This window comes from Acomys minous (genome assembly GCF_964271855.1).
Source record: "Acomys minous genome assembly, chromosome: 2".
Lineage (NCBI taxonomy): Eukaryota > Metazoa > Chordata > Mammalia > Rodentia > Muridae > Acomys > Acomys minous.
Window position 1 is genome coordinate 53,988,118 of NC_140484.1, and position 69,293 is coordinate 54,057,410.

General features: G+C 53.6%; 1 protein-coding gene and 2 long non-coding RNA genes across 5 annotated transcripts in view; all 3 read left to right on the forward strand.

The window, feature by feature from the left end:
- Positions 1–12,565: 12,565 nt before the first annotated feature.
- On the forward strand, positions 12,566–43,198 carry TPCN2 (two pore segment channel 2). Of its 3 annotated transcripts, none has more exons than XM_084773126.1 (25): positions 12,566–12,706; positions 16,279–16,343; positions 17,193–17,269; positions 17,642–17,819; positions 19,271–19,387; positions 22,627–22,733; positions 23,417–23,492; positions 25,958–26,057; positions 26,803–26,868; positions 27,646–27,710; positions 28,470–28,570; positions 29,023–29,104; positions 29,205–29,291; positions 33,736–33,855; positions 34,010–34,069; positions 34,870–34,998; positions 35,770–35,819; positions 38,073–38,172; positions 38,752–38,823; positions 38,916–38,989; positions 39,317–39,398; positions 39,538–39,620; positions 40,128–40,209; positions 40,573–40,667; positions 41,434–43,198. In XM_084773126.1, exons 1-25 carry the CDS (start codon positions 12,646–12,648, stop codon positions 41,510–41,512), a joined length of 2,208 nt encoding a protein of 735 aa, XP_084629252.1. In that variant the 5' UTR covers positions 12,566–12,645; the 3' UTR covers positions 41,513–43,198. The 3 variants fall into 3 exon arrangements, with proteins under 3 accessions (XP_084629252.1, XP_084629254.1, XP_084629253.1); XM_084773127.1 differs by lacking the exon at positions 12,566–12,706 and adding an exon at positions 12,782–12,897; XM_084773128.1 differs by lacking the exon at positions 19,271–19,387.
- A 5,197-nt stretch (positions 43,199–48,395) lies between these two features.
- Positions 48,396–49,746, forward strand: LOC311582440. Its single transcript, XR_014774121.1, has 2 exons — positions 48,396–49,027; positions 49,475–49,746. It is a non-coding gene; the product is annotated as an uncharacterized lncRNA (long non-coding RNA).
- A 19,314-nt stretch (positions 49,747–69,060) lies between these two features.
- Positions 69,061–69,293, forward strand: part of LOC311581722 — a 5,002-nt gene continuing 4,769 nt past the window's right edge. The window contains exon 1 of the long non-coding RNA XR_014773863.1: positions 69,061–69,209. This is a non-coding gene — a long non-coding RNA (uncharacterized lncRNA). The remainder of the gene's footprint in view (positions 69,210–69,293) is intronic.

The following is a 69,293-nucleotide window of genomic DNA, read 5'->3' on the forward strand; positions in this document are numbered from 1 at the left end:
GAAGCTGAGTGTGGTGGCACATGCCTTTAGTCCCAGCACTTGGGAGCCAGAAGCAGGTGGATCTCTGTGAGTTCCAGGGCAGCCTGGTCTACAAAGAGAGTTCTAGGACAGCCAGGGCTACACAGAGAAATCTTGTCTGGAAAAAAGCCAAAACAAAATAAATAAATTAAAAAACGAAAGCAAATGAACATAACAGTTCTAAGCACGGTCTGTGCTTGATGACTAAAACTTGTGGGAAAGGAGGAGGAGGAGGAAGATAAGCTACTAAACAGCTGCCTGATGGTGCTGATGTCCTAATGAGGTCCTGAGACTGACACATAGATAAAGGGCCACAGCTGATGTGGTGAGGTTAAGGGTCTTGCTGTGGAGTGTCATCACAGGTTGTCCAGGCAGGTCACCAAAGTCCTTGTGAGGAGACAGGAGCATCTTCCCTGTCGCTGCCCATGTATCAAACTCTTTAATCTTCTCTTGGTTGGATCTGTGACCATTCTCCCACACACCCAGCAATCAGCCACGTCTGAAAAACCCACACAAGTTTTAGCATTCCCACAAACAACAGCCAGTCATTCCTAAACCTATGACGTACCTGGTCACTATCCTTGTCCATTTATTTTTGCAGTTCTTTGTGTGAGAATTGGGGTCCAAATAGGTCCCCTGGTGGAAACCCACCTTTTGACTCATGGGGTCCTTTACTGTGTCTGTGCCTCCTCCATCCCCCTCTCTTCTTTCCCCCACACCCTGCCTCTCTCTCTCCTTCTTCATTCTCTCCTCCCTTATCTTCCTCATTGAACACTTTCTTCTCTTCCCTTCCCTTTCCTCTACTTTGCATTTCTTTCCTTCTTCTTCCTCTTCCTCTCCTTCCTCTTTCTCTCCTTCCTATTCTCCTTCCTCTCCTTCTCCTTCTCTTTCTCCTCCTCCTCTCCCTCTCCCTCTTCCTCCTCCTCCTTCTTTGGTTTTTCAGGACAGGGTTTTCCTGAGCCCTGGCTGTCCTGGAACTCACTCTCTAGACCAGGCTGGCCTCGAACTCATGGAGATCTGCTTGCCCCTACCCTCCAAGTGCTGGGATTACAGGCATGGGCCACCACCACCCGGCCACCGCTTCTCTTTTCTATTCCATCCTCTCTAGTAGAGCTTTAGCTTGGGGATATGGGTGTGTTTCTCAGAATTCCTTTCCCAAGAAGACATAAACAGATGCCTACTCCTTCCTCATAAGGCTCCAGAGACAAACCAGTGCATGACACTGCCCAGGCCAAAGGTGGTAAATCAGTGAGTCTACGGGCTTACATAGAAGGGCATGGGTGAGAGCCAGGTCTGGGTGGTGCACGCCTTTAATCCTGTCACTTTGGAGGCAGAGGCTGGTGGAGTTCTGTGAGTTTAAGACCAACCTGGTCTACATAGTGAGTTCCATGACAGTCAGGGCTACATAGAGAGATCCTGTCTCAAAATAAAATCAAAATCAAAACAAAACAAAAAGACAAAACAAACAAAAAAAGAGCATAGGTGAGGGTTGTGGGTGACCCCCAGCAACTGCCTTGGGAGGAGTCTCACTCAACACAGATGGTGCTATCTCCATCGCTTTACCAATGGAGCCCCTCTTCAGTTACCTTGCCACAGTCTGTACACAGCAGCACTTGCCATGTTTGCCAAGGCTGGTTATGTCTGTGAGGACATTTCCAGAGGAGATTGAGGAGAGAAGACCAGCTCTGAATTGCGTCATCATGCATGGTCGAGAGTCCGGGGCTGAAAGAAAAGGGAAAAAGAAAAAAAGCTGGGTGTTTTGTCACTTTTCCAGCCCTGGGGTAAAACACCATGACCAAATCAACTTATGAAAGAAAGTTCCTTTGGGCTTACTGTCCTGTCATGCTGGAGCAGAGGCAGCAGGTGGCAGGCGTCGTAGGCAGGAAAAGCTGACCTTAGGCCACCATGACCTATTCACCCTCCACTTCCTGTTTCAGAGTTTAAATGTAGTCACCTTCAAGTAGAGAAGCAGGCCCCACCCACCCCACAGCGGGCAGTGCCACCCACAGGTGACATGCGCTCTCCACCACCAAACCAAAACCACAGCGTGATTTTGCAACAGAGGAGGAAAAGGAACCAAAACTTCCCAAGCCCTGCTTTTTTTTTTTCTTAAAAATACTTTAAAAGAAGCTGGGCGTGGTGGCGCATGCCTTTAATCTCAGCACTCAGGAGGCAGAGGCAGGTGGGTCACTGTGAGTTCAAGGCCAGCCTGGTCTACAAAGTGAGTCCAGGACAGCCAGTGCTACACAGAGAAACCCTGTCTTGAAAAACAGAAAAACTTGAAAAGGAAAATTTGTTTGTATTTTTAATTTACCTTATGTATTTTTTGTACATATTAGGGGCCAGCCATTTTAAATCATAACGGGTGACCAAACCAGCCCTCAGAGGGTTCTCTGTCCAACTTCTGATTTTACTTGTGGTGTGACCATGTTCATTATAATCTCAAAAGAGAAAAAAAAAAACCAACAAAACAAATAATCTTATCTGAGCATCCCAGTACCTTTTTTGTGTATTTCTTTAGCTGTACTATAAGTAATTGGTTTATGGGAGATGGGGAAAAAAAAAGGCCAAAGGCCAAAGATAAAAATTTTCCTTTATTTTTGTCTATGAAGTTGCTGATTATTATTATTATTATTATTATTATTATTATTATTATTATTATTATTATTAGGCCTATTTGATGTATGTGTGAAACAATGGCCAACAATAAACCAGAATTAGAAAGAAAGAAAGAAAGAAAGAAAGAAAGAAAGAAAGAAAGAAAGTTGAGCAAGCCAGAGGGAGCAAGCTGGTACGCTTCAGTTCCCATATCCAGGTTTCTTCCTCTAGTTCCTTCCTTGACTTCTCTGCATGACAGACTGACTGGGATGTGTAAACTAAAATAAACCCTTTCCTCTCCAAGTTTATTTCTGGTCAGTGTTTATCTCAGCAATAAGAAAACAAACTAGGAAGAGCTCCTAGCGCACAGGGGGAACTGTGTAGGCAGCTTCCCTTACATAGTAATATTCTCTAGCTCAGCTGGGTGGTGGTGGCACACACCTTTAATCCCAGCACTCGGGAGGCAGAGGTAGATCTCTGGGCGTTAGAGGCCAGTCTGGTCTACAGAGCAAATTCCAGGACATCCAGGGTTGCACAGAGACACTGTATGTGTGTGTGTGTATATATATATATATATATATATATATATATATATATATATATATATATATATATATATATATATATCTCAAGTTCATCTATTGAACATGGTCTGAGTCTTACTTCATTCTGTGTTTGACACAGTGAGGTGTGGCGTGGGCATCAGCAGTATTGGCTGACTGATCCATGGTAGCTCTGTCACCATCCATGCCTGCTTTGCGTCTTTGGGTCGCTTTAGGCCCCAGATAAGACAGGAGGGGTCTGAGCATTTCTGACTGTTCCTGGGAGGTGCTGGGCACACATGGACCATATCAGGAGCTCGGAGAACAAGGAAACTGATGAGAATTGGAATTTGCCCTGGCTTCCTGGTAGAGGCAGAGGTCACAGGTTAGTGCCAGTCCAAGTATTGTGCTGTCCACAGCTGAGGGACAAGCTGACGTAACCATCCTAGTATGAATGAAGATACTCAATGATTGCTTTTTGTTTTGTTTTATTTAGAAAGGGTCTCACCATGTAGCCATGGCTGTCCTGGAATTCACTATGCCGATCAGGCTGGCCTCTGGGATTAAAGGCGTCTGCTGCCATGCCTGGTGAATGAAGTTCTTTGGTTTTTTGTTTTTTTGTTTTGTTTTGTTTTGTTTTGTTTTTGAGACAGGGTCTCTCTATGTAGCCTTGACTGTCCTGGACTTGCTTTGTAGACCAGGCTGGCCTCGAACTCACAACGATCCGCCTGCCTCTGCCTCCCAAGTGCTGGGATTAAAGGCATGAGCCACCACCGCCCGGTGAATGAACAAGTTTTAAAGAAGCATCTGTGCCCCCATCTTCTGGGCATCAGATTACTGAATGATCGTCCAAGACATTGGAATTTCTCAGGGGGTCTCACGCTGGCAAAGGGAATGGCTGGAGCCTTGTGCCAGCCAGAGTGAGACACAGAAGAGTTTGCACACAGTCTGACAATTTGTCAGCCTTACAGCTGAGACTGGAGCCAAGTCAGTGATGATGGACTGGACCATACTTTGCCAGGACAATCTAGCTGTGCACACCTCCTGCCCTCTATTTAAACCCAAGCCTCCCATCAGGACCACAAAGATGAGCTTTAGGGGCTCACTGGATTCTCTGTTCCTTTCCCCAGTGTGGCCACATTGAGTGAGTCTCCTTTCTCTGGTTTTCTTCATTGTGACTTCTCTGTGTATCTTGCCTATTGAGGGAGGGCCTGAGCCTGGCTTGTTTGGGACTGTGGTGGCCAGCCTCTGGCTCTAACAACTCCACTAAACATTGATGATGCCTTCCACCTGCCCCACGAACAGCCTGCATGAGATGGGAGTGGTAAGAACGCCCATAGAGGAAGCCTAGGGAGCTTAGTTGACAAGGCTTCAGACTCTTAGTCTGAAGGTCCCGGGTTCAATTCCCCAGTACTGCTCTAAGCCAGACACAGTGATGCACGCCTGTAATCTCAGCACTTAGGGAGGTAGAGGCTGGCAGATCTCTGTGAGTGCAAGGCCAGTCTGCTTTACAAAGAGAGTCCAGGACAGCTACACAGAGAAACCCTGTCTTGAAAAACAAAACAAAACGCCCATAGGTGGGGACATCTCTAAAGCTATTCCTGACACAGTACCCTTCCAACTTGTCCCTCAGCACGGACAACATGCTTTCAGACAGGTACCAACGACCTCTCTCTTCAGAACAGTGGTTCTCAACCTTCCTAATGTTGCGACTTTTAAAAATAGCTTTTCATAGTGTGGTGACCCCCCAACCACACAATTATTTTATCACTACACCATAACTTTAATTTTGCTACTGTTATAAATCATGATGTAAACATACGAACCTGTGGGGGGTCTCGGCTCACAGGCTGAGAACCACTGTGCTAGGAGGTATTGTCAAGGGCAGACCTTTTGGGGGAGTCTCTGTCCTCACAGCTCCTGACATGCTCAGCCTCAGGCTCAGTCAGGAATGCACAGTCTGGGGCTCACTAACTTCCTGTTGTGTGAGGACTTCTGACCTAACTATGTACTTGTGTAAATGAAGGATGTCTGACTTGATGATGCTGACCTTCTCCTTCCATCAGCTTCCAAGACAGCCTAACATGTCTACTTTACCTGTATCCCCATAGTGCCCCTGCCTCCAGTGCTGCCCTGCAGTCCCTGACACTCCTGCCCCACCCCCCACCCCCACCCTAGAGACTCCGGTCCCTTGGTCCCTTCGGTTCTCCCTCAGCTGCCACCACATCAGCTGGTCTCCAACAAAATAAGCCATTTGGGTGTCTCCCCAGATTCCCGTTACTAGTGTCATGGGTAAAGGAGCTCAAAATAGCAAGCAGGGCCCAGGCCTGGCCTGGGAAGGGGTTGGCTTTCCCCCAGAGGTCAGTCCCCAGGGACAAGGATCAGCCCTTGGGTCAGGAATGTATGGGGTTCTGTGCCCAGCCCATGTGTTCCTTCCCAGGCTGTATGTCAGCTGAGCCACCGCTCTATGTAAAACACGGAGACGTCTGAGTCTCAGTTTCCCCAAATGTGACAGAAGGAACATCTCTGGCTGCTTCTGGGGGTAGTTGAAAGGCTGAAGTGAGATGGGGCACCAGAGAAGGGAATGTGATCGGTTGGCGGAAGCAGGTTTCATGTAGTCCAGCCTAGTTTTAACTCCCTGTGTAGGTGAGGATGACCCGAATGCCTCATCCTCCTGCCTCCACCTCTTTAGCACAGGAGTTATAGGTCTACACTCCTATACCTGGTCACGTGGCCTGGCACTGAAGCCAGGGCATCCTACCACCTGTGTCCCCAGCCCCTGTTCTGTTTCTTTGACACAGAGTCTTGTTCTGTAGACCAGGCCTGGAACTCATGGTAGTCCTCCTGCCTCAGCCTCGAGATGCTGGGATTATGGGCATGTACTGCAATGTGGCTTGAGAGTATGGTTTTAGAACTTTTCATTACTGTTTTCCCTGAGATGGATGTGATGGAAGGAGGCAGGGAGAATGGGCTTAGAGACCGGGGCCCCACCAGCCGTGGCTTCTTTCTGCAAAACTGGAGTCCAGCATCGTTGTGACCCCTGGCTTATGAATGTGGAGTTGAGGACCTACAAGGGATCAGGCTGTGGGTGATAAAGGCCCACGAAGCTGGCGATGTGTGCTTTCTCCCAAATGATTCTAGAAAGCACTTTATGCTGCTCCGAGTGACGTGTTATTCAACAGTGTGTAGGATATTCCTGGTGTTCAGTAGGTGCTCAATAAATGCACATGTAAATGAGTGAATGAGTGAACAAAACCCACAAAGCTACGTGTCCAAATCCATGTGGGCATATGCTTGTTGCTCAGGCTGACCATGAAGCCCAGTTCCATAGTGTGCAGGGGGCCCTGGTGCACCTGCAGGAAGCCTCTGGAGCAGTTACGGTTTGGACCTCAGCCTGTCAGGCCAGGGCGTGAGGATGCCTTGGTCCCCTTGGAAGGTCCCTGCAGGGTCCAGTCTCCCTGGCTCCCTCAAGCTTTCTCTATCTCCTGGAGTACTTGCCGAGTTGGGCGGGGCGCGGGTGAGGGTTCAGGATTTGGTTCTGTATTTGGAAGGTCACTGAGGCAGTGGGCACAGTCCAGGTAACATCCTGGGCAGTGTTGGGAGGCTGAGGGGGTGTTTCTGACTTCCGGCCACGGTTGGCACAGACTCCGGGGCTCTTGGGAGAGAAGGGCTGGCACTTGCCAGGAAAGATTCCTGCAGTGACTCCGGGAGCGATGAGAACCCTAGGGGCTGAGCCCAAGCTAGTGTCTCCACCAAGAGGTCATTTCTCTCCACTGCAGGATCCAAGGCCTCAGACCACAAACGCACTGCTGGCAAATACAGCCCTGTATGGTGAGAGTGGCAGGGTGCAGTGTGAGGTGCACATTGGCTCTTTTTTCTTTTATGGGGCTCGGGGAGGTTTGGGGTGAGGTGGGGAGAGAAATGGGTTCCAGTGTGAATCTCCTGTTCTGTTTGCATGGCTGGGGCCGGGCAAGGAAGGGAGTTTCCATCAAGGCCCCCTTTCTCATCTGCACCCCAAACTCATCTGACTAAGCCCACTGGCACAGGAAGCATCCTGCTGTGGCTCTGGATCTGTGGGGAGCACGTCAGCTGGGTCTGTGGCTGTGGACTCAGTGGGCAGTAGGAGGCTGGGGCCGTTGTGGGACACTGTTCCAGTCCACCCCAGTCCTCCAGAGCCCCTCCAGGCTCAGTTTATCAGCAGCATCTCAGGAGTGACAGGTCCCTTGGCGCCCAGTGTGGTTGAGCAAATTCAGTTCTCTGCTCTGCGCCCAGTGAAGCCTTCACCATTTATCCAGTCCCGCTCAATTATAGCAAAGACAGTTCCTAAGGATGCCCATGCTAGAAATATGTTCACAGGCTGGGCGTGGTGACACACCCCACCCCGCTGTGATAGCAGTACTTGGGAAGCAGGGGCAGGTGAATCTCTGAGTTCGAGGCCAGCATGGTCTACAGAGTGAGTTCCAGGACAGTCAGGGCTACACAGAGAAACCCTGTCTTGAAACAAAACAAAAGAAACAAACACAAAACAAAAAGTGGAAGAAAAAAAGGAGGAAGGAAATATGTTTCGGGTCACAAACAAAAAAAAGACCACCACTCCAACTGAGGTGCCTGGACAAGGCGAACTTGCCTCTTCAGGAGGGTGTGCTTGGGAAGAACAAACTCAGACAGAAGACGTGTGTCTGGTGTTTATCTTAACTCAGGTGGCGGCTGTGTCTGCTCCCCCACTGGCTGGAGTCCAGCTGCCCCGTCTTATTCAGTCTGAGGAGAACTGCTGCACAGGAAATGAAGGAAGGGACAAGGGCTTACTCCTCCAGACCATCAGATTCCCAGGACAGAGCAGTCAGCCTTTGTGTAAGCAAAGCTTTTACCAGTTTAAAATGTTTGCATGAAAGTCTCACAAGGTGGGGCAGATCAAAAGATTTTAATCCTGTTACACAGGGTCTCTCTGTGTAACAGCCCTGGCTGTCCTGAAACTCACTCTGTAGACCAGGCTGGCCTTGAACTCACAGAGATTCCTTCACTTGCCTCTGTTTCCTGTTAATTCCTTGTCTCTAACACAGGTTTTATAGTATTTGATAGAAAAGACTGATAAGTGAGATGTCTTGCACTTTAGTTTCCCGTGATTATATCCCTTTAGTTGGGTGGGAACAGGAGGGGGACCTTGAGGGCTGGATCTGGCCCGGAACCAGGTGACTTGCATAGGACACAGTCAGAGTGATGGATATTGCTTCTTCTTCTGATTAGATTATGGTGGGCAATAGTTCTGTTCTGTGCCTCTTTCTGATAGAACTGGCTGCCTCATTGGGAACTGCTTATGAGGAGACACCAGGCCTAGCAGAGGCCCAGTGGAGCAGTAGAGAGAGAGAGAGAGAGAGAGAGAGAGAGAGAGAGAGAGAGGGAGGGAGGGAGGGAGGGAGGGAGGGAGGGAGGGAGGGAGAGAGAGAGAGAGAGAGAGAGAGAGAGAGAGAGAGAGAGAGAGAGCGCACACATGGAAGAGGTCTTCCCCAGAGGAGCTGTGCAGAATTATGATGTATTGAGAAGATATATTTGTTTCATGGTTTCTAACCCCCCTGAAGTTTCCTGAAAGGGAGGGAGGTTTTGTTATTCATGTTAAGCCTCTTCCATCATCCCTGACTTTATGCTAATGAGGGAACTCCTGGAGGATAAGGCGTGATTGCCAGAGGGACCAGCCTGATGACAGAGTACAGACTTCAGTCAACGTGGCCAAGATCTGGCTTATTTAAGGAAACCTCATAAAAAGCCTGAACAACAGGCACAGATACCTTCTAGCCTGAGCAAGAAGCCTTGGAAGCCTTAGGAAGGTGATGCATCTTGAGGAAGCACAGAGGGACATGTCTGTCAGAACATGTCCTACACACCTCTTCCTTTGAGCTGTGCCTGAACCCTGAGCTTCACAGTAAAGCAATTGTAGGAGTCGGAGAGATGGCTCAGTGCTTAAGAGCACTTCCTGCTCGTTACAATCTATGTGGTGGATGCCCTAGAATCACACTATGTGACAGATCTCACTCGTGGAAGTTTATTTATTTAGTTAATTTTTCAAGACAGGGTTTCTCTGTGTAGCATTGGCTGTCCTGGACTAACTTTGTAGACTAGACTGGCCTCGAACTCATAGTGATCTGCCTGCCTCTGCCTCCTTGAGTGCTGGGATTAAAGTCATGCGCCACCATGCCCGGCTATGTGGGAGGTTTATTAAGGGAGGGGATACAGAGGCAGCCTCTGGGTGAGCGTGGAGGAAAAATGAATGTGTGTGTGTGGGGGAAGGGAGCAGGTCCTTTTTATAAGGGGATGTTGTTAGGAGTCTGCTTCAGCCTGCCTACCTCTGATGCCATTGTCTACCTGCCACAGGGGCGTGGCCGTGCCCAGTATATAAAAAGACAGACCCACCTCACCTTTCTCTCTTACCTTTTACCCCCTTTCTCTCTCATCTCTCTCTCACCTCTCTCCCTCTTCCTCTCTCTGTCTCTTTCTGTCTCTCTCTCTCTTGGGCATGCTTTTCCTCTTTCTCTCCCCATGTTCATTTAATAAACCTCTGTATAATATCTGTCGCCTGGTATCTTATTTTCTTATTTTTTAAAAAGATGTAGTGCATGCGCACTAGGCTCATGGCAACGGTGGGAATGTGTCACATCTCCTTGGCTAGTGATGCCATATCCTGTTGTTGCTGAGTCCCTAGAGCTGGCTGTGGAGATGCCTGATTGCTAACTAACATTGCTCTTGCAGAGGACCTGCAGTCAGTTACCAGCACCCATATCAGGTATTTCACAACCAGCAGTAGTTAAACTGGGTGGTGGTAGTGGTGGCTCATGGCATTGAGCCCAGCACTTGGGAGACAGAGGCAGATGGATCTCTGTGAGTTCGAGGCCAGCCTGGTCTACAAAGTGATTCCAGGACAGCAGGGCTGTTACACAGAGAAACCCTGTCTTTAAAAACAAAACCAACCAATCTGCCAAACTAACCAGCAGTAGTTAAATGTCTTTCTGAAGTCTGTGAGCCATTCTAGCTTTTTTTTTTTTTTTTTTAAACTTGAGAATAGTTTGTGGGCACCTTTAGTTTATACCAATTGCTCTGAAGTCCAAGGGGCCCCAAGGCTTGCTCTTAGCATGTGAAGTAGGACAGTCTTCTGTGACTGAGGCTTAATTTGTGGAGTCTACACTAGCTACAGATAAACGGTGTCAGAATTGACTTGGCTTGACTTGGGCATCCAGAGAGTAAACCAGTCCCTGGTCTATCCATTAGCTAACACTGTCCACTTGTGCTGTGACCTAGGACATAGCAGAGTTAGTCCAGTCACACATAGAAATGGTCAGGTCCTCAGGAGGACAGAACTGCTCAGGATCTGTCCCTACTGTGCAAACGTCTAGAACTGCATCATCTGATATCTGCTGACTGACCAGGCTCTTTGGAAGTAATTTGCATCTGTTTTCTATCCATGTATTCTAATGAGTTCGAGTGAGGTAGAGCTGTCTCTTCTCTCTCTCTCTCTCTCTCTCTCTCTCTCTCTCTCTCTCTCTCTCTCTCTCTCTGTGTGTGTGTGTGTGTGTGTGTGTGTGTGTGATACACTGGTTTCAAACCCAGAGGGTTATTCATGCTGGGCAAATGCTCTACTACAGAGCTACAGACCCAGCCTCTTGATGATTTTTTTTTTCTCCATTGATTGGTCCACTGATCTGTCCTATCTATGGAAAGATTCATCTGTAAACTTTTATTTTATTTTCTGTGTCTGAGAGTTTTGTCTGCATGTGTGTGCATTACGTGCCTGGTTCCCTCAGAGTTCAGAAGAGGGTTGTTGGATCCTTTGGAACTGGGGTCACAAATAGCACACAGATAGCTGAGTGCTTGGATCCCAGGTCCTCTGAAAGAACAGTGCTCTTAGCCACCGAAACATCTCTCCAGCCCCGCAAAACACTGCTCTCTAAGACTGTATTAGATTTATTTATTCTGTGTACGCGTGTGCCCCTGTGTGCGAGAGAGAAGAGGTCAGAAGATAATTCTCAGGAGTTGGTTCTCTCCTTCCTCTATGTAGGATTTGGGTTCTGGGAGTCAGGCTTGGTGGCAAGCACCCTCACCTGCGGAGCCAGCTCACTACCCTGGACTACACGAGACGTTCACTCCTTGTGACCTTGCTTATGTTAAATTAGATGGTTAGAAAAATCATGTGCATACATCCAGAAAGCGAGCATGAATCCTAGTTTAAGCTTCGAGGAAATGAACTCAGCTTGTCTCCTGCATGAGTCCAAAGTGGATTTTTCTCAGCCTCCGACGAATATCCCACAGTGCGGCTTCAGGCAGGGTTCTGTGGTGAAAGGCGCTTGCACGCAAGCCTGACGACCTGAGTTCAGCCCCTGGAACCCACAGTGGAAGGGAAGAACTGACTCCTGAAAGCTGTTCTCTGACCTCCACATGTGTGATGTGGTATGTATGAGCATGCCTGCACTTGTACATACATACACCGACACACACACATACACACATACATACACACATACACACACACATATACCACATCCACACACACACATACCACACACACACACCACACACATATACCACACACGTACACCACACACATACATACATACACATACACCACACACACATACACACACGTACACCATACACACATCACAGACATAACACAGTAGTAGTAGTAGTAGTAGCAGATGACAAAGAAAAAAATAAAAAGATCCTAGCAGAGTGGCCATACTTTGGTTTCAGCCTTCCTAGGCCCCAAGAGATAGTCCTGTCTTTGGACTTCTGACCTCCAAGACTGACAGGCAATAGATAAATAGCCGTCTCTCTCTGTCTGTCTCTCTTCTCCCCCTCCCTTTCCCCTCCCCCGACTCCTGGAACTAGCAGGCTGTTCTGCAACTGGTGTCAATCCTTCTGCCTCTGCTGCTGGAAGTACTGGGGTTCCTAGAGTGTTCAGCAACATGCCCAGTTTCATGTTTTTAAATTTTATCCTTAATCATATTTAGTTTTCTTGATTTCAGAAGAGAACCTCAAGTTCCATTTTTGTGGGGGATGGATGGCCTTGTGTACACAATACTCACCTGTGTCAGAGTCAGGCAAAATGCTTGCTTAAACACTTCTGGGCTCAGGGTGTACCTAGGAGTAGAGAGCTTGCTTGGAGTGTTATAAGGTCCTAGAGATAAACAAACAAACAAAATCACTAGAGACTCCCGGGTCCAGGCCCTGGAATTTGACATTCCTAAGGCTGGAAGGATATAGTAGTAATTTGCATTGGTTAGAACACTTCCTCGAGCCCAGCTTCCCACCCCCTCTGCCCCTCCCAGTTGGAAAGACGCTGAGCCCCGCCCATTGGAGGCGGGGCTTGTTGCTTCCGCCTTCCTGCACGATCTCTCTGTTCTCATTGGTTGTCGCTTGGAGCCATCACAGAACGGTCGCTCCTTCTTCAGAACGCCAGGCTTTAGCTCCAGGGGCCCAGTTTGTCCAGTGTTGGGGTGGGATGGCGGCCGAAGCACAGCCCCTTTTGGGCCGGGACCGAGGAGGTGGCCAGGCCTGCTCTGGTGAGTCAGATGACACTTTCATTTTTACTTTACTTTTCTTTTTTTGCGCCTAACTTTTTGAGACAGTGTTTCAAGCAGCCAGTCTGGCCTTGAACTCCAGATTCCCTTGCCTCCGCCTCACAAGTGCTGGGGTTTCCTCATGGGGAAACAGCCTTAGAGAAGCGTTCTCCAACCCATGGTCCCCGCAGGCAGTAAGTGGCTGAACATCCTCTGGGAGTGACTTTGGAGTACTGCTCTGGCTGCTGAGGGCTGGAGCCCGAGGCGAGGGTGGCTTCCTATCTGTAAGGGCCTCTGCTTACCCTTTCTTTTCTTTCTCTTCACTTCCTTGTTTGGGGACATTGCTGAAGCCGAGGAGGATGGAGTCAGCTTTCTAGCCATCTCCAGAAGACTGCTGGCTGAGAGGCAGAAGGATCATGGTCTCATTTCCCAGATGAGGAAACTGAGGCGGAGATAGCATTCCTCACCTCTGACCTACTTAAGGTCACAGCCCTGCCTTCTGGTGTGGTCACTGCCAGTTCTGCCCTGTGTGTGCCAGCCTGGCCACTTCAACGTCCCTTTCTGGACTTCCCCCTCTCTTGGGTTTGGGAGCAGGCTGGGTGTTCCCTGTCCACCCATAGCACGTGTCTTTCTACTGATGTCCAAGAGGTCCCTAATAGGAGATGAGGAAGCAAGAGGCTGAGGTGACCACATGTCCATCCCCTCTCCCTGTGTCCTGAGCGTTGAGGCTCCTTGACAGTCAGGGCGTAAGGTTCAGGGGATTGTGCTTTGTGTTGGGGGCATCTGGGGAACATTCTGGGGCTACCAGTTGCTGGATGTGGGACTTTGGCAGGTTACTTAGCTCGAGTCTCAGCCAAAGGGGTTGCTAACAGAGTGGTGGTGGTGGGGACGCATTTTGAGGATCCAAAGGAGAGAGTCTGTGGAGACTGATGTGTGGGTTCTGACAGATGTCCCAGATAGCAGTGCCCTGCAGAGTGGACAAGTGACAGGTTCAGTCTTCTCTGTTGAGGCAAAACTCAAGGCTGGCCAGTGTCTCACACGAGACTCTCTGGGGAATGCCAGGCAGTTTCTTACCGGAGACTCTGGGGGCTCTTTGTCTAAACACTGTGGCTTTGGCTACGGCTATTGAGAACCCAGACAACACTCTCTGTGTTTGCATCTCCTGGACTGGGCTGTCCCCAGGAATGCATCAGTCTCCACACCAGCATCCTGGGGGTGTGCCTGAGGAAGGCCTTCCCACTCCCAGGTCAGGCTCTGGGTTTGGCTGCTGTTGCTACAGGCCTCCCCCCCCCCCCCCGATCCCCCCCATCCAGGTGTCCCTGCAATTGTGTCCTGCTAAACCAGGCCCACCTGACTGGCCCCTGCTGAAGGTTGCACAGAGTGGTTTTATCTGGGTCCTGGCTGGTGTGGAACACAATGACAGTGCTTATGGGCTTTGTAGGCTAAACTGCAAAGCTGAGGGCCCGCACCTGCGGGGCCTGCTGGGAAGGGCTGGGGAGGAACTTTCACAGAAAGGTAAGGAGCTTGCCCAGCCAGGGTCACACAGCATGCTGGGCAGGGATCTAGAATAAGGTTGTTGAGAGGCTAGAGTAAGACAACGCAAGTCTAAACCTGGCTACCAGGGAGGAGAGGGTAGGGAGACCTGTTCATGGTATCGTGGGGGACACAGTGTCTGAGCCCCTGTTATTTACTGTCCCTCACTTTGCCTCATTCTGACCCTGTGTGCTCAGCAGAAGTCCCCTGGCCCTGATGGTTGTGGTTAATTAGGTATGAACAGGTGACCGCCACCTGGAGTGATGAGGTCAGGGCAGGGTGACTAGCCCTGGTGGAGGCTCTGGACCCTCAAAGTTGGAGAACCAGGCCTCGGCAGGGTCACGTTCAGAATGTGTGACGCAGCTGGGACGCAGCTGGGAGAGGACGGTGAGGCGGCAGGAGAGGGAGCGGATGCGCAGAATGAGCCAGGTGTCGACCCCGAGCATCTGGGACCCCCAGAAACCCTTCCCAGAGGTTGTGCTAAGCTCCCTCTGGCTACTGCGGAGTGAGGAGGGTGCTGAAGTGTGAGCGGGAGGGCCTTCTTCAGGCACCTGATGTCTGAGTGAGCTCAGGTGGCAAGGCCCAGAATCTTACACACCAGCAGCCAGGAAGCTTGATGAAAGAGACCCTGGGCGTTACAAAGCACCCCAGGGTGCTGACCCACACCTATGAGGGCTTGTCTGGGTGGACATGAGCCCCGAGAGCCAGTCCTGAGCCTTGGCTAGCTTCTTGTCTAAGGAGCTTTGGCAGTTCACGGCTCCAGGCCCGGTCGGCCCTCTCTAAGGCACGGCAAGCTTCCAGGCCCTCCCAGGCTGACCTCATCTGCCGTTCTCACTGGGCCTGTTGGTTTTTGGTTCTGCCGTGATGAGAACACAGCGGTATGGCTGCTTGTTCATAGCCATCTCAGGAAACCTTGGGGAGTGCCAGCACCCACAACCCTCAGGGCCTCTCTGAGGAACACTTGGGTGTCTTTAGAATAAGCCTTATATATACATGTGAGGAAACTGAGGCCCTGGTGGCTGAGGCGTTGTAGCATGGCCAGGGCAGAGCCAGGAGTGAGGTACATCTCTGGTCATCCTTTGGGGGTATACTGCCTCTGCTCTGTGACCCTAGACAGGAGCCTCAAGAACTGGAGCAGGGTGGCTCTTCAGGGCCAGAGGGCACCCTGTGTGGGCCTCCGGGCTCTGGCCATGGTTGTGCACTGGCCTCAGGGCTTCTTGCTATAACCGCTGTGTTCCCAGCAGGCCATGGTTCCTGTGGCTCCCACAGGGCCAGATTTTATAAAAACCAGAACTGAAAACTGAGATAAGGTGGGTTTTCCACCTTGTTTCCAAGCACGATATGAACTGTTGGGGTTGCATGTCCCCTAGTTCCTCTGCTTGGGGCTTTATTTGGGAACTGCCTGGTCCTCAGGATGGGGGAAGGGGAGCGATTGGCTGAAGGGTGAGAGCGAAGCCTTTGGTTCTAGCTGTAGTTCCTCGCGTTGGTGTGAAATCTTGTGTTCATTGGATAGAGGTTACCGCCTCTCACAGTGGAGGATGCTGGCTGAGCGGGAGGTGGAGGTGGCATGGGCCAGCAGAGTGGTGACAGCAGCCCCTTGCTCTTGAGCACCAGGAGCTCCTGCACCACGTTTTCCTCATGGCATCCGCTCAGAAGCCAAGTAGGTAGCCACTGGCACCCACTTCACAAGGGTGACCATACCAGCAGTTTCCATGTTGCTGGATGGGGTCGGGCTCTGAGACCTGAGTATGCTGCCAGGGTTCTGCAGGTTGCTGCTGCTGCCTCTGTGTCCTTGTGCATGCTGTGCCCTGGACATGGCTGGTCATGAGGTAGAGCTGGCTCTACCCTGCGCCTGGTGCCCTCCACCTATTGCCACATGCCCCACCTGGTTGGGACTCTGGCCTGGGCAGGCACCCGCTTCGGAGTGGAGGGCCTCTGGCTGCAGACAGCATCCCCTGGCTTCCTCCCCGCCATGTGCTCATCCTGTAGAGGCAAGGCTGTTCTGCACCATCTGCTTACCTGCTCGCTCCCTCTATCCGCAGGTACCGCAGCCAGTGAGGAACTCAGCATAGACCAGGCTGTGGTCTTCATTGAAGATGCCATAAAGGTGTGTGGTGGCTGCTCTGCTCACTGGGAGTCTGCCCTGTCCCTTTGTTCCTTATTGTCCTGGGGCGGGTGCCTTCATTTAGGATAGACACAATGGCAGGTACTTGAAACCAGCTCTCCTCTTGTCCTCTCAAGGAGGCCATCTCTTTAGTGTTGGAATCATGGTGTCATTGACTTAGCTAAGTCCAGGCCCAGGGGACATCTCTAGGGTAGATACAGTTGTACTGGAGAGTGGAGCTGATCTTACACGGAGGAGAAGAAAGCCTGGCACATAGGCAGAGGGCGCAGCCTTAGCCCGCACCAAGGGAGCTCTGTCCATTGGGCAGGGTCTGCCACCTGTCTTGGTCTAATCCTGAGGCTCAGTGAGGAACTGTTTTGTTTCTCTGCTGACACAGACTGGCTTCCTATAGCACACCTGGATAGGGCCTGCCTCTGGGGAGATTGGAGCTCTGCATTGGGCCATGTGTGCTATGAGGGTACAGTTAGGGCATGTACATATAGGGCACTAAGGGGACCCCTCCCATACCCGTATGTGTGTGGCACTGAGGGGATCCCACTCAAGAACCCTGTGTGTGCTGTGCCGTGTGTACAGCAACGGAGAAACCATCCATGCCTGTGTGTGAGATGCTGGAGAGACCCAACTCAGACTTCTCTGAGTGTAGCACTTGGGGACCATGCTAAAGCCCATCTGTGTGCAGCACTGGATCAGGGACCTACTCACTTTGATGTATTGTATTGTATTGCATTGCATTGCATTGCATTGCATTGCATGGCTCTGTTCATTTCGCTCTGTGCATGGCTTAGCGTTGGGGGAGGAGTTATCTCATGCTCATATGCCTTTTGTTTCCAGTACCGCTCCATCTATCACCGCATGGATGCTGGCTCATTGTGGCTTTACCGCTGGTATTACTCGAAGGTGTGCCAACGGTGAGATTGCACCCCAGTGGGACCCACCTGCGCAGGCCTGCTTGGTGGGGTTGGGTCAAGACAGTGTAGGCACTGTCTTGGGCTAAGCATGCTCCCAATTCTCCTGGGCACAGAGATGACTCTTGGTCCCTCCTCCAGGGAGGAACTAGCTGTGGCCAGAAAGCTACTGCTGGGAAAGGCTTCCTCCTCAGAATGCTGGGTCAGCCTAGCCACTGAGTCCTGGGCAAGGCTGTGTAACTTGGCCAAGCATAGTAGCCACAGCCAGGAGATGCTAGCTCCTGCCTTCCACTCCCTAGACCCTAGTGAACCTGCTGGTTGGCTTCCTGACCCAACAGGCAGCATTCCCTTGCCCACGGACTGTCTCCTTCCTAGAGTGCTGGACTTCACCATTTTCTTGATCCTGGCCTTGGCTTTTGTGGAGGTCCCATCTTCGTTCACGAGAACTGCGGATGTGCGCTACCGCTCCCAGCCCTGGCAGCCACCCTGTGGCCTGACCGAGACAATCGAGGCGCTCTGCATGCTGGTCTTCCTGGTTGACCTCTCTGTAAAGGTGAGGTGGGTGGTACGCAGGCCCTCCCCACTGGGCTCCTGGTGTTGTCCACATGCCCTAAGCTTTCATTGTGTGGTTGCTGGTGAGCTTTGGCACTTTGAACAAAAGCCTGATGTGTGTGTGTGTGTGTGTGTGTGCGCGCGCGTGCTGTCTTAGTTTGTTTCCGTCTATTTGTGTGTGTGCATGTGTGCATGTGTGTGTACACATGCACATGTGTATATGCGCTCATATAAGGAGGCCAAAGGACAACATGTAGGAGTCATTTCCGTCCATTTCCCCTGTGGGTTCTGGGGATCAGGCTTAGATCTTCAGACTTAGAAGTAAGCCCTGTTACTCACTGAGCCATCTTGCGGATCCAGGCCTGGGCTCTTGCACACATCTAGGCCTTGGAGAAAAGGCAGCAGCTCTTCTTTCGAGGCTGAGTGGAGGCTGGGTGTGGACTGTTCCCTTGGTGTTGAGGTGCCTGGGGGCTGTTGACAGTCTAGTCTTCGTGAGAGGAGGCCTTAGCTGCAGGAGGATGTGTGTGTAGGGGTCTCTCCTTAGCTCACCTTGCTATCCCTCAAGTGTAGAGGAGTTAGATGTGGTGTGGGTGGTGTGTCTCACCCACACAGGACTGCTGTGTGTCTGACTGGGCTCTCTATGTGCCTACATCCTTCTGGCAATGGACGTGACTCTCCCAGTGCAGCTTGTGGACTCCCTATTGTGGACGTCAGCCTTGCCAGCCTTTGGCCTGGACCCTGGATTCCCCTAGCTTCCTATGACCTCTCTGTTGGATGGCACTTTTGTCTGTCCTCTGTCCTGTAGTCCTGAGTGGCTGAATGGGTGTGTGGGCTGAGGAGTATAACTGAATACTAGTTCTCCCCACCCCCTCCTTCTCTCTCATCAGTGGGCTCAGTAGTTTCTCATTCCTTCTATCTTTGCCCACGATGCAGTGGGTAGCCCTGGGTTTCAACTGTTAAGAACTGGTATTCACTGGTCTAAATGGCTGGTGCATGTGTAAGTTCTCAAGGTGAAAGAGACCAAAGATTTTTAATCCATAGACCTCTAGAGGCAGGCATGATATTGGGACACTGAGAAGGCAGGATGGGCGGGACCCCACCTCATGGATAGACTTCCTGGAGTGGCTGTCAAGCTCACCCAATGCATGCCCTATTCGTCCTCCTGTCTTTTGGAATGTCCTCTTGCTCACTCTGCATGCGTTGGTGGCTTAGATAGACAAAGGCAGTGAGGAACCAGACCAGAGCGGTTGCATAGTGAGTCATGAGTGGCCTTGGGCAGTAATGCATGCTTCCTGACCCCTGCTCAACACTCTGCTCCATGCACAGAGACTGGACTGTTGGAACTCCCCACTCTGTCGTCCACATCCTCTTGTGTGTACTGATGCCCTCCATCTGCCTAGCTGCAGGCCCATGGCTGCCTGGTGTGCTGTTCACCTTTCCCATCTCCTGCAGGGCTACCTGGTGGGGCAGACTAAGTTGCAGCAGAACCTGTGGCTTCTGGCCTACTTTCTGGTGCTGGTGGTGTCCATGGTGGACTGGATTGTTTCGCTGAGCCTCGCTTGTGAGGAGGTAGGTGGTGTGTCAGTTCTGAGACGGAGGTGGTACTGTGGGTGTGACATGCAGGGGCAGCTGAGCCCTGCGACCAAGCATCCATCTGCCCAGTGCTGTCCATATCTCGGAGGGCTTTGGTTCCCCCGCGCCCCCATGGGAGACCCTGCTCCCATAGCTGGAAAAGGGCTGTGGCTCCAGGGCCAAGTCTTCCCCTGTGGTGTCCCACCTGTGAGAGGACGTGGACGCAGCATCCCAGGGCACCGTTGTGCCAATCGTTTCACATCCAGAGCTGTTTGAACTCAGCACCAAGCAAGCCTCTTCTGTCGGCTCTGACCACAGTGCCATGCTTCTTTAGAAGCAGCCAGAACCCTGGGAGGTGGTGATGGGGCAGCAAGGCTAGGGCAGGTTGGTTTGGCCGTCATGGATCTGTTAGAGTGTGCGGGGAAGGTGGGTGCATCAGTGGGAGTGGAACCTACAGGGGTGATGGGAAACAACACTTGGGACCCCGGGGGAGGGGCTGCAGAGCTGGCTTGTCCTCTGCCCTTTGGGTGGGTCCTGCCTAGCAAGGACAGTGTCAGGAAGGAGAGAAGCTTGTCTTTCACCACTGGCCATGGATCACTTTCCCAGCAGCCTCCCCCAGGCCCTACAGGGGGCTGCTGGGGAAAAGACAAATGGGGTGGTGGGTTGCGGCCCCTGTACCCCCACAAGAGGCTGACGGGGCATGGAGGCACAATTTCACAGCTATTTGACACCGTCTACCCCTCATGTCTACCCAGGTCTGTATTTTGCCCTGCCTCATAAGGTGCAGCTCCTCTTCCTCCTCCTCCTCCTCCTTCTTCTTTTTCTTTTTTCTTTTTGGTTTTTGGTTTTTGGTTTTTTGAGACAAGATTTCTCTGTGTAGCTCTGGCTGTCCTTGAACTCACTCTATAGACCAGGCTGGTCTTGAACTCTGCTTCCCAAGTGCTGGGATTAGAGGTGTGCGCCACCACCGACTGGCTCACCTTCTCTTCTGATTGAGGAAGAGGTGCCTATGCCTTCCCGGAACAGGAGGGAGATGACCCTAGAGCCGCCATTTCTCACTGGTGCTTCCCCTAGGTCTCTCAGCCAGCCACCACCTGGACCTTCTGAGGTCCCAAGAGGGAGAAAGAGGAGGAGATAGGGCTCCTTGGGATGCTTAAAACAGAGTCCACCCAGTGGATGAGCCAGGGCCGGGACTCATGGGCACAGAGCAGCCCTGGGCACCTACGTAGTCTTTATAATGTCCCGCTGCAGCTTTCTGCTGTCCCTGTGTCTCAAAGCTTGTTAGCTGGCCAGGCTTGTCACTGAGACAATCTAGAGGTGGGTCCTTTAGTTTTGTCTGTTTTTGTTTGTTTGTTTGTGTGTTTTTTAATACCTGGAGTGTTATGTCATCCCTTGCCAGGGCCTGCTGAGCTTGTGCAAACGGGTCAAATGCTCTACAGCTGTGTCACTTCCCAGCCCCACAGTTGGGGTTTTCCCTGGAGGACTTGGGACCTCCTTAAGTGGCCTGTCCTGTCCTCTGGAGTTGGGTATTCACCCTTTGGACAAGTTAGGCTCCTACTTGGTTGGACCAGCGTGTGTTCTCGGTGGCTTCTGCCTTTGGAAGTGGGAACTTCCAGACTAACAGGGCCCAGCGCGGTAAGAGGAGCCATAGAAATGTGGTCACTAACCCCCAGCTTCATGTCTGGCTGAGCCTGAGCCCTTAAGAAACTCTGAACCCTTCCTGCAGGCTTCAGATCTGGCGGCCTCATTGCCCGAGGGATCCTCTGACCTGCATGTGTCACGCTGAGGTCATGGGAACTGCTCACGGAGGCATTTCCGAGCCTTAGGACGGTGGTGCTTGGAAGAGATACCATGGTCCAAGAGGACAGAGCATGCCTCACAGAGCTGTCTGTCCAGGGATAGGTTAGTGTCCCACATGGGGAAGGCCACAGTGCTATCTGTCATGAGGGGCCATGTAGGGACTTGTGCTGGGCTCTGCTTCTGTAGAGTGGTGTGTCATTTGCTCCAGGTAGAGGTCTGTCCTGGTGGCCATGTCATGTGTAGCTGAGGTCAGAGGCTCAGGGCACTGGTCGGACCTGCTGAGGTGATATGCTGGTTGAACACCTGTAGGGCCTGAGCCCCGAGCACTCTGTGCCTGTTCAGAGGGACTTGTCCATGTCCATCTTCCAGCCCCCTTCCCCCCAATCCTCCAGCTCTTTCTACAACACTCTCTGCTCTCACGGATCATGTCCAGTTAGCAAGACCTCTGCCTGCCATCTTTCTGAGGGGCTTTTCCACCTATGACTGTCATGTCACACAAGGTCCATCTCTGGTTAGGTGGCTGTGTCACTCAGAACCTCTGCATCCCGTAGGACCCTCTTGAAGCATCTCTTGAGGTGCTGGGTGGCTGATGGAGAGGACCAGGCACCTGGCATGCTTTGCCAGACCAGGTTTGGTTTCTACCCAGTAAAGTCCTTGTGATGGGTGGGTTGGGTAACACAAGGTCTGCCAGGCCCTGGAGCTTGCGATCTACCCCTCTCCCGCCCCCTCCCCCCCTGCCCCCCCCCCCCCGTGGGATCTAGGCTGTGAGTTTCACTGTGGTATGTGGCCAGCCTAGGAGATGGTCATGTGGTCGCTTTCTCTCATCATTAGTCTATGGCATTCATTGCTGGGCCCAAGCAGCTAGCAAGACCATCAGTAGCTGTTTCCCAGTAGGACAGGAGGCCGTCCACATTCATGGAGGGCTGGAGAAGCCTGGGGTTCTAGGTTGCCATTGTGGGTGGTATGTATTGGTCTGGGGAGCTGAGGACTGACCTCTGAGTCATGAAAGCCAGGCAGGGCATCTGGGGTTGGGGCAGAGCCAGCCCCGAGCAGTTATATCTGCTTGTTGTGGGTTCCTGGTGCCCTCTCAAGTGCGTTCCAGGTTCTAGGGTCTTTCTGTCTAGGAGGACCAACAAGCCATCAGGAGGGTCCCTTGGGGGCTTGTCATGTCGTGGTGCCAGTGGGCTCTTGTACCAGGTGCTAGGAAGATAATTCCAATGTGACAGGTGCTGTGATGGAGAGGGGCCTGAGACAGCGAGTAGGGGGCTGGGAGGCATCAAGCTAAGGTATGAGGAAGGCTGTGAGCTGTCAGCGCCATGACCAGCAGGCTCAGGGTGGCTGGAGCGGTCAGGGACTACTCCCTTCTCCAGGCTCCGGGATCCCTGGGAGGAAGGTGTGGCTGGTCCTGGCCCAGTGAATGGTTTCTTGTCTTCCAGTCCCTGCGGGTGCGCCGGTTGCTCCGGCCCTTCTTCCTGCTGCAGAATTCCTCCATGATGAAGAAGACTCTGAAGTGCATACGGTGGTCGCTGCCAGAAATGGCCAGGTGAGCAGTGGGGCCAGAAGCTGCAAGCTTGGCCGGAGGAACCAGAGTATAGGCCTGTTTCTGTGTGGGTAATGGTTGAGCCGGCCCTGTGGAGGCTCCCAGCCCAGCATCCTGCAGGGGTCAGTGGGCAGTGTTTGGGGTCCTGGCCGATCTGTTCAGACACTACAGACCTATACCTACTACCCCAAATTGCTGAGTTCAGCAGTTGCCTCATTTCTTGTCCCTGGGCTCTCATTGGCTGTCTGCACCTGCATCTTCAGTTCAGCTTCCTGTTAACACTGTGTGGAGCTATGCAAGCCCTATCGCCTTGATGCCTTCACCTCCCCAGACCCCTCCTAGCCCTCTTGGCTACTCCTAGTAAAAATGTCCCCATGCTCTCCCTCTGCCTCCAGTCCCTTTCCTGGTAGGCCACCTGGATGACTCCCTGCCTACCTGACCCAAAAAGATAGAAGTGACCTCTGTCCTCAGTGCCCTGGTCCCTGGCATGCCCTTGGGGTTGTGTCCCACCACAAATAGAGGAGCCAGCAGGGTAGGTCTGGCTTCAGGTCCTTGCCCCAGGGATGAAAATATTCAGGAGAGGAGGAGACACTGTGCCCACGCCGGAGGCCATGGCAGGATGGTGTCCTGCCTCTGTGGCTGTGTGGCCCATGCTGTGCCCTGCTGAGCACCGTCCCTTCCCCCAGCGTCGGGCTGCTGCTGACCATCCACCTCTGTCTCTTCACCATAATCGGGATGCTGCTCTTCACCATCGGCGAGAAGGTAAGTGTGGCCATGGCTGTAGGCCCTTGTCCTGCAGAGGCTGCCTGCTCTGAAGTAGCCTGGGTGGCCGAGGGTGATAGACCAGGAAGTGGGTCGTGACCCATCTCCAGCCCAGGGCCCGTCTTCCACATGGCCAGTGTTTTCATTGCCAGCGCCTTCGTCCACCCGTGTCCACTGTGTTGGCTACTTCCTCCATGTCTCTGTATCACAGGGTCTTCACTGGGGGTGACTTGAAGGTCCCTCTCCAGGCTGACCATTCCTCAGCCAGGGCTGCCCTTCCTGGCTCTTGTTCCAGGCCCTAGCAATCCTTGGCTGAGTTCCTGGCCTTTGACTCTGGCCCTTCCCCTGCCCTGCCCAGCTGCAGTTGAGGCTTTGGTATGCTTGCCCATGGGGCTTAGGGGTAGGGGCTGGACTGCCTGCCACACCCTGGAGACCTCTGTGTGATGGCCCCATGACTATGGTCACTACTCTTAATCAGAGCCTGGCTGAGGCAAGCAGCGTGGGGGCCGGAAGTGGCCATAGATGAGTGTGTGGGACTCTCCCCAGGAGAGCTACTGGAAGGATCCTCCTACAGACTGGGCTTCTGCCTCATGATGGGGAACCAGGCTGTGCAGGATGAGGGTTGTGCAATTGAGCATGACTTCCTGCCGGCGATCTTGACAAGCATCTCATTCCCTGCCTTCTCTTGTAGTTGGGAGTCTGTGAGGACTGAGCCATGCTGAGTCCCTTGTCCTTGGCCATCTCTAACCTTACCGGCCTGACCTGGGGATGGGCTGAGAGCCTGCTGCTTGGCCACGTGGCCTGTCCCAGTGTCGCCATGCTCGTGCCAGCTGAGGATGCAACACCTGACTGTGTCTGGGCCCCTTCTGTAGGCATTGTCTGTAGCTGGACCCCACACCCTACTCACCACATGGTGCTTGAATTTGAGGCATGTGGCCCCCAGCAGCAGTGCTGTCATCCTACCTCACAGCCTGTGTGGTCAGGGCTGTGACCGTGTGTTGGCGGTGGGCTGGGTGGCAACCCAGGGCTCCCTCTGCTGCCACAGGCCCATGGCTCAGAAGAGCCTATAGAGCTTGTGGGGTTGCTTGCTGCAAGAGAGTTGCCAGAAAATGGGCCAGGCCAGGGGGCCCCTGCCCTGGAGGCCTCTCATCACATCCTTGTCTGTAAACTGATGCAGGTTCTAGAACCTTCCTCGGCCAACATGAAACCTTCCCCGAGCTCACATCAGTGGGTTACAGGATTGATTCAGGTTCTGGAGGGTTGGTTTCAGTCCTCTAGTACTGCCATCCCTGGGGCATGTCCTTGAGAGACGGCTTGGCCTCGGGGGCCCTTTAACTGAGAGATGTCTTTGGAGGAGTTTGCTCTCCTGTCCCAAGCCCAGGTGGGGCTACCTGGTCCTTCTATAGCAGCAACCTGCCTCGCCCATGCCCAGCATGTTTTTCAACCTTGTTAGTTTTTGTGACATTCATGTCCCCAACCCTTAGTCATTTGTGGCATCTGTCATCCTCAGACGACATATGAGGCAGCTGAGTGACAGTGCTGTTTTGTAGATGAGACTAGTAAGTCCTGGAGTTGATGCTTGTCCTGGATCCTGTGCAGAGGGGGAGGCTGCAGCTGATGGCCACTTGCTGGGCTGCGGGCAAGAGGCACTTGGCTTTGGAGTTGGTTTGGGACAAAGTTGGTTCTGTGTGCATTGCGGTCTGCTACTACCTATGTGTCCCCTGCCCTGCCGTTTACATAGCCACTCCTTTTCTGGCTGGAGTCTGCAGCTTGGTAGGCACAGGGTGGCCCCTGGGACATTGCTGACTTCAGGAGTCTGGAGCGAAGGTTACTTTGAGGCAGACACACTATCCATATTTGCTGCCCTCCATGTCAGGTCTCTGCGGAGAGGACAGGGTGGGAGCACAGGCCCGCCGGCTGTCCCAGCTGACTGCTGTAATAAGGCACAGGTGTGTAGCTAAGGCCACGGGCATGCCATGAGTGACCAAGGGCCTCTGCTTCAGTGGGCAGCAGTGAGATCTCTCCCGGGGATCCCACATCCCTGTGGCAGCCTCCTTGAGGCCACACTTTGCACTCTGAGTCTCTTCCCCGTCCCGACCCGTGGCTCTTCCTCGTTGTGCACAGTGCCTGATGGTCAGCTCCCAAGGAAGCTGGCTGGTCCTTCATGCAGTTCCTTGGCTGCCAGGCTGCTGCGCTCAGCCAGGCTGGCTCAGGCTTTTCACTGGGCTTCTTTATAGGCCATTGTGGTTGGAGCCCACAAGCCCTGAGTTCTGACCTGTCTTGAAGGTGAGCAGTGCAGAGCCTGCTGGGAAGTAATGGGCAGATGCAGGTCAGGGGTGCAGACCCCACCCCTTATACCCTGAGTATAGTCCTGGCTGTGGGTCTGAGTGGAAGCAGCATTGTCTGTCTGACTGAGACTTCATCTTGGGGACAGAGGTCCAGGTGATTGCCTCATCTGCTCTCAGGATGAAGCACAGGACAAGGAGAGGCTGGCCTACTTCCGGAACCTTCCTGAGGCACTGACCTCACTCCTCGTGCTGTTGACTACTTCCAACAACCCTGATGGTGCGTGTGGAACGTGGGGCTGGGAGGAGCAGTGAACCTGGCCTGGGGTGGGGCATTGGGATGCTGAGGTGTGGAGTTTGGTCTGAGTGTGTGAGCCCTTTTCATTAACATGGGGATACGGTAGTGGGATCCCCCTCCCTCCCTCTCCTCTCACCCCCTTTACATGCTTGGTCCATTCCAATCTTTTCTTTCTTGGTGCCCTTTATCTGAAAGTGCCTGGTGGTATGTAGTGACGTGGCGCTGGTCAGTGGTTCCTATGGCGGCCTCTTTGGGGCCTAGCCACACTTTCTTATGCTGCCCAGGCCTGCTGTGAGGTGCGTGCCTGGTCGTAGCTGGCCATGGTTGGGTGCTGCCAGGTCTTCCAGCTTCTCCCGTGTGGGCTGCGCCGGGATGGGAAGGCTGCAAGCCTGGGCTCTGCTGGGGCCTGGCCACTGTGGCTAGTGTCAGTTTTCCCGGTCTCAGGTCTTCTCCCTAAGGGCAGCCTGGGAGTCCCATCCCAGAAGGTGCTGGGCAGCCTGACCCCCAAGCCAGTCACCATGGAGAGAGCAGGGTGGCTTGGGTTGTGGTCCCAGGGAGGCCCATCAGTGAAGGGCTGAGCTGCTATGCCAGGTGGTGAGTGTTTGAGACTGGAGTTGTTGGAACAGGAAGTTCTCAGCTGCCCTGTGAAAGCAGATGAGGAGGGGTCAGGATGGACATGGAGCCGGGCGTTCAGTGTGTTTCATCTCGGATTCTTCCTTTGTCTCAGTGATGATCCCAGCGTACACCCAGAACCGGGCCTATGCTCTCTTCTTCATAATCTTCACCTTGATAGGTAAGTGGCACTGGGCGTGTGCTCACCCGGGTGTGACAGGATCCCCGTGCTCGGGAGTGGCTGCAAACTTTCTAACTCCTGTAACTCTGCCTCAGTCTGTCTTCAACCTGTTGTAACTTCCCCTGCAGTGCTCTCCGTGACTTGACCTTACGTTTTACTTCAGTTCCTCACCCAGCCTCTCAGTGTGTCCCTGTCCTATAATTTCACCTCAGCCTGTCCCCAACTTACGGCTTCATCGCAGCTTGTCCACCTGTGGCCTCACCCGCTGCTCCCCACCCTGTCACTTCACCTCACGTGCTCCCTGTGTGGCTTCACCTGAGCTCATCGCCCTGTACCTTCTCCCAGGCGTAGCCCCTCAGATTACCTCAGACTCACTCTCACCTCAGCCTATGCCACCCCAATAGCCTCACCTCAGTTCCCCATCCTGTACCTGTGTGTGTCCCTACCCCACTAGCATGCCCTGCCCACTCTCCCTCTGGTGGTATGTGACTCTCGGTGGCCCTGTCTGCCCTCTGACCCATGGCTGGGCATGCTTGGCTTTGCCCCATTGATGGACAGCGATGCAGGAGTCTGGAGGTTGTGTGTGTCCCCTGCTATGCGGCAGAAGGGAACTCTGTGACCATGGCTGTGGCTGGTCATCCTGTGCTCCCGGCCACTGTGCCTAGGCTGGCTGAGACCTTTGAGCCTGGGGATGGTTTTGTCACTAGCTGCTCCAGGCTCTGCCCCACTGACCTCTGGTCAGCTTTTTTGTTTCGGTTTGTTCTTCTCCTTCCCCAGGAAGCTTGTTTCTGATGAACCTGTTGACGGCCATCATCTACAATCAGTTCCGGGGCTACCTGATGGTGAGCCACCCCATGCCCCTTCTGGGCTGTGGCCAGAGCTGTCCTCAGAGGCCAGGCAAAGTGGGCCCTGAGTCAGCTGATCCTAGTGGGATAAGGAACCTGGGTTGCGACCTCCTACGGACCAGCTCAGCTGCACCGTCACTTCTATGGGTCATTTCAGTAGCATGAGTGTTGTCGTGGATACCCCGGGTTTGCTTCTTTGGCCTCCCACACACAAGAGGAGAACACCCAGAAACTGCAACTCCTCGTGTGTCTGACCTGTCCCCTTAAATGCACAGAGAAGAAATTCAGACCTTAGAGCAGTGGTTTTCAGCCTGTGGGTTGTGACCCCTTGAGGGTGACGGGTGACCCTTTCACAGGGCTCATATATCAAATATCCTGCACACCAAATACTTATATTAAAATTTATAGCAGTACCAAAATCACAGTTATGAAGTATTGATAAAAATAATTCTATGGTTGAGTCACCACAACATGAGGAACTGTATTAAAGGGTCGCATCATTAGGAAGGTTAAAAAACCACTGCCTTAGAGGCTTCATAGCAAGCCACAGTTGGCAGCCATCCCTGCCTTGCCTTCCCTGGCTCCCTTCATTGAGGACTGTCCTCTGATGCCTAAAGAGTGAGGGGATGCTTTACAGCCTCTCTTGGAGGCTCCCCAGGCTCCCTGTTAGCCCTCTCCCCAGGACTTGAGTGGGCAGGGATAGAGACATGTGTGGGAACTGCCAGAGCTGGGTGTTCAGAACTATCTTCTTTACAGAAATCTCTACAGACCTCGCTGTTCCGGCGGCGGCTGGGGGTCCGAGCAGCCTATGAAGTCCTGGCCTCCAGGGCAGGCCTGGCTGGAGCCACCCCTGAGGCGTGAGTGTCAGGGTCCTCTTCCAGGACAGTATGGGCTTTTGCTTCTGAGAAGGGGAGCCGAGTGCTCATTAGGGGTTTCCCGAGCTGTTCCTGCTGGCTGGCGCCAGACTGGATATTCCATTTGGAGCTGTGTAAACTGCCAAGCCCTTCAGTGTTTCCGCTGTCTTGTTTACTCTTGCCCAATAGCCCACTTGTGTCAAAGGCAGGCGTCCACACTGGCAGGTGGGCAGACAGCTCTGGTGTGCCACTGAGAAGGTTCTGGGCTTGAGTGCTCAGTGGCAGCAGAGTCCCCAGTGGATCTTAGATGGGGCCTGTAGGGCACTTGCAGGTCACTCCACGCCTGAAGCTCACAGAGGCTCCTTTTCCATGCTGCGGGGTGGATTCATAGGCGGGTTCAGGCTAGAGGAGCTGGCTTTGCCCATGCTCACTAGGGCGAGGTTTCTCTGCCACAGAGTTGGGATAAATCCCGAGAACTTCCTGCGAGTGCTTCAGAAAACCCAGCTGTGCAAGATCCACAAACAAGCCATCATGCAGGTTGCTGCTCTCCCTGGGGCTGCCTCAGTTCCTGCCCAGGGTCGGGAGGGGCCGGGTCATCCCCTGCCCGCTGGCGGCCGACCTGGCCTTCCTTCTACAGAAGGTGTTCTCTTATGAAGGCCGCCCCATACTGGCTGATGAGTTCCAGACACTCTTCGATGAGGTTGACAAAGCCGTGATCAAAGAGGTAAGTAGGCCCGGCCTGTGCTGCCACCTCCCGAGCCTGGGGTCACCAGGGCCAAGGGGGTGTCTAATGACCACTGCCAGGAACCCCCCCCCCCCAACCCCTGGGATTAGGGATCATTTGGCAATTTGGAGTGAATTTGTTGCCTGGAGACATTTACTATTGTGGGGGGTGGGGGGAGGAGGGCATGACCTGGGCGAGCCTGACACACAGGAACATTCTACAGCGTTTCTGTCTCCAGCTCCCTTGACCTCCCCTGGGAGGTCTAAGGCTGCCTTCCCCAAGGTCCTTGCCGCTAGTTCTGGACGCCAGTGGACAGTCCCCTGGGGGGTCTTGCCTTCCACTGCAGCCCCAGCCAGAGTACAAGAATGCCTGCATGGTCCAGTGTGGGCTTCTGGAACCAGCAGCCTGACCAGGCAGAGCTCAGGTATCCCAGGCAGGGAGAGAGACTGCTGTTGCTGCCAGCCAGGCCTAAGAGGACCAAGCGAAGTCCCAAGCGGGACAGGCTGAGGTGGGATTGGATTTGTCCAGGCTGCTTAAAGCCTTGACAGTTCCACTGCTATGTGACCCGGCTGTTCAGCCTGACATTCAGTGTTTCATGTATCATGTTCCAGAAGCTATACGCCTGAGGTGGAGACATCCCAGGCCCAGCCCTTCCCAAGGCCTCTCCCTGTGGCTGGCCGATGGTGACTCTTCCCTGTGTCTGCATGTGGTCATGCAAAGATCTTCTTACAAGGACAAAGGCATATGGAATAAGACTCATGCCAGGACCCCACTTTTACACAGTCACCTCTGGAAAGGCATCATACAAATGCATCATAGCCTGTTAGCTGCTCTGGGAAGATTGTCTGCTTCTGTGGCCTCAGTTCCCCATCAGAGGTGGTTGTCTTAAAAAATCATGTCTTTCGCTGGGCAGTGGTGGCACACAACTTTAATCCCAGTACTCGGGAGGCAGAGGCAGATGGATCGCTGTGAATTCGAGGCCAGCCTGGTCTACAAAGTTAGTCCAGGACAGCCAAGGCTACACAGAGAAACCCTATCTTTGAAAAAAACAAAAAACAAAAAACCACCCAAAGACAAACAAAAAAAAACAAAACAAAAACCCAAATCATGTCTTTCTTAGGCCTCCCCAGGCCTTCTGGAAGCTTGTATTTGTTGCTGTTTTCCTTGGGGGTGTCGCTTCTGCACAGGAGTCTAATGGTAGTGTCAGCTGGAAGCACTGTATTTATTCTGCCATCAGACCTCTGCTTGGACCAGGTGGGCACTGAGGTGTCAGAGGGTCCCCCTGACTTGGGGCATGTGCAGCAGTTGCCATTGGCTGCAGGCTACAGTGATGGCCTCACAGGACTGGAGCCTGGGAGGCTGTGTTCCAGATGGTGCTTCCCAGCCTGGGTAGGAGGTCTACTGCCTCAGGAAGCTGCTCTTGGAGGCCACATGGCCTAGGTTTGTTGTTGCTCAGTCCTTTTCCAGGCACAGTCAGACCCGGGCAAGAGATCAGGCTCCACCAAGGTTCTGTTTCTTGGTCTTGCCTGCCGGGCTGCCCCTCTGGGGAGCAAAGTAGCTGCCAAACTTGACTGTACTTTCTCCCAGAAGCTAGGAGGAGGTTCTTTCTACCCTGGTGGTGCTGTAGAGGAAAGACACATGAACTGCATCTGAGGCCCAGTAGAGCAGGCTTGGGCTGGGGATAGCCTAGCCCTTGAGTTATATCCCCCATCTGGTCTCCTTTCTCAGCTATTTTGTGGATTTTTTGAGACAGGGTCTCCCCTATGTAGCCATAGCTGTCCTTGAACTCACTTCGTAGCCCTGGCTGGCCTCAGACTCACAGAAGCTCACTGTGTTTGCTTGTGGGTGCTGAGATTGGAGGTGTGGCATGGCCGTGCTTGGTTTCCCCAGTTGCTTACCTGCTCTGTGGGGTATGTACTCTCTGGAGGTCCAAGATCTGAAGCCTAGGACTGGGTCTTGAGGTACATGTTGGAATCTGGATGTTTTGGGAGGTGCAGCTCCTTGCCCTGGCGTTACGTTACTTTTCCCTCCAAAACTGAGCACAGTGAGGACCATAATTTATCCCTGAGGATCAGCTGCATGGAGGTTGCTCACATCAGGGCCAGGCTGTGGTTTTGGATCAGCCCCTTCAGAGAGGTGCCCTGGTGTAGACTGGAACACGCTCTGCTCACCTGTCAGCAGGGGCTGAGCGTGCGCCGGTGTGTCCAGAAGAGGTGCTTTCAAAATGTGCTTCCTCGAGCGTGGTCACCATGGTAGATGTGAAAGAAGAGTGGAAAACTCCCCATCCATGCCCTCCCAGAGGCAGCCTGTGTCACGTGGAGCCTGATTGGCTCAGTTCTCTGCTGCACAGCCTTGTGCGGCTATGTTCAGTTAAGTCTGAACATGATGGAGATGCTGAGCCTCTCTGGGCCAAGGTGTTAGTGTGTTTCCAGTCAGACAGAAGCCACAGAGGAAGTGGAAATGAGGAAGTGTCAGGTGTGAGGAAGACTTGCTGTAGAGCAAGAAGAGCTCCGGCAAGGGTGACTTTAGAAGGGGACCTTCCCCAGCCGGACTTGGGTCTCTGTGGAGAAATGTGCCTCACACTTGCGTAGAAAAGGTGGCCCAGACCTCTGGTCTTCCTGAGCCACTGCTGGTCTGTAGGCCATTGGCAAGCAAGAGCAACTGTACTGGGTGCTGCAGGGGCCACACTACCTGCAGCGGAGGCCAGGGTGTGTGGAGCACTTAGGAGTCTCTGGGCAGGCAGCTCCTGCACACTAATTCACGTGTCAGCAAGTCAGGCTGCAGTTCTAGGGGGCCAGGAGGACCACATGGCCGGATGCTGACAGGAACTGTATTCACAGTGGACAGGTGTTAACGGTGAATCAGAGAAGTAGCGACTGCTTGCTGAGGACCTCCCTCCCCGCAGAAGTGACTCTGTTCAGCATAGTGTTCTGACATGTTCCATGTGACACTGCCCCATGCAGCCTGTAGGCATCTCTCTGTACCTGACATGAAGTTCCTGAGGTTGGGGATCCTGAACTCTCTTCCCTGCCCCTCTCTGGTGGCCTTGACCATGGTCAGAGCTGCCCCCTGAAGTGTGGCCTTTACCAGTGATTGAAGAAGTCAGTGGTTCGGTTTCAGCATAGAAACTTACAGTTACCTGTGGTGATAACTCCAACCCCTGGGGCAGCAGGGACCAGCATCTCACACGGTCTTTGTACACGTGGAGGAGGTGTCAAAGGACACTGCAAACCTCAGAAAATGCTGGGTCTTGTGAGGCTGTCCATTCTGGCTGGCCACAGTGCACCAGAGTTTGTTACTAGTGTTGTCCTAGCACCAAATGCTAGGGAAAACTTATTTTGTTTTAAAATTTTGAGTCAGGGTTTCTTTGTGTGTAGCCCTGGCTATCCTGGAATCATTCTGTAGACCAGGCTGGCCTCGAACTCATAGACATCCACCTGCCTATGCCTCCTGAGTGCTAGGATTAAAGGCATGTACAACTACCACTCGGCTAAAATTTTTTAAGATTTATTTATTTATTTGGTTTTTCGAGACAGGGTTTCTCTGGGTAGCCTTAGCTGTTCTGGACTCGCTTTGTAGACCAGGCTGGCCTTGAATTTACAGCAATCCGACTGCCTCTGTCTCCTGGGTGCTGGGATTAAAGGTGTGCACCACCACGCCCAGTTTAAGATTTATTTTAATTAGTGCATGTGTGCATCTGTGACATCAGATCTCTCTGAGCTCTGGTTACCAATGGTTGTGACCCATCCTGTCAGATGTGGATGCTGGGAACTGAACTCAGGCCCTCTGCTGAGCCATCTCTCCAGCCCCTTAATTTGTTTTTAAATGTGTATTAAGTGTTTAGCCTGCATGTATGTCTATGCACCATGTGTATGCAGGACCTGCAGAGGCCAGAAGACAGCGTCAGATTCCCTGGAACAATTTGTGAGGTGCCATGTGGGTTCTGGGAATTAAATATGGGTCCTTTGGAAGAACAGCAAGCTCACTTAACTGATGAGCCATCTCTCCACACCAAGATTTACTTTTTATTTTATTGTATGGGTATTTCTTCTGTGTACCACATATGTTCCAGGTGCCCGTAGAGGCCCAAGTTGTTGTATTGCCTGGGACTGGAGTTATAGTTGTGTTATAGACTGTGTGTATACTGGGAATTGAACCTGGGTCCTCTGGAAAAAGGACCTGTCCTCGTAACCACTGAGAGCCATCTTTCCAGCCCCTCCAGCATACATTTCAAATGGCCAATATGACATGGTTTACATACAGGTCGGCAGACATTTAGACCACTCCAGCTGTATGCCGTAAAGGTCGTGGTGATTAAACTTATCTCTGCCTTTGGGATTACTAGCTAAAGCAGGACAGGAGGTGAGGCAGAAATATGTCATCCCAGAGCAAGAGGCAGGTCACCTGCCTCACCATGCCTCTGAGAGTGTGGTTCCCTTCGCAGCACCTGCCGAAGCCCCAGTACCAGTCCCCGTTTCTGCAGAGCGCCCAGTTCCTCTTCAGCCACCACTACTTCGACTACCTGGGGAGCCTCATCGCTCTGGGAAACCTCTTGTCTATTTGTGTGAGTGGGGGCTCACCTTGTGGTACTGTGGGAGGCCCCTCCTGGACCCCTCCTTCCAGCTTAGTTGAAGATGTGTCCTGCAGCCAGCCATCCCTATTAACCCCCACACTGTGGCTGGCCACCCTGGTAAGCTGTCCTTTACTCTGGCTTGCAGGTGTTCCTGGTGCTGGACTCAGACCTGATGCCAGGGGAGCGTGATGACTTTGTCCTGGGGGTGAGCTCAGGGGCCACTAGCCTGTGACGCTGTCAGCTCTTCCAAGGGGCTGAGCAGTGAGGAGTGGCAGGGTGGAGGCAGTGTGGCTGGGTCCAGAGCAGTGATCCCTCATGGGTTGGAGGGGCTGGGGGAGGGGTTGGGGAGGCTCTGGGTATATGAGCAAAAAGTGGTTGGTGTTGACAGAGCGACAACCAAGGGCCCCTGCTTAGTGCCTTAGCGGAGTTGTCTGATGGCTCACAATGAACAGAACAGCGCACACCTGGGAGTGAGCCTCCTCATGCTCTGTCTCGTGTGTGTGTGTGTGTGTGTGTGTGTGTGTGTGTGTGTGTGTGTGCGCGTGTGCGTGTGCATGCGCATGTGTGTGCATCCACATGACCCCCTTTAAAGGAAGAGCTCCTTGTGTTTCCTACCTGGGAGAGGCCATCTTTGTGTTGGGCTCCCCCCCACCCCACCCCCGCAAGCCCTCTGTCCTTTTGGGGATAAGCTTCTGTAAGTTCAGTCTCCCCTGGGAAGGGCCTGTCCAGGGTGTGCTCTTTCATTGCCTGTTGGCTGGGGAGGCCTAGGTCAGGTCCAGATGTGCATCCCTGGGGTCTGTGTGGTACTCAGAGCTAGGACAGAACAAGAAGCAGAAATGCCAGTGATGCCCTAAGCACAGGAGGTGGGGCCACAGAAGGGCAGCAGAGGAGGGTGGGGTGGGGGTGAGGGGACATGGGACACCTTGGCCATGGGCCTTGGAGTCCTAGGGCCAGCTCTGGAGGTGCAGTAAGTGAGGCTGGACCTGGGCTCTTCTTCCCCTCCAGATCCTTGACTACGTCTTCGTCTTGTACTACCTGGCAGAGCTGCTACTCAAGGTGTTCGCCCTGGGCCTGCGGGGCTACCTGTCATATCACAGCAACGTGTTTGATGGCTCCCTCACCATTATCCTGCTGGTAAAGTCCACACAAGCTGGGGCGCCTCTCCTGGCAGCTCTGCGAGCCTGGCTGGCAGCTCTGCCTGGGTCCTGTGGCTATATAGTGTAGTCTAGATAAATTGGATAGAGGACTACCCAGGAGTAAGTGGGGCTCCTGGCTCGAGGGGCACTTCCTGAGGTGAAGTGCATGATGGGATGCAGGAACTTGGTCCCCATTGTAGATGATTGCTGCAGGGGCTAGACTGCCACTTTTCATCCTGAGGGAGGTCCAGCAGGACTCAGAGCTATCTCAGTAGCTAACGCAGCTCCTGGTACAGCCCTCCAGTGCCACTGGTTCACAGTGCAACCTTGGCATGGACAGGTTTGTGCCAGGGGTCTCAGCTACCCTGGGTGCCCTTGGGAGTCCCCACTTTCTTGGAGTATGGGGCTCACATGTGGTATGGGTGTCACAGTAGTGAACTCAAGTGACATTTTGAGAGCTAGTGGGCCTTTAGGAATATGCATAATGTTGCTTGAGCCAAGCCTTTGTTCAGGGATGGACCAGAGGCCTGGCTCAGAAAGGCCTGGCTCAGTGGTTTTCCCAGTCGTAATTCCTAAAGCCCAAGGATTCTGCCTGGCAGATGTCTAACATCTGGGTGTATGGGGCCAGGCCTGAGCTCTGAGTTCCATTGCATGCCCAAGTGATGGACTTAAGTCTCGGGATTCTGTTGTAAGCTGCCTGGGCTGGCCCTGCTGGAGGTGCCGCCTGGGCTGGCCCTGCTGGGTGATGGCCCCTCTCTCTGTGGTTCAGGTTTTGGAGATTTCTACTCTGGCTGTATACCGATTGCCGCACTCAGGATGGTATGTGATTGCAGAGAACCTGGGGATGCCACCTGAACAGTGACCTCTCTCACTGCACCCAGGTGACAGATTTCCAGTACCACATGGGGTCCCTGGCTACTGGCATGGCTCACTCTACTAGTAGGGTTGTTGGACTGTGGGCTGTGGCCTGAGTCTGCCCAGTATGGGGGGGACATGCAGAAATGGACACCATTCCTCCTTCAGGCAGTCCCCATTGCGGTGGCTTGGTGGCAGTGTTGTGTTCCCTGTACGGTATTCTAACAAGTGGCCGTGTTCCCTCTCCCCCATCATTGCTGCAGTGGGACATGAGGCCCAACTCAGGTCTGGGGGACCTGGGGACACAGATGAGATTGGGTCCCTCTGCTGGAGTGTGGGGAAAGATCCCCTTGCTAGTGCCTGCCCAGCATGTGGCTATGACTCTACCCTTGTGCTTGGGTGTCCATTTCCTTTTTGTAAAATGGTGTCTCTGGGGCTCTGGCTTACTGAGGTGTTAGGGCAGGAGTTAAGCCCAATGGCCCCCTATCTTACTATATGGAGAGATTCCTGGATACAGCCCCAGGACCCCAGCATAGCCAGAGGGTGCTAGGCTTGTGCCAGTGCCTTTCTTGGTGAGGCTGCCTGTACCAGGATGACAAATTAGGTTGCTGTGAGAGACTCCTGTGAGCCAAGACTTGTCTAGCACAGGCCCAGGGCCACTTATGTCCACTTCAGAGCCCTGCCCTGCCTTGTCTTAGACAGTGACACAGTTGGGAGAGGCTTCAGAGGGCTGGGAGGGTCCAGCATTGATTGACCTGCAGAAATGCCTCTGCGGTGCCTGCTGGCATGGCTGGGAGATGGGCAGGGACATTCCACCTCTGTGCCAGGCAGGAGCCATGCGGGAGCAGTGCTCTTGTTTCTGATGTGAGTCAAGCCCTTCCCAAGCTTGGTCCCATCATTTTGGGAACTGTGGAAGTGGCATTTGGGGTTAGAGTGGCTTATGTTTAGCTAGGGATGAGGATACAGAGAAGCCACAGGGATGCTGGAGTGCAGTGGCAGCCACAGGGCCCGGGGACAGGGCTAGATCATGGGATAGGGGATGAGGTCAGGAGACAGGGTCAAGAATCATAGGCCCAGATGGGGCAGGGTCAGTGATGGGATAGGGCCAAAAGCAGGGAGTAGGTTGGAGTTAGGACAAGATTCCTATTAGTTCTTCAGGAACTGAGCTTGGCAGGTCTGGAGCTGGGCAGTGAATATCATCTCTGCCTTCATGCTATGGGGCTGTTCTGGGAGATGTGGCCATGGCTGTGGCTGTGGCTATGGCTGTGGCTGTGGGATGTGTGTGGCTGTGGCTGTGCTGAGAAGTGTGGCTGTGACTGTGCCTGTGGCTGTGCTGAGAAGTGTGGCTGTGGCTGTGCTGAGAAGCGTGGCTGTGGCTGTGCTGAGAAGCATGGCTGTGGCTGTGCTGAGAAGCGTAGCTGTGGTTCTGCTGAGAAGCATGGCTGTGGTTGTACTGGGAAGCGTGGCTGTGCTGAGAAGCGTGGCTGTGGCTGTGTTGAGAAGCGTGGCTGTGGTTCTGCTGAGAAGCGTGGCTGTGGTTGTACTGAGAAGCGTGGCTGTGGCTGTGCTGAGAAGCGTGGCTGTGGTTGTACTGAGAAGCGTGGCTGTGGCTGTGCTGAGAAGCGTGGCTGTGGCTGTGCTGAGAAGCGTGGCTGTGGCTGTGCTGAGAAGCGTGGCTGTGGCTGTGCTGAGAAGCGTGGCTGTGGCTGTGGCTGTGCTGAGAAGCGTGGCTGTGGCTGTGCTGAGAAGCGTGGCTGTGGCTGTGCTGAGAAGCGTGGCTGTGGCTGTGGCTGTGCTGAGAAGCATGGCTGTGGCTGTGCTGAGAAGCGTGGCTGTGGCTGTGCTGAGAAGCGTGGCTGTGGCTGTGCTGAGAAGCGTGGCTGTGGCTGTGCTGAGAAGCGTGGCTGTGGCTGTGCTGAGAAGCGTGGCTGTGGCTGTGCTGAGAAGCGTGGCTGTGGCTGTGCTGAGAAGCGTGGCTGTGGCTGTGCTGAGAAGCGTGGCTGTGGCTATCCTAGGAGGTCTGACTGTAGCTGTGGTTATGGCTGCCTGGGCACTATGTGTGAGTAAGATACAGCCAGGCTCAGCCACCTGCCTCCTGAGGGTTTTTTCTGCCTGGTGTCCATACGGTGACCGTTGCTGTCTGTTCACCTCTGCTGCCTCATCTCCTAGACCCTCTGCTCCCCTGTACCTCCTAACATGGCTCCTGTGTCTTCCTAGGAAGCCCAAGCAGTATGGCCCACTGTCACTGTGGGACTTGACACGGCTGGTGAACACACTGATTGCATTTCGCTTCCTGCGCATCATCCCGAATGTGAAGGTGTGTGCCCACCCTGTCCCCCCCAACCTATCCAAGGTCTGGGACAGGGACGCTCAACACCAGGGCCCTTGGGAGCATGCCCTCAGCCCCCTTGACATTCTTAAGCTGCTGAGGCGGGGTCACTGGGTCAAGAACCCAGACATCCATTTCTTTTGGCCTCCAGGTCACAGAGGTACACATCAGGTCTTAGTGGGCTGGCAGGCAGAGAGTGGCCACAGGGTGTGGGTACCAGGTTCTTTCAGAGGGACCTGGGACTCAGCAGCTACTGAAGGCTGGGCACAGTTGGGGATATGTGAGCATGCGTGCGGTGTGTGTATGTGTATCTGTGCGGGCGTGCAGGGCTTCTATTCTTGGTGGGTGTAGATGTGTACGGATGTCTGTGGTGTATGGGTGGCTGTGGGGCTGTGGTGTGTAATAGGTGTGGCATTGAGGTGGGTGTCCAAGTGTGTCTAGATGTGTGTGGATGGCTATGGAGTAGCTTGCTGGTCCATCCTGCCCTACTGGCTAGGGTGAGGGTGTATGTGTATGCACGGAGGATGGGGCAGGAAGTGTCAGCCTGAGCCTTCTCCCTATCCATAGCCAATGGCTGTTGTAGCCAGCACCATCCTGGGCCTGATCCAGAACTTGAGGGCATTTGGTGGGATCCTGGTGGTAAGTCCTGGGGCTCTGGTAGTGGCCTGGGTGGGCTGGCTCTGTGAAGTTGCTGCACTGACAATGGCTCCCCTGCCACCCCTCCTCCACAGGTGGCATACTATGTGTTCGCCATGGTTGGAATCAACCTGTTCAGAGGCGTCATTGTGCCTCCTGGAAACGGCAGGTGAGGGGCTGTCTGTGCCTGAGGGCATTAGCCTGTGGGCCCTCCCCCGAAACATTTCTTGTGGGTGTCTCTCCTTGGGTCTCCTGAGCACAGCCCCCCCACCCGGGGTCTAGGCTGTGGCATTGCTGGCATGGGATTGGGTGTGGAGTGCCATCTTCAGGACCTGGAGCCCAGGCTTCCAGGAATGGGAGCCTCTTGGGCCATGTCACACGCTCGCTCTCCCTGTGTGGCTGGGCCTGAGTCCATGCTGGGCTGCAGAGTGGGGCAGCAGCGCTCAGCTGTGCAGGCTCCTATCCAGCTGCTAACCAAGAGCCACTGTGTCTCCAGCCTCGTTTTTGGTAACGGCTCAGCTCCATGCGGAAGCTTCGAGCAGCTAGATTACTGGGCCAACAACTTTGACGACTTTGCTGTAAGTCCTCTCTGCCTTGTCCTCAGCTCTAGCTCACCTGGAGACAGCCCCTCTGCCTTCCTTACCCTGGTCTGTGTTCCCTGGGTCCTCCCTCTGCCTTGTCCTGGGCCCTCCTGGACCTGACCTCTGCTCCCCACAGGCTGCTGTGATCACGCTCTGGAACGTGATGGTGGTAAACAACTGGCAGGTGATCCTGGATGCCTATCGGCGCTACTCAGGCCCGTAAGTCTCTGTGCCAGGGCTGCCTGTGACCTGGACAGTGCACCAGAGACCCAGGGCCTGGCCTGAGAAGGGAACCAGTCCCTGGCCTTGGAAGGCTGGCCACGCTGGGTCCCGGCAGGCTTCAGCCTTCACCTGTACTACACTGGGAGATTGCCGGGGCCCTGGGCTTCTATACTCCAGTGGTGCCTGTGTGGGAGAAATGAATGGGGTATATGGTTGCCTGGAGCTTCTGGGGCTTTCCATGGGGAACAGTCTGGTGGCTTATTTGGCTTATAAGTTGGAGAGCTTTTACCAGCTCAGCAGAGGGGCCTGGGTTTCAATCAAACTTGCACCTGTCTCTGGAGGCTCTGTTTCCAAGGCCCGGGGTCATGGGGCACTGCCGCACTGTGCCTTCTGGAGTTAACAGTAGGGGTCTGATGAGACCCAAAAGATATGTTGTAGCTGTTCGTCCTTCTGGACTGATCTCACCCGACTCACAGTGGGGCCTGGCCTCCTTGTCCATCACAGGTGGTCAACAGTGTATTTTGTGCTGTGGTGGCTGGTGTCCTCTGTCATCTGGATCAACCTGTTTCTGGCTCTGCTTCTGGAGGTACCAGATACCCCTGTCCATGCCCGAGATGGCCTACTCACTTGTCTAGTTTTGGTGGGTTGAGCCCTGCTGGCCAGGGCTCCAGGCTGAAGGGAGCCTGGCTGGGGCCTCCGAGCTGCTTGCCCTGCTCGCCAAGGGCTCCCTAGGGGTCTGTGGGGGTTCTCAGGGCCCCAGGCTGGCTTAAGGATGAAGCTGGGCATCTTGCTATTTCAAGGGTGTGGATCTCATGGGCTCTGCCTCAGGATGTCTGGGATGAGTTGTTCCTCACAGTGACTATACCGTGACAGCAGACTGGGTCATGGGGGTTGGGCTCCGGAGCTAGGATCACACAGGTGCTTACACTCTTCCTCCCTCCTGCTCCAGAACTTTCTCCACAGATGGGACCCTCAAGGTTATAAGGAGCTTCTTGTTGGGACCCCGCAGATCGCCTACCAGACGTCGGTGGAGCTCATGTTCAGGTTGGAGCTTGGGAATGTGCCTCAGGGGCATGGAGCTGACAGTGGGGGAAGGGAGAGAGAGGCCTTCTGGCGGAGTCCCTCTTCCACCAGGCATCTGGGCTGCTGCTGAGCTGGCAAGAGATGCTCACAGTATGACGGTGGGCACTCCCGCCTCCACCAGGGACGTGGCTGTGCTTAGGATCTAGCACTTGGAAGGGACCATCTATCCTCCAGTGTCTTCTGGCTTCTGGCTGATGCCTTGGGGGCATAGGCGGGTGGCTTGAATGAACCACACCTTCTCCTCTGGTGACAGCGTGGAGATTGCCCTCTTCTTATATATAAGAGTGGCTCTCATCCCAGGACCATCTGTCGTAAGCCCCATTTCCTTTCACCAGTATTGGCCGTGTGCTGTGGCCAGCCAGGGGTAGCCATGGCAGTTGGTGTGAGGAGGAGGGCGCTCTCCAGGCTTTTCATGCTCTTCTTGGTCCTGGGGTAGACATGGCAGGGGGCATGCGACACGCCCTCTCTACATTGACTCCCTCCTTAGCCCTCTCTAGTGTGATCACCAATGCACACAAAGGTCTCTAGCATCTGTGTCTTCCTGAGGCAGGACCTGCATGTCTCTGTCCCCATGTCCTGCCACGGCCTGTTTTGAAAGTGCCTCCTGGTGGGGAACTCTCAGTCCAGGCACTTGCAGACGTTGCCTGCTGCCTTTGCTTGCAATCTCTGAGACACCCGTGAGATACACCTCTCTCTGAAGCTTCGTGTGACTGTCCCTACCTTACAGGGACATCCTAGAGGAGCCCAAGGAGGAGGAGCTGATGGAGAAGCTGCAGAAGCATCCATACTTGCAGCTGTGCAGGTGACATCAAAGTGGCCCCCCAGCTGGGGTGACAGGACAGAGATGCTGGCCTGGGCTCCTGCTGTGGAGGCAGCAACTGGTAGAGACCAAGCAAGCAAAGGTGCCTGGGACAGACCACTCAGGGACAGATGGAGGCTGCAGCAAGGACTCAGCCCCCCGGGGCTGCTCAGCAGCGACGTCAGTGGCCTTGGCGGACCGATGCTCGGCACTTCGGCACTTCGGGGCAGTATCCCTCCATTTGCTCTTTCCAAGCTGCCCTGGTAAGACTTGCTAAGGACAGAGAGCGATTTCCCAGGGACCTCAAAGCTGGGAATGGAGAAGGCTCAGCTCCCTTTGTTACCCACAGCTATCTGTGCCCACAGTGGCCTTTGTGAGCCCAAGCCTGCACTGGACCTGCGGGTAGCCAGCAGGTTTCCAGGGCATTGGGGGTTGGTATCACGTGGGGAGAGTGTCACCTCTTTGTTTCAGTGTCTGAATGTGATGAGGTATGTCTTGGGGGAGGGGCGTCACAGTGCCAATCACTTCCTGTTTTGTAAAGAATGAGATGTTCTTACTGTGACTCTGGGTAGCGTTTGTTTAGGCTGTAGGCTACACAGGAGCACCGGGTTGTGAGGTGTGACCTCCTGCAGTGAATGCACAAAGGCTTGTAAGCCAGAGGTGGCCCTATTTTGTGTGTCCTCAAGGTTTGTGGCAGAGCGAGCTGGGGCAGGAAAGTAGGAGAAGAGATCAGCTCGGGCCACTAAGCTAACCATTGGATTTCTCATTGCAGATGCCAGCGCCGAGGGTTGGTGGTGAAATTTCTTGGGGTCTCTCAGTCTGCAGGCGGGCTCCAAGTGATGTCTGCTTTGGGCTTTGACAAGGAATGGGGGACCTACTCTCTTGTGGGCTGTGAGGTGCTGGGTTACCCCATGGTCTAGGAGAGGAATCTGAGGGAAAGTGTAATTGAAGATAGTTTTGGGGAAAAACAAAAAACAAAACAAAACAAAACAAACAACACCCCCCCCCAAACTCCAAACTTCAAAAAACCCAAAAAACAGAAAAGCATGGTGTTAAGGCTGTGAGTACTGGAGAGGTGCTGGCTCCCAGCACCCAAGGAGTGGCTTGGGAAACCCGATCATTTCCATGACATCCTCAGTGGGGGTCTTTAGGAGTCCTGGAGACAGTCTGGGACCTACCCTTCTGCAAGCTGCCTTCCTGGAAGTCAGATTAGAAGCCACACACAGTTGTCCTGAGCTGGGCTGGTCCCTGGCACCATGGCTGGACCAGATGAGCCACATGAAGTTGTGTTGTCTGCTAAGCCTTGAGCGCCACCTACTGGTGAGACAGGCACTGCTGCCACTATCGCTGCCTGGCGGCCTCTGGGGCTCCCCAAAAGCTGCTCTTTGCTTTTCCAGGCCAGCTCACCTGACTCAAATCGGTGTCATTACCCCACCCCACCTCAGAGAAAGCCTGATCTGGTACTTGTTGGCTGGATGTCAGTGCCCTGGTTCTGCCTCTGCTGTCCAGTGCTTCCCGGTCCACTCAGAATCACCCATTTTGTGCAAAAATCCCGCTGTAGGTCATTTTGATCAGAGTGAGCCAGGTGCAGAGAGCTGATTTCCACTCAGACTGCCCTGCCCTCAGTAAGGGTACCCAAGATGATAGTTACTGGAGTGTGGCGGATGGAGCAGAGGAACCACAGCAGAATTCTTGGGGGGGGGGCCTCCTCTACTCACTGTCCTGACCATTTCAGATGCTCTGAGTCACCAGTGGCTGTGGTGAGGGCTTTGCGCAGCACAGGACTGCATGGGGTGAGGGGTGAGGTGCGGGGGGGGGGGGGGGGGACACAAACTGTTTGAGGAACATGGGCTTGCACTTCTCAGGGGCCCTTCATGGTTGCTCAGTGGGCTCCCCCTGTTTTCTGGGCTCATCTCTTGGTACTGAGTACAAAAGCTGTGGAGCCTGAAGCACCCAGCATAGATGGAGCTGGTGTCACACACGGCCCTGCTGGCTGTCAGAAGAGAAGGTAGATGCGGGAGGTGCCTGAGGCCTGGGTCTGGGTGTGTTGAAGGGCCTGGTGTTGGAGTCTTGGGGTCAGCAGGAGGCATGTATGGTGAAGACAGCTGGTGCTGGTGGCGCGGGAGGCTGAGCCTCTCAGAGCAGCAGTGACCTCCTGGTGGGATGGGGGGGCTCCCTTGGCCTTGTGTGGTTCGCCAATGTGTAGTGCACACTGGGAGTCAGTGAGGGGATCTGAGGAGTCAGGAGACCACGCCCACCTGGGGCTCTTAGCCTGCCTGGCGAGTGCTTACGACCGAAGGAGACATTTGCGTTTTCTACCTTGGACATGTTGGGCGGTAGCTAACTACCAGGGGCTCCACCAGACCCCAGGCCACATTAGAAGCCTTACCTGGACTTACGTGGCTGTGTGACTTCGCCTTCTTGGCTTCTGTGACCCCTCCAGGCCAGACCTGGGACCTGCCTAGCTCCTTTGGAAAGAGCAGCCAGTACTCTTAACTTCTGAGCCTAGTACTTCCAGGATCAACCCTACCCAGCGAACCTTCTGGTTTCTCTTTTCTACCAATGCTTGCCAGTCTCCTTAATGTGTGTCTTTGAGCAATTTTAAGGACATTTAACCAGTGACTGTTAACTGCTTGTTCCTGTCACTGTCCACGCCCCTTGCAGACCTCTCTCACACTGCTCTTGGCTCAAGTCTCACATCCTGAGGGCTCACAAAAGCTTTTAAAGGTGGCCTTGAGAACCTTGATGTGTCTAGATCAACAGTTCTCATCCTGTGGGTCACAACCCTCTTGGGGGTTGCATATCAGATACCCTGCATATCAGATACTTACGTTATGATTTATAAATACCAGCAAAGTTACAAAGTAGCAACAAAATTACTTTTATGTTTGGGGGCACAGCAGCATGAGGAACTGTATTAAAGGGCCGCAGCATGAGGAAGGTCGAGAGCCACTGTTCTAGGCCTTTATTGTCTGGCTAGAAACAGCAACACTATTATGGTGAGGTTTGGCTGCTTTCTTGCTATGAGATTGCATGCAAATCACTTGCTTTTCTAAATACTGGCCAGATGGGTGTGGTGGCACACACCATTAATCCCGGTATTCAGGAGGCAGAGACAAGTGTATCTCTGTGAGTTGCCATCCTGGTCCATGTAGTAAGTTCTAGGACATCCAGGGCTAGATAATGTGATTCTGTCTCAAACCAAACCCAACCAAACCACACTTTGGGAGATCTGGACCTCTATCCTTTATCATTTCATTATTATTATTACTATTATTTGACACAGGGGTCCCCGTGGAACTTATGGCAGTCCTCCTCCCTCAGAACACCACCACTGAGATAGTATGTGAGCCCCACTCCTGGTTGGAAATTTCACCTCAGCACCCCACCACTGAGATAATGTGTGAACCCCACTCCTGGTTGGAAATTTCACCTCAGCACCCCACCACTGAGATAATATGTTAATCCCACTCCTGGTTGGAAATTCACCTTAGCACCCCACCACTGAGATAATGTCTGGGCTACTGCTCCTGGTCGTATTTTTCAAAGAGCTATTGGTAGTTTCAGCCTCACTATTAACAGTGCAGTTGAGCTCTGTGTCTGGACGTTCAGCCATGGGCCTGTGAGTGTGTCCAGGTCTTGCTGCTGCTCCATGGTGTGTGGTAGACACCGAGTGGCACTATGTTGAGCTGCAGTGGCCGTCTAGATGTGGTTTAAAGTGCAGGGTGACCTGAGCATACCGAATCACTTCCTTGGGTAGGACCAGGGCCATCCTGGAGTTGTACCCTGTAGCTACTGAGATGTCTGACTGTGGGGTCAATAAGAGAACCCCTGCCCGGGTGCCATGGGAGGTGACCAAAAGACACAGTCTGTTGGGGAGACAGGGCTGAGAGAAGGGGTGTGGGGGCCCCAGGTTCTGGGCCTGATGTGTGGTACTGTGTTGGCTTTCTTACATGTGCTGTACCGTGTTGAACATTAACGTGACAGAAGGGGAGCAAGAGAGGTGCTGGGCAGGTGGAGTGAGGTTGGTTCCTTAGGCAGCTTCAGAGGTGGGGGGAGTCTCTCTGGTTTCCCTCACGGGGTGCTATGTGGACAGACCATGTGTGTGATACCCTGTCCACTGCTGAGGCAGAGGGATGACCTGACTGCCCTGGGTAGGAGTGGTAGAGTATGGTTGAACAGGGCCGTGGAACTGAGGGGGTGGTGGGAGGGAGCATTGGGGCAGCAGCTGGATGGGGTCAGTGTGGCCTGGTGGGGTTGGGGCAAGTATGTAATCCGCTGCGCCTGGGAGGTCAAAGCAGTGGTAGCTGGAGCCGAATCCTGCTGGTCTCTCCAGGAGCGTCACCTGTGGGAGCAGACGGTGGCCACCGGGCATCTTCCCAATGCTTCCTGATGTGGCCCTGTAGGTGGCTGGCTGGGATCCAGGACGGATGCCTGGTCTGCTGCGGCGGCTCCAGGAGCAGGGTTTGATGTGGTCTTGGTCCGCTCCTCCTAGTAGCAGGCTCTTCTCCCTCCGACAGCCCAGATTGAGTTTCCAGCCTTGGAGATAATTGGTGGTTTTTATTCACAAGTTAGAACAGCACCTTGCTTCAAGAAAGAAAGCCCGTGGGGCGTGGGCACACCACTGCTCTTAAAAGTTAGAGGGGGCGTGGGGCTCAGGTGCCGCGCCTCACATCAAAGTGGCCAGCAGACGCTGGGGGGCAGCAGGCGGGCATCACCCTGCCCTCTAATCACACTTTGGGGGCCAGAGCTTTTCTTCTGGGTCATTCAGTCAGAGCCTCACCAGGCAGGAGTGGGGGCACACACCTGTGGGGCACCTGGCTGCCTCCTGCCCTACAGCAGTTGGCTAATCCATGCAACAACTGGGGCCCCAGCAGCACCTGTCTCTCCGTGAGCCAGGCCTTCCTTGGCTCATGATCCTTTGGCCTTTACTGGGAGGGTGGGGTTCTCACATAGCCAAGGCTGGTCTTATACTCACCCTGTATCTGAGGGTGACTTTGAACTTCTGGCTCTATTTTTATTTTTTTCCTCCCTAATGGTATCGCAGTCCTATACCACCAGGCCCAGCTCAGATAGTGCTGGGATCAAACCTAGGGCTTTATGCATGCTAGACACGTACTGCATCAATGTTCCCCGACCCCCAGCTGTGGCCTCTGCTTTGTGACGTCAGCTAGCAGGTGCATTGGTTTCTACAGTGGACAGGCTGAGAACACCACCTCACTGAACCCAAGTCCAAGGCCTGGCACTCACCAGGAAGAGGACTATGTGGACATAGTTCTGGGCCCCGCCTCAAAGCTTCTGACTGAGGCGGTGGATGAGGGGCCATTCCTAGAGCATGGCTGGCCTCCCGCCTCCCCCTCTTGGCCTCTCCTTTCTTATTTTCAGCCAACAGGAGGAGTGGCCACCGTTGCTGTTGGTTTGTTTCTCAAAAGCAGCCTTGGAGGGGTACAGTTAACTCAGGCCCTTCTCCACAGGTGAGATGACAGGCCAGAGCACTAGCCTGGTGCTGCTGAGGTCCCCTCCCCCACTGAGGCTGGGATGTGTGCCTTGGCCAGTGGGGTCCTAGCAGGAAACCCTCCTCTCCATGAAGAACATGGTTGGAGCATATCATGTGTAGGGGCAGAGATGGACTCCCAAGGGTGTCTGGCCAGAGATTGAAACCCACAGCGTAGCTACCACGTGAAGCTGCTCGCATGAGGTGGCCAAGATCTGGGCCCACTAGCTTCCTGCCTTGGTCTTAGGTATGCAGAGCATGTCTGTCATCTGTCCCTCATCTGGAGGAGGAGTAGGTGGCGAGGAAGCCCAACCTTGGCCAGGGACTTCCTGTAGAGCAGCTCCTGTTTTTCCAGGCCTTGGTAAAGAGTGGACTGTTAGCTTCCCTGATGTTGGGGGTCGGGGGAAGGGCTCCCAGAAGCCGGATAGGGATGGGTAAGCAGCCTCTGGAGTGGCTACACCTTTTGCTGGGGTCCACTGTCTCCTCACCTCCTACCCAGGACTGGAAGCCATTGGGGTTACCGCCTCACACACACACACCCTATGGCCTTCCATGAGCTAGCTCTGTTTGCCACTGAAGAGAATAAGGGCCAGGCCTGGATGGGGCCAGGGGAGGGGCCTGGTGTGCTTAGGGATGGCAATTCCGGACTAACAGCTTCCTCAGACCCAGAACAGCAGGAGGCACTTGAGAAGCCGAAACCACTGTTTTCCAGATAGGGACACTGAGGCCAGAGAGAAGAGGGGCTGCAGATGCTGTGTGGCCCAGGTGGGGTGGGCCCTGGGCTTTTGTTGGGGCTGATCCATGGCGGTCTCCCCACACCTTTGCTCCCCTTCCCTCCCTTCTTCCCTAGTGACAAGGATGGTGGCTCATGGTGGGAGTCAGCCTGCCCCTTAGGGCCACAGCTCTGTGTCAGGCATCCATTTTTAATCCGTTTACGCTATTTCTATCATATTCTGCAGCATTTGGAACTAAACCCAGGGCTTCGTGCACACCTAAGCGTGTGATCAGTGGTTACTAAAAGAATAGGAATCTGGTGTTGATATGCGTGCTGGAAAATTGTGTGTGTGTGTGTGTGTGTAGGTGCATGTGTGCACATGCATACGTGTGTACATATATGTAGAGGCCAGAGTATAACCTCACATGTCTATTCCTCAGGAGGTATCCACCTTGGTTTTGAGACAATGTCTCTCACTAGCCTGGAACTCAACAAGTAGGCCCCCCTCCCCTGCACTGGACTTCAAGCACGTGCTACCACGTATTAATAATAATAATAATAATAATAATAATAATAATAATAATAATAATAATAAATAATTTTATTTTAAATATATTTTATTAATTTATTCATATTACATCTAAATTGTTATCCCATCCCTTGTATCCTCCCATTCATCCCTCCCTCCCTCCCATTTTCCCCCTACTCACCTCCCCTATGACTATTCCTGAGGGGGACCTCCTCCCCCTGTATATGCTCATAGGGTATCAAGTCTCTTCTTGGTAGCTTGCTATCTTTCCTCTGAGTGCCACCAGGCCTCCCCATAGAGGGGACATGGTCAAATATGGGGCACCAGAGTTCGTGTAAAAGTCAGACCTCACTCTCCACTCAACTGTGGAGAATGTCCTGTCCATTGGCTAGATCTGGGTAGGGGCTTGAAGTTTACTGCATGTATTGTCCTTGGCTGGTGCCATAGTTTGAACAAGATCCCTGGGCCCAGATCAGCCCATCATAATGTTCTTCTTGTAGGTTTCAAGGACCCTCTGGATCCTTCTATTTCCCCATTCTCCCATGCTTCTCTCACCTAGAGTCCCAATAGGATGTCTTCCACTCTGTCCCACCATGCCTTATTATTTATTATTTTGTTTCAACATGGATTCTGGGGTTGAACTCAAGTCCTCACGCTTGCCTCTAAGTACTGTACTGCCCAAGCTCTCTCCCCGGCCCGGCAAGGCTCTTGGCAGGACCTGAGGCTGTTGTCTACCCGGTCTGCACCTCCTAGGCATCTCCCCTCTTCCAGGGCACCTGCAGAGGTAGGAGGTGGCTTGGGACAGAGGCCTTGCTTCCCAGGGCGTGAAGATGGCAGGTATTGACAAGCTGCCTTTGGGACCCTGGTCACGCCTGACTGGACACTGATGCGGTGCCTGTCTGTTCCCAGACCCATTGGACACCCGTGTTCTCTCCTGGTCCCTTTGTTGGGTCTTAGGATAATTCGTCTCTGTATCTTTGCTCTCCCCTCTCCAAATCTGGGAAGCCACAGGTGTCCTCACCACTGGCTGGCAACACCCCTCCCCTTAGCCTGGTCCACACTCCACTCTGCTGCTGCCTGGCATCCCTGTTGGCCTTGGGCTTGGTGTCAGAGGACGCCCCTCCCCCATCCCTTAGTGTCCCCTGGTGCATGAGGGGTGTGAGAACTGGGGACCTGGTGCCGAACCGTTTATTCCAATCAGTCCCTCTTCTACATTATTTTGTGTGTTTAGGTGTTTTGCCTGAATGTGCATCTGTACCACGTGCGTACAGTGCCCTTGGAGACCGGAAGAGGCCACCGGATCCCTGGAACTGGAATAAAAGACAGCTGTCAGCCACCGTGCAGGTGCTGGGGGTCTAGCCCAGGTTCGGTGGATCAGTTGAGTGCTCTTAACCGCTGAGCCATCCCTGCAGCCCCCGATGTTTAGAAGGCAGAAGGCCCCTGCCTGGAGGAGCTGCATCTCGTGTTCTGACAGAAACATTCTGATAAAACACATTGTGCCTGCGTGCGTGCATGTGTGGCAGTAGAGGTGAGGGTATGTGCTTGTCACACAGCATGTGTGTGGAGATCAGGGACAACTTTTGGCAGTCAGTTCTCAAGCCTTCCACGTCACTGAGGCCAGGCCTCTTGTTTGGGGCACTGTGCAGTCGCTGTAGGCTGGCCAGCCTTGTCCACCTATCTCTCGGTAGGAGTGCTGATGTCACAGATTCGCACCGCCACACCTGGGTGGGTCTGCAAGTCCCTTGGCCTGGGCTTGTGCCTCTCAGTGTTATAAACTGTTCCGCAGTGCACCCCAAGTGCCCAGAAAAATGAGATGTTTGAAGAAATAACGACCCTCTAAAATCCTACCTCAACTTGTGACAGTGTATGAGTTACATTAGGGTGAGAGGGAACATTCTGGATAGTATAGTGGTGAGGGCCAAAGCTTCGACTTGTGCACTTTTCTGGGCCCCATGCACAGGATCCCAGGCTTTGGCCTGGAACTGTTTTTAGGTTGGCCCGAGACACGACAGGAGTGTGTGTACTAGAGGGCAGTTCAGAATGATGGGGCTGCTCGGTGGCCTGATCCGCTGTCATGTGTGTGACTCCCAAGAGCCAGGTGTGCTCACATCTGTCATCCCAGCCAGCACTCAGGAGGTGGAAGTAGAAGGGTAAGGATTCCAAGGCCGAGTTCCAAGCCAATCTGGGCAGCATGAGACCCTGACTCAATAAATAACAGCAGCATAACTATTACCATCCTATAACAATAAGGACAATGTTTTCAGAGTAGGCAGGGGTGGTCATATGGTATCTCAGTGGGCCCAGGGCAGGGATGTGGCTACTGTGTGCGTTGAGGGATGTTGGTGATGCCGTTTGGTTTTCTTGTCTAGGGTTCCTGGACTCTCCACAGATGTTCCAGCAGGGTCTAACCTGTCTGCTGGACTGTGACGTTGGAAAAGCTCCCAGCTCTTAGCGTAGGCAGGGCTTAGCCTACTCTCTTGGTAGTTGGTATGAGGGACCCAGCTGCCCCAGCAGCCCCTCCACACTAGTAACACTTAGATGCTTCCTGGGCAGCTGCTTCTCCTCCTAGCATAGATGGGAGTGGCAGATCAAGTATGCCACCTGTCCCAGCGCTTCAGCCTCAGGAAAGAACCCCGCCTCCCTGCCAGGCTCCCCCTGCTGCAAGCTGGGAACATGAGACTTGTCTTGGTCCCTAAGCTTTAATATCTATCAGAACCCTGAGAGAACTTATGGGCAGACTGCTGGGCCCCACACTCAATTTCTGGCTCATAAACCTGGGTGGGGAGTCTCTGTGATAAACTGTTTCCTGTGATGCACAGCCGGGGGGTGGGGGGGGGAAGGGGCATGCATTCTTGAGACTGGCCATGTTTCTCTCCCCTTCTCCCCCCTCCCCTCTGCCCCGTGACCTCCAAAAGCTCCTATTCCCTAAGCGCTGTGTGGGACCTAACCTGGGGTATTTAAAGATCTTGAGATGGAGTCACAGTGGGTGTAAGGTCAGCCTCGTAGAATGACTGGTGCCCTGTGAGGGGAGACAGAAGAGCCCTGTGGAGATGGAAGTGGACATCAAGTGATGCAGATAGAGCTTGAGGAAGGCCTGGGAATCTGGAAGCCAGAGCCAAGGAAAGCTCTTCCCGGGGGCCTTTAGAGGGGCAGGGTCCGGATGCCAGCAAGCTCGGATGTCTGGCCTTGTGAGCTGTGAGGGAGACAGTCTCTGGTCTGAGTTCCCAGTCTGTGGTGGCCTGACACACAGGCCTGAGGTAGCACAGACCCCCCCCCCCGTGGGTGCTTCTTGCCAGGCCACCGAGACTCCTGGAGCCAGGACTGGAAGTCAGTGGGGACAGAGTGGCTTAAATGACAGTTTCTGACTGGCTCCATGTCATGATCCCAGGAAGCATGTTCTCTCTACATTGGACAGAACTTGTTCTGTCATGTTCTGTCACTTTGTCCCAACGTCGTAGCATTGGAAGCCATCTGAGCTGGGGTCAGGGACACCAGTGGGACAGAGGGCTGCTCTGTGGTGACTTGTCATGAGGCTGAGTCTTAGGGCAAGCACACTGTCCTGATCTGGAGGGGGTCCCCAAGCAGGCATGTGCTGACTTTCCTCCTAGCTTTTCTCCTAGCTGGGGATTGGTCTAGCCGCCATGGCATCTGTGGCCCTCAGATAGATAGATCTATTTATTGCTGACTCTCAGGAGAGAATATCCGGGAGTTTCTCCAGGCCAGGACTCTGTTCTGGGCCTTCCCCCTGCTGTCTCTTGTTTCGTAGTGTACACGTTAGGATTGACCTGATCTCTGGAGCCCTAGGCACTCTGGAGACCACAGCTCCTAAGGAAGGCTTTGTATGATGTATAGCATCACTGAGAAATGGCTGTCAGAAGTCTAGTGTGACAGGGCAGCAGGGAAGGGGCCCGTGGGGACCTGGCTTGGCTCTCTATTTGTCACAGCAGTTTTGGGGCTGCTGGCAGCACCCCCTTCACTCCTGCACCTGCACAAAGGTGCTTGGTCCTGTGTTCACCTGTCTCAGTGAGCATTCTGAGCAGTGTCCCTCCCCCCAGATGAGGTGTGCACTGGGGCAGCTGGCATCTGTGTGCAGACCCAGAGGCCATTAATGTCTGAGGCCCCAGTGGGGCCTAGAGTGGGATGGTGTCACTGGCACCTTGTAAACCACAGGACGCCCAGAGTTGGCTTGAGTAACGGGATGTGTGCCCTTCATAGGGTACAGCTGGCAGTATGAACTGACGCCTAGAGGTGTTTTGCATACAGGTGAGGGCCTATGGCAGGCCTAGATTTTCCAGGAGATGGTCCGCCAAGGTGTAAAAGAGTCCCAGACTGGGGCACCTGAAAACCCTGGTCTGGCCAGCAGAGGGCAGCAGAGCTCTAGTGGCAGTGAGTGTACCCTGTCCCGGTACACTCATCCCCTCCCACTATTGCTTGGGTGATGACCCTTACTATTCTCATAAAGGCTTCCTCTGGTCTGCACAGCACTGTCCTCTCTACTGTCCCTCTTCCCTGTTTCCACAAGTGTCAAGAAGACCTGTGTGGAGGCAGGTGTGTGTCACCAGGGCTGTCCTGGGGCCACACTGAGCAATAGATAAACAGACCATCCTGCCTCCCCTCCTGGCCTAGTGTGCCCCTTGGTGTTTCTCTTGTCTGGTGTGGAGAGTGAGTGGGTGGCTACTGCTAGGCCAGCCACTTGGTTTCCACTGTGCCTCTGAGCTGCCAAAGGGTAAAGGGTGCAAATCTGGCCACGTGCTGACATACCCTCTGTCCTCTATGGACACTGAAGAGGGCAGAAGGCACCAGAACCTGAATGGGGACATGGTTGACCTTGGGCTGGACCAGTGTTGGAGCAGATCTTGGGGTGACAGTGACTACCATGGGGACACTGTCACGTGCAATTGAACACGCACACACAGATATCCTCATTTCTGTTTGACGGGAAGGAACAGGGACTGACTTTTCTAGACACCTCCCCACATTAATACCCGCCTCCACTTCTGTGCACATCAGAGTGGATGTTCCCAGGAACCAACCTGGCCCTGGCCATGGGCGTGCATGGCTGCTGGTGTTTGCTGACGTGGTGGGGGAGGGGAGGAGGTGGAGGTGTGAAGTCACTGGCTCCCTCAGGCTTAGAGTTCATAGCCCATAGAGCCCAAAGCATCGCTCTAATCAGATACCTTCAGCATTTTTGTGAGATGCCAGGAATGTGTTTGGGGGCACCGGGGACTGGTTGGCCTTGCTTTTCCCCTGGCAGGCCATTCTGCCACATAACTAAAGGGCAGGGACTCCTCGTGACCATGGCATGCAGGGCGGTGATCTCTGCTCCAGCCAGTGGTGGTGGCTGGTGGCCAGCGGAGGGGAACTCCAGGCCAGGCAGGAGTGGGGGAGGTGAAACTGGTGCGGAGTTGAGGGCGGAAACCCTTCCCTGAGTGCAGTGTGGTGGGCTGCCTAGCTTTTATTTTGTCACCCCCTCATCCCCAAGTGGTCAGTTAAAGTGACAGGGATGGAGCCCACATGGCAGGCAGCAGCTGACCCATATGTCCCCTCCCCAAACTCAGGGTGATGGGTGTCACCCTGACCTCCTAGGGCAGCTGTTTGAGGCCAAGCTGGCTGTGTGGCTTTCACACAGCAGAATCCCACCTTCACTTTCAGAAGCCTGAAGTCCAAGGTCAAGGTGGGGTAGTGCCTGTGGCCTCTGATGGTTCTTCCTAGCTCTTGGTGTTGCTGGTGTGGCTTGGCGTGACACTTACTGTGTTGCCGTGACGTGACAAAAGCGGCTTAAGGGAGGAGGGAGTCATTGCGGCTCACGGTTTGAAGGGATACAGTCCTCCCGTGGTGAAGAAGGCATGGGCGCAGGAGGCTCTTCGACCGTGGGAGCGTGATACAGCTTGCTTACAGCCTGAGGGCTCCAGAAGCAGAGCGGTGACCGTTGGTGTTTAGGTCATTTTCCTGCTTTTCCTTCACTCTAGGACCCTTGCTCGTAGACTGATGCCTTCCACAGGGCATCAGGGTGGGTCTCCCCTCAGTTAGGCCTCTCTGAAAAGCTGCTCACCGACACATGCATAGAGGTGTGTTCCTAGGTGATTTTGAATCTGGACAGGCTTGGCTGATCATGCAAAAACCTATGAGATAGGCTATGAATTTGGGGACGTGCTTGGCTCAGCACAGCACAGCACGGGTATTTCTTTTCTTTTCTTTTCTTTCTTTCTTTCTTTCTTTCTTTCTTTCTTTCTTTCTTTCTTTCTTTCTTTCTTTTTTGTTTGTTCTTTGGTTTTGTTTTGTTTTTCGAGACTGGGTTTCTCTGTGTAGCCTTGACCATCCTGGACTCACTTTGTAGACCAGGCTGGCCTTGAACTCACAGTGATCCTCCTCCCCCTGCCTCCCAAGTGCTGGGATTAAAGGCGTGCACGCCGCCGCCGCCGCCACCATCTGGCCAGCACAGGTATTTCTTCTGAAGAGCAGCATTTATCTGCTGGTAGGGCCTCTGGCTTCACACAGGACTTCCTGCCCCCAGCACTGTTCTGAATGAACATGTGTTAGATGTGGCAGATTGGGGGGAGGGGGCACGGAGATTGGAGGGAAGAAAGCAGGGCAGGATAGCTGTGGCATCTCTTCTCAGCCCCAGCCCTGCTCTGTGACTTTGTACCTGTTCGGCCTCTATGAAGTTTGTCCCAGAGGATGGTGGGGACAGAGCTCTCTCTCCTAACCCACCCAGTTGCTGGTTCATGAAGTGGATGGGAATGTGGATGGGTTCCTAGGAGACCAGGGTCAGCTTGTGCAGAGGAGGTCAAGGGTCGGCCTTGGGGCTTCCCTCTGCCAGGTTGCGCATGCGCTTTTTGTACTAACGCACAGTAGTCTATAGATGGCAGATAAATGACCACCCCTCCCCCGAGTGTCAGACAGGGTCTCCTGAAGACAACCTTCCTTTCTCTGACCTGGTCTACCTCATGGTGCCCCATTAGTACCTGAGATGAAGCTGGTCGCTGCCTCAGTTTTCTGCTACATCATATACTTGGGGCTTGTCCTGGCTGCGGTGCATATGAAACCCGCAATAAAATTAATAGGGCCATCATGCCATTCTCCCTGCTGTCTGCCAGCAAGCCAGGGGACCCAAGAGTGTTAATTCCAAGATGTTGCTACCAGTTTGTCTATGGGCAGGCGACCACCCTGGATGAGTTTAAGACCACGATACCCACCTTTGGCTACACCATTCACAGCAGGCATCTTCTTGTGCTAGGCTCTCTTTTGCCTGTGGGATGTGCCGGGTTCTCATCTCGCTGCGCAGACCCCCTGTGCCTGCATGGACACTGCCATGTCAGCTGGAGTGGCTGTGAACTCTCCAGCTTCCCCCTTTCCTTAGTCTGGGCCCCTCTGTCACACAGCTAATGATCCCCAAACAAGTCCGGCAGTGTCCCCAGGGAGTGCCCATCTGAAGGTCTTTGTAACCCGAGCCACAGCCCCTTGGGCCAGGGTTCCCATGGAACGGAGGGGCACACCTGTGGTCAGCTCCCCTGTAGCCCAGAAAGAACATTCTGGTGTTGCCTACTCAACAGCCCTCCCCATCCCCCGCGCCTCATCCAAATTCACCTGGCTCCTAAGCCAGTGGGAGCCCAGGGAGGAACTTTTGCTCTGAGGGTGGCACTTTTGCCAAGAGCCCCAGACACTACTGCCTGGCCCTGTCCCAAGCCTGCTTCCTTCCAGAGCTCCTGGGAAACACCTTTGAAAAATGGCTCTAGGCGGTTGAGCTGTGGGGTGGCAGACCTCGCCCTAGGCTCTTCCTTGGCTACTGGCCTGGGTCCCAGGACGCAAGGCCATATGGCAGGTTCAGAAGTTAAGCCAGACCCTGACATTCCTGTGCAAGGGCCCTGGAGGCCACAGTGCCCCCACATGCAGCCCACCCTGTCTCTGCCAGCCTGGGATACTCATGAACTCACCCTGTCCTGGAGCTTTTGGGTGAGGGGTACAAAGGCTTTCAGACTTCTCTCTGGAAACTTCCATGAATGATCCAACCAGACAAGGGGTCTCTCCCTACTGTCGGTACCCGTGTGTGTGTGTGTGTGTGTGTGTGTGTGTGTGTGTGTGTGTGTGATCTCCTGAGGCCACTTAGCCAGATCTAAGTCTGGATGGGGACTTTATTTTTGTCATGTGCAGCCAGGGTGGTTATCTTTAATAAGGCCATCACGGACGTTTCCTCCTGAGTTCATCTGAAGGATGTTTGTACGGCACACACTTTCCCACAGCCAGAGACAATGCTTTAGCCCTTGCCAAAGATCACATTTGCCACCCTCGGCCTTCCTGAAGCTGGAAGGTGAGCCTGGAGCCTGGCCAGGCAGGCGCTGCCAAGGCCTCTCATTGATGACTATCAGAGTGCGTTTGATTAATATACCACATGGACGAGGGCCGCACTTCGGCTAGCCCTCCCTCGAATCCTGCTGTGGAGGGGCTCTGTTGTGTGTGGCTGGGGTGGGGGTGGGGGGGGTGGTTGGTGTGCATGCTGGCTCTAGTGACCATGCTGGGGCTTGGCCTGGGCCTGCCCCCAGCCCTGTGAAGCCCTTCCTGTGCCCGGCTCCACTTGCCCAGTGCATTTCCAGTTTATCCAGATCCACAGTACAAAACCACATCACCCAGGCCTGGAGCCCTGCTGGCCCTGTCTCCCAGGCCTCCGTGGGAAGATGCCTCTGGGCCATTCTCTGAGCCTGTGGGCTTTGAGAAAGGAGCAGGTTCCAGCCACCTGTCCTCTATGAACTGGCCCGGTGAGGACAGAACCAGGCTCTTCCAGGGTGCAGCTCTTCCATCTTCAGTGGTCCCAGGCAGGAGAGAGCCAAGCTGTCTGTTTTCCAAGAGAGGCACAGGGAAGGAGGATGGGGCCAGGAGGGGGAGTGTGGGGGGTTGTTGAGAGAAAAGGGAACACTCGAGGTCTGGGACCATGACTGGGGAGGACTGCAGATCTGAGCTGTGGGAGCTGTGTGCATTCCTGGGGGAGGGTAGGCCACCCAGGTAGCTTTGTCTCTTTGGTGAGCTGTGACCACTGGGTGACACTGGCAGGCAAGCACCTTCTCCAAATGGTGGTCAAGGCCCCGCATTACAGGGTTGGAGAAGTCTGAAGTGAGAAGGGCTGCAGAGACCATGGCGTGAGGCTCTTGTGGCAGCCCCGTAGTGAGAGCTTATTTGGGCCAGATGTCGAAAGGTCTCATGTGGTCTGGGATGCACTACAGGGAGTGAACTTGCCACGTTAGGAAGACCCTAATGCCCAGGCGCCTGCGTTAGGAATCTCTGCTGGACACCACGCTTTATTGAGCGCCATGCCCACCTTCCCTGGCTTCTATCTTGGTTCTGTCCTCATGAGATGAGACCGCCATGGCCTTTGCCCAGGGATGTTAGGCCTATCACACATGGCCATATTTATTCCTCCATTTCAGAAGAAGGCCCTTCCATTCTGGCTCCTGCACCAGGCCCCCTTACTATCCCATGCCCTATCCTGTGGGGTTTGTTGCAACTAGACTGCTCCCTTTCTCACCTGTGTGAGCCCCATGGTTTGAGGACCCTTCAGGCACAGACAGCCCCTCTTCCCCACTGGCACTGCGTCCTCCCCTCCCCTGCCCTCTACACGTTTTTATTTTTGTTTTTTTTAACATGCTAATGGATCACATCCCTCCCCAATTCAGACCCATGAACCCACCCGTCTGTCCACTCATCTGTCCACCCTCTCTCTCTGTTCCCGCGTTCGTTTTCACATTACCCACTCACCTGACCACTACCCTGGCTATCCATCGACCCATACTCACCCATTTACCCAACATCCACCTCTCCATCCAACATTCGCCCATCCATTCATGCATCCGTTTACCCACCCACCCACCCGTCCATTCATCCACGCACTTACCAGCCAAAATAGTTCTTTTCTTCTCTCTTCCCCTTTCTCCCTTCTTCCTGCCTCCTATCCACCCATCGAGCTACTCATCAACCAAATTAATTCTTCCTCCCCTTTCTTTCTCTTCCTCTTCCCGCCCTCCCTCCCTCCAGTCAACCCCCCCCCCTCTCCTTGCTGACCCCTGTTGTTTTCTGCATTCAGTTTTCTCAGAGGTTACAGGGAAATGGGATCTCAGGGTCAAGATGGGTACCTGCCTAAGCCCTTTGCTCTGGCCAAGTCAGCTGAGGGAACATGTGGGCCTAAAATTAGGCAGGTGTGAACACCGGCCCCCCCCCCCCCCCTTGGAACTCCCGTGGGCAGCTTCGCACATCTTTCCCTGTCTGTGCATGGGTACAGTGTGTTCAGACCTTTGGAACATTCCTCAGCTTTGATTGAACGTGGGAAGAATCATTTATGGGATTAGCATATAAATCGCTAGAAGTCAGCACCTCTTACAGTAGTGGGGGGCTGTGAGGCAGGGCAGCTGTAGGATGAACCCTGTCCGGTCCCCACACGCTCCTGTTGCTTCCAAGACACAAGGGGCACACTCTGCTCCTTTCCCAGGCTGGCAGCTTGGGGATGGGCACAGGTCCTCTTGATGATGGCACAGGGAGAGCAGGTCTCGGCCAGGGAGGAGCAGAGTGTGTGGGAAAGTCCTCCAGTGCAGTGGCTTGTGGTGGGAAGACCCCCCGCCCCCAACAGCAGATCTCATGGCCTGCATGCGAGTGCAAAGTTATGCGGATGGGAAACCAAGGAATAATCGTCACCCTAGTTGTCATGTCTGGCATGGTCAGGGGCCGGCATTTTACACATTTTATAGCCTTGTGACTTCCAGGACTTCTGGACAGAGGTGACCAGTTGATCATTAACTGTTTGCTACGCGTGGCATTTCAAACTCTAGCTCAAGATAACTCGGTTCAGGATCTTGATTCCGAATACCCATTGGGCCATGGCTGGGCCATAGGGGTGGTGCAAATTCCCCTGATGCCAGGGACAGGGCCCTTGTGGTGGCCCACGGGATCCCTCAGGCCCTGGTGTATATGTTTCCCTCTCTCTTTCGGAAGTCTGGCCTGCCTATGACCCTGAACTGCTGTCCTCTTTTTAACCCTACAGTATCCACCCCAGAGGGCGTGGCAACTTGAGTCCTGCTATCCTCGTGTCTGAGTGGTTCCTGCAGATGACACCAGGCATTGGTGTCTGGGCCTCCCTCTGGGGCTGAGTCAGTCTCCAGGCCTGGCCCAGGAACTTGCTCGATCTCCTTCATCCCCTTACCTGTGTTTCTCAGTCTGTCATCAGATGTCTGATGAACGACTTCAGGAAGAGAGAGATGCTTTGGCTCACAGTTTGGGGTGTGTGGGTGTAGGTGTGGGTGTTATAGTCCACCAAGGTGTGGGGAGCCCGGGTAGCAGCAGGCTCTGAGGCAGTGGGAGCTTGCTGCTGCTTACTCACACCCTGGCAGATCAAGGAGCAGAGAGAGATGGTCACTGGTGCTCAACTCGCTGCCTCCTTATTCAGTCTAGAACCCCTGCACATGGGATGGTGCTGCCCACAGTCAAGGTGGGGCTTCCCTCTCCCGTCAAGCCTCTCTGGAGACACCATCAGAGACACGCATAGGAAGTGTATCTCCTAGGTGATTTCGAACCCAGGCAAGCTCACGATGTGGTCTGACTATCACATGCATCACCTGTTGTTTCCAGCTACGTGTGTGTGTGTGTGTGTGGGGGGGGGGTTGTGACTGTATTGTCCAGGCTGGTCTAGAACTCATAGGCTCAAGCAATCTTCCTGCCTCAGCCCTCTAAGTAGGTGGCACTAGAGACAACCCACCACACCCCATACAAGTAGGATCTTATTTGTATAACTTCCAGAAATATTTTTTCTGGCAAAACAAAACCAAAAACCAGTATGCACACACCTACGATATTCAGGCTTCCAGGACCACCTCAGTCCTGCCAACAGCCCTGGAGACAAGCTCTTTCACTGGTGCCCTGCTTCCCCCCCCAGGCACTCATTTTGCCCCCCTTCCGTCTCCCCTCTCTACTGTTTTTTTTCTCCTGGGGCAGGTGGCATCTAGGGAGCACTTCTAAATGGCAGGTTCCTACTGGGGCTGAAGCTCAGTTGGTAGAGCACTTGCCTAGCATGCCCAAAGCTCCGGTTCCATCCCCAGGGCCACCTATACCAGACATGGTGCTGCGGGCCTGTCATTTCAGCACTTCGCATGTGGTGTTGGGAGGATCAGAAAGTCAAGGTCATCCTCAGCTACAAAGCGTTTGAAGTCAGCCTGGGCTCCATGAGACCCTGTTTCAAAATACTAATAGGCACGGTTTGTCTCTTTCCCTGGGCTCAGAACCTCCACGGTATCACCAGATGACTATATATACGACCTCTTTCTTGACTTGGTTCCAAAGGGCCCTGCTCAGCCAGCCCTCCACTCCTTTCTGGACCCAGGTGGCTTGAAGGGCATCTTACAGCTTCCTAGTCACAGCTTCGTTGTCCCCTCTTCTGCCCCCTCACTTATTGGGAAAGCCCATTCTGTTGGCACTGTCCTTTGGGGGTGTCCAGGACCTCTTTTGCACCTTGAAGGGCCAGAGTCAACCCCAGTTCCTGAGGGTTCGAAGAGGGAAGCTCATGAGTGCATAGGCAGAGAGGCATGTGGGATCCGCCCTCATCCTTGCTGCTTAGCTGAGAGGAAAGGGTGAAGGTGCCAGATGGACCCGGCTTAGACCACAGCCCAGCTGCTGTGTGGCCTCGAGCAAGCTTTATAACCTCTCTGTGCCTGGCTTTCCTCACCCAGTAAAACGGGTGGTCTTAGAGCACCTCAGAAGCGAGGGAGCCTGGGACTCCATCATGGGTGGATTCTGAATGTTACCGGGGTCGGGTTGAAAGTGAGGAGACAGTTTCTGGCTGCTTTAAGGTGACTTGGGCCAGAGGGGACTCTGAAGTGTTGTGGGTAGATGTCCTTACGCTGGTGGGTCAGAAAGAAAGGGCCTCAATCTCACGAAGAACAGGTTAGGATATGGATCCAAGTCTGGAGTCTCTTGCTTCTGGGATGGTTGGGCACAGGCTTGGGCTCTGCCCTCACTTGCTCTGGGGCCTTCACAGTCTTGGGGTCTCTTGGGTGTTGTATGCAGTGATGTCAAACATCCCGCAGCTGCTCAGAACCTTAAAGAAATGTGCATGACCTCTGGTTCCTTGGAACCTTGGGTCCTACCCTGACCAGAAACTGGCCTTCTTCCAGGGTCATGTGTACACACACCACACTATGATTAGGAAAGAAAATACCAGACACGGAAAGGCTCATATCTGGAGGACAGGTCCACTCTGGCCCTCCGATAGGAAGGGTCTATGAAGTGTGGCCTTTGAGGGGTGCTGGGGGAGGGGCTTGGGAGCAGCAGGTGACTGGCCCATGTGGTGTTGCCCCATGTTTGAGAAGAAGAGCATCCATCAGACATCAGTGTTCTTCAGACCTCCTCGTTAGAAGCCAGCACTCTACACGTTAGTGCTTGGCTCTTGCCTAGCCTGCCAAGCTCCCCACCCTGCCACAAAGCCTGCGGTGACACCTGCCGCTCTCACACCATCCCTGACAGGCACACCAGAAGTGGAAGCTCTGATACTGTGGTGTAGGTCACAGTGATAGCTGGCCGGGTCAGCTCTGAAGAGCTCATGGGCACCGCCTGGAGGGGTGTACAGCAGCTCAGTGCTCAGGCAAGGCCTGGATTTGCCCAAGGTCACCAGGGAGAGAGCTTCTTGACTTTCTGAACCTGAAGTCTCTGTGGTGGACACGAAAAGCGCCCTTTTACAGCGCCCTAGCAAGGGGCATAGCAGGCAGGGGGCATGGCGGAGGGCACTTGTGGGTTCAAGGAGCGCCGTGGGAAGGTGGGCTGGGGTCCCTGGGGAGGCCTGACCTTCCCAGGACTCCTCGACACCAGCCTGCAGCCAGGGTCCCTGGAGGAATTCTGCAGAGAGAGCTTTTTCCCTTTCAAGGAATAAAAAGCACACACACACATTCCTCCGAATCAAAGGTGTGTCCCGGGGAGGGTGGGCAGGCCCCTCGGCCGGTGGCCCCAGCACGTGACAGCCTTGGAAGCTGCTGGCACCAACTCTGGCCAGGCATTTGCAGGGGATGGTGGTGCCAGGAGAGGCATGGTGGCCTTTCACCAGCCTGGCACCTCTGCCAGGTGCCGGCTTCCTCCCCTGGGGAGGGCCCACTTTGTGTCGTGCTGGCTAGGCGGTCTTGAAGGGCACACACCGGTGTTCACTGAGACTTCTGGATCTGGCTCCCCACCCTGGCCTCTGTAACCACGCTGAGCACCTGCCCTTATAGGCAGGTGGCAGGGGCAGGAGGTGGGTGGCTGAGGAGCTCTTGGCTGCATTACTGGCATGAGCTAGGGAACTCACATGCAAATGAGTGAATGAATGAATGAGTGAGTGAATGAATGAATGAATGAATGAATGAATGAATGAGGCAGGGTCACACGTAGCCCACGCCGGCCTCAGACACACGCTATAATTGAGGTTGACCTTGCACTCTGATCCTTCCTCACCCAGGTCTTGAATTCTGAGATGACAGTGTTTTATTTGGTGCTGGGAATGGAATTCAGTTGTTTTTTGGTTGGTTGGTTTTTGCTTTTTTGAGACAGTAAGCCCCGGCTTACTGGAATTTGCTCTATAGACTAGGCTGGTCTTGAACTTACAGATCCACTTGCCTCTGCCCCCGCCCTAAGTGCAGGGATTAAAGGTGTGCACCACCACTGCCCAGTAGGACCCAAGATTTTGTGCATGCTAAACAAGCCAGTCTGCAAGCTGTGCTACATCCCCAAACCGATTTTTAGTTTTAGGGGTTTTTGTTTTTTGTTTTACTCTTTTTTTTTAAAATACAGGGTCTTATGTAGCTCAGACTGGCCTTAAACTTGCTTTATAACAAGGACGGTCTTAAACATCTAGTTTACTTCCTCAGTGCTGGGACTGTAGGTCTGTGATACTATGCCTGTCTTTCAAATACCTTTGAAGAGTTTTCAGGGTAGCTGAGTGTGGTGGCACATGCCTTTTAATCCCAGTACTGTAGAAACTGTGATCTCTGTGAGTTCGAGGCCAGCCTGATCTGTGTAGTGAGTTCCAGGACAGCAGGACTAAATAGAGACCCTGTCTCAAGACAAACAAACAAACAGAAAGTGTTCCCACAGTTATCTCAGGAGGGAGGGTTGTTGTGGGAGGTGGGTCTTGCCTTCCTAGTGCTCCCAGGACCTCCCAGCAGAGTCAGACTCGGGCTCTGCCTTCCTGGACTTTGAGGCCTAGTGGGCTGTGGAAGTGTTTGGTTATTGTTAAGGAAGCAAGCACTGTAACAAGTTGCTATAACCTTGGTGACTCAAACTGCCAAGAAAAAGATTTATTCTCAGGTCTAGAGGCCAGCAGTCTATGGCCAGGGCACAGTAGGCCTTCACCATTTCCAGAGACTCCAAGAGGCTCCTCTGTGGCAAGAGGGCACACCTGGAGCTGGGTAACCATAGCACCTGGACTTGCCTGATGCTACCAGAGTGGCAGGGTGTGGGCTCACTGCATAGAAGGTACAGGGCTCAGTCCCTGGGGAAGGTGGTGCCCAGAGGCTGAGCCCATAATGGGAGACATCTTACGGACATTCACGTGTTTACAGAGTCAGGCATACTGAGGTAGGCCAGGGTGAGTCCCACTGTTACCTGGCTTGGCATGTGATTTTCTCACATGTACTTCCATTGACTTCTCAGAGTTGGGGGTGGGGGTTAGCAAGGCCTCAGCCATACTGCTCAGAGCCACCTTCCTCCCGTGGCCTCAGCCTGTGGTAGTACAGGAGGGGATCTCAGATCAAGGCTAGGGATACTTCCATACTGCCCTCTGACTATGGCAAGGTTATATCTGAAACTGGCCACCTAGGTGGGTTGGCAGGGTGCCAGTCTCTTGCCATGATTTCCTGTTGGACGTGGAAATTCTGGTTTGGGAGCAGAATTGTGAGACACAGTTAACACACCATGTCCCCAGTTTCCCTGGAGCTGAGGAATTGTATCAGTCAGCTTTTGCTGTGTAACAAATCACCCCACTTTACACTCGTGTGTGTGTGTGTGTGTGTGTGTGTGTGTGTGTGTGTGTGTGATCCCTGCACAGCACATACTATGGCTGGCAGAGAAAGGAACCACAGGAGACAAGAAGGAAGCCTGACTCAGCACAGCTTGGTTGACTGGGCTGGTTCAAACTTCTGGAGTCTGACCCGGTGCAGTTTATTTTTTTACACAGTTAAACACAGAACGACTTCAGAGAAACGTTTCCTGTTAACAGTTATCACAACAAAACTTCAGGCATCATTGCATGGAAACTCCTTTGCAAAGCCTCTGTGACTCCTTCCACGAGAATGGCAGCTGTGGACAAACAATGCTCATGAGAAGGGCCTAAGGACGGGGGGGGGGGGGGTTATGATGAACAGAATAGCAAAGCTCTTTTGCTGAGACAGTGCTCAGGAGTCTGGGAAATTCAGCTGAAGCCTTGGTGCACAGAATAGTGGAGGTCACAGGTTAGGAACATGTCCGTCCCCAGCCTTTGTAGAAGAGAGAAGCCTGTGCGTTTGATGGTTCCAGTTTCTCCACTGCTATGGGTAAACACGAAGACTTCATGCTGTCTACACTCTGTGCTTAAAATGGCAAAGATCAAGCTGGGCATGGTGGCACACGCCTTTAATCCCAGCACTCGGGAGGCAGAGGCGGGTGGATCACTGTGAGTTCAAAGCCAGCCTGGTCTACAAAGTGAGTCCGGGACAGTCAAGGCTACACAGAGAAACCCTGTCTCAAAAAACCATTTAAAAAAATGGCAAAAATCCTCCCCTTCCCCCGCCCCCCGGTCTGTGAGTGGGCTCTTCGATCTAGGCTGATGTAGCTAGCAAGGATGGCTTGTCGGCCATGGTGCTGCTCTCCTGTCCCAGAGACCAGCTGGGCTTGCTCACGCAGTAGTGAGAAACTCCACTCCAGACTGGCAGTCTGGATATATAAAAGGATGTCAGGTTTTTGCTGGCTCCCTTGCTGGTTCTTATCCCTTTGAACAAATCAAATCATGAGACTATGCCCAGCTGCAAGGGTGGAGCGCCTCCTGCTCCACTTCTTCTGATAGGAGGATTGGTGGAGTCAAACCGTCATCCGTATGGGGAAGCATGATCAAATCAGGGTCATCATTTCTGTGACTGGGTTCTTGCCAGTGAGAGCTAAGGGGTGTAGGTTTTCTAGGAAGCTTCTTTGGAGGGACTAGGCCTTCCCTTCCCTCTCGGCTGCCTGAGATATGGACATGATGGCTGGAGCTCTTGCAGCCGTCTTATACCACAAGGATGAGAGCCATCCCTAAGGGTGGTGCGTCAGTAATTTCAGAGGAAGCTAGCGTCCTGTTGAGTTCTTAAAGAGTCTTGCAATTACTGTCCCTGGATCTTTTTTTCACACAATGAGAAAGTTACATGTGGTCAACGTTTATTCCTAATTGAGCTGGGGGGCGAGTATGGTTCAGGAGGTAAGGTTCTTTGGGTCCTGAGTTCAGGTCCCCAGAACTCACATACACTGGGGAGGCAGAGGCATGCTGATCTCTGAGAGTGGCAGAGTGGGGAGACCCTGTCTAAAGGCAGAGCTGTGCTAGGGAACGGCTCATTGAGTGAAGGCCAGCAACGAACACTAGAAGCCAGCGTCAACAAGGGGGAAGATGAGAATAGACCCCAAGAACTGCCCTCCCACCTCCACACGCATGTCGTGGAGTGTGATGCCCACACATACCAGCCATGCACACACACTAAATAAATTAGTTTAAAATTAAGGTGAAAATGATTGAGGAAGACACCTGATGTTTACCTTTGACTTCGACATGCGCGCGCACACACACACACACACACACACACACACACACACACACACACACACGCTTGGGTCATCTTGATCAATACATTTGTCAAAGCCTCTTGTCTACAGGTCAGGAAACCGTGGGTGGGGTGGTCTCTCAGTACCCCTTGGGTGGCAGAGGGGTGAGCTTGTGACGCACATGTATATTGTACCTCTGAGGACCTAGAAGTGCTCACCATGAGTGTGTCTTGAGTCAGACAACCTTGGGGTACCTTTAAGGGTAGATCTCTGGGTCAAATTTCGGAAACAGTGGCCTGGGAAGCCTGAGGCCCGAGCAGAGAGGGTTGCGTGCAGGACCGGTGCTCAGTGTGGAAACCTCAGTTGTGCTAGTTAATGGCTGAAGAAGCTGATGGGCTCAGCAGTTTGTACAAGGTCAAAGGGCCTAGCTGTGGAGGTAAGATTTGAACCTACTGGATCTGAGACCCAAGACCCAGATATGCACTTTGAGTGCCATGGAGGCTGCCCGCTCACTTCCTGAGCCCTTCCCCAACTCTGGGTGCCGTCATACTGAGGACTATGTTCCATCCCGTGGTCCCTGCTCTGGGAGCAGAACTATGGCAATCAGAAGACTCTGCCCCCCCTCAAGTCCCCCAATATCCTGGGTGTATGGCCCCCAAGGCAGGGCTAGAGGATGCAGCTCCTCTGAAAGGGTCTGGACTTTACTCTGGGCCTGGCAGGCCCCTAGGGGAAGGTACGGGGTTGGCTATGTACCCATCACACCACCTTGTCCATTTTGATGGTGGAGCCAAGTGTGGTGGCGCACATCTTTAATCCCAGCACTCAGGGAGGCAGATGCAGGCAGAATGCTGTGTGCTTGAGACCAGGCTTGTCTATAAAGTGAGTTCAGGACAGCCAGTGCTACACAGAGAAACCCTGTCTTGAAAAACGAAGAAGAAGAAGAAGAAGAAGAAGAAGAAGAAGAAGAAGAAGAAGAAGAAGAAGAAGAAGAAGGAAAGAAAGAAAGAAAGGAAGAAAGGAAGTAAGTTTGATGGTGAGTCTCCAGCATTCTGAGCCTGTTTCCTCATCTACATATTGGGCTTGACCTCCAGCTCCAGCTTCTGGGGCTGCTGTGAGGACCTGAGATATTCCACTTTCAGGGTGCTATGTAGCTCTGTGCAGGGCTGTGGAGGACCCAGGCTCAGCACTTCTCAGCGCGTTTTGGGGTGGGGACAATAAGGCAATAAGGCTTTGGCAGTCCCTGTCCTTTACCCACATCCTGCCAATTCAATTGCTGCAGTTGACAAGGCTGAGTCAAAACAGGTCTGGAGCACAGGTCATGCCCGCCTGGTGGCCAGGAGGGCAGCTCAGAGTCCAGCTAAGTGCCCAAGCCCCTCCACCGCAGAAGGCTCAGGCCAGCTGGCCACGTGCTTCTGCCCACGAGGTCCCTGGCATGCGGAGTGGGAGGATGGGACGAGGAGCCCTGGTCAGTGTGACCAGGTCCAGTGAGCTGGGAGGCTAGGCTGCCTTGCCACCTTGGGGTTCTGCTTGTTGCAGAGACCTAGGCCCCAACGGGATGTCATGCTCCTGTTTTGGAGGCTGCAGGAGGTACTGGGTGGGGCCTCTTCTGATGCCCTCTCTGTGACAAGGAAGGACTTTACCTCACTGTCCTGCTGAAGTAGATCCCCATAGTTGGTGTCTTTGATAGGTACACACATACTGTTCCACATGCCGGAGACTGGAGGTTCAAGACAGCTTTTCCCCGAGGTCTCACCCCTTGGCTCACTTTCTCCCTGTGTCCTCACATGGTCATCCTCTGTGCATCTAAGTTTTTATAAAGGACCCATCCAATCAGATTAAGGACCCACTCTAGACTTTATTTCTTTTTGTTTGTTTGTTTGTTTTGTTTTGTTTTGTTTTTCAAGACAGGGTTTCCCTGTATAGCCTTGAACTCACAGCAATCCAGCTGCCTGTGCCTCCCAAGTGCTGGGATTAAAGGCGTGCACCACCACTGCCCGGCCTTAGTCTTTATTTCTGAAGCAGGGTCTTACTGTGTAGACCAGGCTAGCCTCAAACTCATGACCATTGCCCCCACCTCTGCCTCCCGAGCACAGGGATGGCAATCATGTCACTACCCTTGGCTCAAAATTAGATGTCTTTCTTTCCACATCCTATCGGGTTTTGTTTTGTTTTGTTTTGTTTTGTTTTTGTAGGCACTAGGGGGTCAGGACTTAAGTGTAAGCATTTTGAACGAAACCCCCAGCTGGGGACATGTCCCTAGGAAGAATGTAAGTGGGGGTCTGTCAAACACTGGGGTAGCTCTTCTGGGTCATGGTCTTGGCCCAGTTAAGTTGAGCTGTTGAGACCTCCTGGGAAATGGGTCCCCCTGGGGGGACTTGGGGGGACCATGAATGGCAGGTGGTATCTCAGACTACATGTCCCTTGTTTTTCTTCTCTGACTCACTGGTTACCAACTTGTCCTTCAGCCCCTTGCCAGTGACACCATTGGAAACCACTCCCAGCTCTGTGTTCAGCATAGAAGTGGAAAAGTGCCCACTCACAGGCCAGCTGCGTGTGGTGGCCCGGCTGGGCCCTTAGCAGCAAGGTTGCGCCCTGCACATTAGCCACTTGTGGACTCTAGGTGATGAACAGACTGCTCGCTTCCCTTTGCCTCAGTATCCTCATGTATCAGATGGGGGTCACTGTGGGGCCTCTTGGGGCTGTGGCTGAGGTCCACCCTGAAGGAGGTGACCCTGTGTGGCGCCATGTGAGCATCCCTACCGCCATTCCTTGGAGTACTCTGGGTGAGCAGGAGGTCTTGCTATTTCTACTACTGAGCTGTTGGGGAAACTGAAGACTGGGTAGATGAAGCCACTGGCTCAAGGCTGTGGGGTCGGTCCTTGGAGAGGTCAGGCATGGACGAACATCTGGTACCCACCGTGGAGCTGATGGGCATCCCTCATCTATTTGGCTCTTTCCTCTGTCCATCTCGGGTCCCATGGCTTCCCAGGGGGTGGTAACTCAGACATGATGCAGAACCCCCCTAAAGTTAGTGATCCATTCTTCTCATGCAGCCAGCAGGGCCTCCTTTTCTGTTGGAGGGGGCCAAGATGCACAGGGCACTTGCTAGCATCCTCAGAGTGACGCGCAGTGTGGACCAGAGGCTGCGGGACTGAATGTGGTTGAGCTGGAAGGCTCCCTGGAGGAGGCACTTTGAGAAACCAGAGGTACATTGTCCTGATTGGGGGGGGGGGCAGCTGAAGGGGTGATTCTCAGAAGTTCTCTCAGAGCCCCACAGAGGCCAGTGTATC

Coding starts and splice junctions, on each gene's coding strand:
- TPCN2 (XM_084773126.1), top strand. CDS start 12,646: ATGGCGGCCGAAGCACAGCCCCTTTTGGGCCGGGACCGAGGAGGTGGC. Junction 34,999..35,769: donor CCCTCACCATTATCCTGCTG/GTAAAGTCCACA, acceptor TCTGTGGTTCAG/GTTTTGGAGATTTCTACTCT. Junction 35,820..38,072: donor CGATTGCCGCACTCAGGATG/GTATGTGATTGC, acceptor GTGTCTTCCTAG/GAAGCCCAAGCAGTATGGCC.